This window comes from Phyllostomus hastatus, unplaced genomic scaffold (genome assembly GCF_019186645.2).
Source record: "Phyllostomus hastatus isolate PE091 unplaced genomic scaffold, TTU_PhHast_1.1 phas_contig_147, whole genome shotgun sequence".
NCBI lineage: Eukaryota > Metazoa > Chordata > Mammalia > Chiroptera > Phyllostomidae > Phyllostomus > Phyllostomus hastatus.
The window spans coordinates 10,193,217-10,254,164 of record NW_025333603.1 but is presented as its reverse complement, the minus strand read 5'-3'; the positions used below and the strand labels follow the sequence as shown (position 1 = coordinate 10,254,164).

The following is a 60,948-nucleotide window of genomic DNA, read 5'->3' as shown; positions in this document are numbered from 1 at the left end:
ATGGTTGGCAGAAAGAGATGGACAAGGTACAGGACTGTAAGTACTGACTGTAAGTAAGGACTGACAGTACTCAATGTACTGTGGTCATAGTTCTCCAGGGAGGCACAGAGGGAAAAGTCACTACAAAGTGCTATGGGTAGGTATACCATGAAGTTTTGGACCCAAATTCTTGTGTGGAATCCTTAGTTCTGGTAGACTCTATCATCAGAGCAAGAAAGACTTTATTTATGGCCTTAACTAAAAACATGTGAACAGGGCCTAGGGACTTCATTAAAAGCAAGCTTCCTAGACCCCTTTTCCACAGACCCATACCTTAATATCTTTTAAGTCTAATTGCCAGCAGAACCACAGAAAAGTTGCTTAAAAGAATGTACACAAAGGAAAAGAGAAGGCATATTTGCTTTGCTGTGCCCTTCTATTGTACTCCTAATCCTTTTAGTAAAATGACTGGCTATTCTTGTTTTCAGCTGACCTGTGTCCTAACTTCTCCTCCCCAGAACATGAAGGTTTGGAGGCTTCCTCTGAGCTTGGATCGAACTTCTCACACTAGGCATTTTGCCAGGTCAGGGTTTAGCAAACTATAGCCTGTGAGTGCCTGTTTTGTTATAGCCTGCAAGTTAAAATGATTTTTTGCATTTTTAAATACATAAAAACATAAAAGAAAGTATATTTTGGGACACATGCAAATTATATGAAATTCAAATTTTAGGGTCCATATAAAAAGTTTTATACAACCATACTTATTATTAATTTATGTATTGTTTGGGTCTGGGTCTTTGTACCTACAGTGGCAAAGTTGAGTAGTTGCATCAGAGATGATATGACCCACAAATCCCAAAATATTTATTACCTAGGGCTTTACAAAAAATTTTCAAATCCCTGTGCTAGTTACCAGGGACATGTCCTTAAGAGGATTAGTATGAGCAATTGGATAACTGTCCTTTTTTTCATCAAAGAACATGAACATGGTAGGACCCTACAGATCATCTACATCAAGGCTTTCATTTTACCTTTCCATTTCCTACTTTGAAGATGAAAATCTGAAGTTCAAAGATTCATAGGTGTTTCCTAAGTTTAGTCTGAGTTATTAGTAGCATAGGGACTTTGCCTTACTCTTGGTAGGATAACCCTGTCTATTCATCCTTCCTGAGTCCTAATATCTAAAGTGTGGCAAGATCTTGGACAAGTTACTTACTTTCTCTGTATCCCTGTTTCCATGCTGTAACATGAAGATTCTGAACTTAGTTTAGCTCCTTTCAACCCTGATGTACACTGCTGTTTAACAAGATGATACCTAGTTCTATAACAATAACAACAAAAACATAAGACTTGGATTCAGAAGCCCAGAATTCCAGCTCCTGCTGCTTAATATCCTTGGATAACATATGGCTTCAGCTTTCCTTCACAAAATGAGCATAATAGTAACATCTAGGTCAATAAGATGGGAGTTATGATAGGGCTCAATAAACAACAAAAAAGGAATTCATGAAGGAATATGAATAAATATTAATAATAAGATTTCTTCAGCTGTGATAATCTAAGATATTCTATTCCATCTTCTGTGGTGGGAAGGAAAAGGTATAAATTGGAAAAGAAGGAAGTAGGAGCTGAAAAGGGAAGGGATAAGAGGGGCAAAGAAAAATAAGAGGGTAGACAGAAGGAGAGGAAAAGAGAAGTAGTTGGGGAGGAGAGGAAGTTAGAAATGGGAAAAGATGGGGAGGAAAGATGGAAAATTTTAAAAAAGAGAAAGAAAATGTAGAATGAGATTGGGAGGAAGCTGGAAATAGGGGAGAGACATAGTAGAGGGAAAAGAAGACTGAGGTGTAGCCAGACAGAAGGCTATGTCACCATCCTCCCCTGCTGTTTGCCATCATTTCCCAGCCTTCTGTTCACTCTGCCCTCAACAACTTAGTTCCTCTTTCATAGTCTCTTTCTTCACTCTAATATTCCCTGACTTAAGCTTCTACTCAGATGATAAACTTAGCACCCTGTCTTCTCAGTTCTAACAACAGGGTATTCATTCTGCCTCAACCTTCCACTTCCTATGTCTTACCCAGCATGGGCTCACCTTGGACCTTAGCATTACTAGAAACTCACTATCTCTAAAATCTCAATTCCAAATATCCCATTCAGACCACCAGCATCTGTAATGCCAGCTCACTTGCTTAAGTATGGTACTGTAACCATTCTTTGACAGCAACACTTCTAATTCTTTGACCCCTTTCCAGGCTCATGACACATGCCAAAAATTGCTTTCTGTATGGTTTTGAGCCCACATACATCATCATAAACATTCTGTTGCCAATATCCTCTTGGCTCACTCTCCCTCTGTTGTACTTGTTTGGCAAAACTCCTACCCTGGATAAACTCAACCACCTGTCTTCTCTCTGCCTGCACCTGAACAAACATCTTCAAATACTTTTAAATCCATAATCTTCATAAAATTTATGACAGAGACCTTAACCTGCACAAAATCAATAGGTAGGGCCTCTGGAGGAGGTAGAACCTATGGGAGGAGCCCTAAAGCAGTGCAATCTCTTACCATGGTCAAATGTTAACCTGAAGGTCAGGGAGGAGCTCTTGGGGGATGATGTTGAAGTTGAGTTCTGAACAGGCGTATGGTAGTTCATGTATATTGCTCATGATGTTTGTACATACTGGATTACAATACTTCTCTCTTCCTGAATAAATACTTTTTGGTGACAGAATACCTAGTTGATTTTGTTTTAAGGTTGACAAACTCAAACACCAAATGAGTTCCTAATATTGCTCAGAAGTCCTACAGATTAGTTTTCTTTAGAAAGCCAGTTTTCCACCCTCAAAGATGTCTATACCTTCCCTTTTCTCAAACACCCTAATCCCTTCCTTTTGCCCTCGGCTGAATGCTTCCTTACCTTCAAACTTTCCAGTAATTGTACTCTTCTTGTAACTCCTATTACAAATGAACTTCTTTATCTCTAAAACCTTTTAGTTATCTAAGGCTGCTCTTGTGCTCTTTGGAACCCATCTGATTTTCTTTTCAAGGGGTTGCCCCTCTTCCTTTCTTTCACATCGATCTTAGTAGCTTAAATATAAGTTCTAATACAGCATTTGCCTCATAGAACACTTTGTGATGATGGAAATGTTCTGTATGTGCACTGTCCAGTAAAATTGCTTCTAGACACGTGATTATTGAGCACTTGAAATTTTGTTAGTATGACTGAGGAACTGAATTTTTTATTGTATTTAATGTAATTAATTTAAATAGCCATAAATGGCTGGTGGCTACCATATTAGACATCATTTCTAGTGTCATCCTAAGTAAACTAAGCATTGACCCCTTATTCTCTCAATTGTCTTCAGCTCCTCATCTCCTATCCATTCCTCTTTCAATGTAGCTTCAAATTAAATATAACGTGTGATCTGCTTTGGGCAGAACTGTAGAATTCATAAGTCTAAAGTCTTCCTGTTGCCAAAGTCAATTGATTTATCCTTATCTGCTTTATTTATTTATTTATTTATTTATTTTTAGAGAGGGAAGGCAGGGAGAAAGAGATAGAAATATCAATGTGCGGTTGCTGGGGGTCATGGCCTGCAACCCAGGCATGTGCCCTGACTGGGAATCCAACCTGTGACACTTTGGTTCACAGCCTGAGCTCAGTCCACTGAGCTACCCCAGCCAGGGCCCTTATCTGCTTTTAACACAGTGTTCACTGCTGCATCACCAAAATCCCACTCGAAATACTTTTTGCTGAAACACCACATTCATATGTTTTTTCTCCTACTTTTCTGGCTCTTCCTTTTTAGGCTCCTCCTCCTCCCTCCAATTTTCATTAAAGGTCTGTGATCACCAAGACTCATTCCTTAGACTCCTTTTCTCCTTTAAGATTGTTCTCCTTCATGCAGGGGGCAGAGAAACGGAGTTAGAGTTAAAGAGCTTCCCAGTGCAGTTAGAGTATAAACCCTAATTCCTTTCCTCAACTAAAGCGCCTGAATGACCTGCCACCAGTCTAACTCTCGCACCTTGTTATTCCCGTCATTCATATAGCTCAGGTCTTATCTTCTCTAACACAAGCCGTTTCAGGGTTTTTGCACACGCTTTTCTGTTTTCGTGGGACACTGTATTCTAGTATTTGCTTGGTTTTGCTCTTTCCTATCCTTATGTCTTTGCCTAAATGTCACCTCTTCAGAAGTCTTTTCTGACTGCCTTTCCCAAATTATTCATCCCTGTTATTCTTCCGTTTTTTCCCCTTCAAAGCTCATATTGCTATTTTATTTGTTGTTTGTTGCTATTTGCATTTATTTACTTATGCGTGTGTTGGCTTGTTCAGGTCGGCTGCCTCCCCACTGGAATTTAAACTCCTCGTGAGTGAATAGAGACAATAGGCTCTGCTCTCGCGTGTGTCGAGTCACAGAATCCAGCACAGACCGACCCCAGGACGCCTAGGATAAAGAACCGACTGTTTGAACCAATGAACGAGCGGGCAGAGGCGAAGGGAGGGGAGGGGGCGCGGCCCTGTCTGCCGGGCCCAGGCGCCACCGCCCGGGAGCAGTTGAAGACCCTCCTCTTCCGGCCCCCGCGAGGACGCCCCGGCAGCCCAGGCGGCAGGGCTGCTGCGGGCGCCGGCTCGGCCCGCCCTCTTCCCGCCGCCCCGCCCCGCGCCTCCGCCGGCCGGCTGCTGTCAGCTCCTTCAGCGTCCGGCCGAGACGCTGTGTATGCTGAGCCGCTGCGGCCGCAGGCTACTGCACGTCCTGGGCCTTAGTTTCCCGCTGCTGACCCGCCGGCCGCTTTTCCTTGGCCCTCACCGCCTCATGAAACCGCTGGTTGTGTTCGTCCTCGGCGGTCCCGGCGCCGGCAAAGGAACCCAGTGCACTCGCATCGTCGAGGTGAGGCCAGGGCAGCTGGCGGTCTCCTGGACTTGACGGGACGCTGGGCCGCCTTGTCCCGTCGCGCCCGCCGTCCGCGCCCCCCAGAGTCACGGAGCCGCGGACTACGAGTCCCGGCGACCGTCGCGCCACCCGCGTGGCGGTGGTCGGGGGTCCCCAGGCGCACGGCATGGCGGGACTAGTAGTCCACATCAGTCCGCCTCTGGGGGGGGCCCGGGAGTGGAGGGAGAGTGCTTGGACTCGCTTTGTTCCTGCGCCCTTCTTTCTTTGCATTTTGGGACAAAGTTCGTCTTGAGAGTAGGCACGGAGTGGAACTACGGGAGGTTCAGCATCCGGGGACTCCCCAGCGCGCAGAGTTCATTGTGGCAAAGTTCAACGTGTCGCTGGGTGTGGAATAATCACTGGCAGCAGGAGCGCCGACTTTGGTTTGAGGCAGTGTCGGTTTACAACTGCTTGTCTGAAGGGCACGCCTATTTTTCTTTCTGTTCTTTTTTTAATCCGCTCTCGAGGATGTGTTTATTGCTTTTAGAAAGAGCAGAAGGGGGAGTGAGTGCGGGGGCGAGGGGAAGGAGAGAGAAACTTCTATTGGTTGCCTCCCATACTCGCCCCAACCTGGGGAACGGGCTACCTAGGCAAGTGCCCTGACCTGGAATGGAACCCTCAACCTTTTGATGTAGAGGACCACGCTCCAACCAACTGAGCCACCCGGCCAGGGCGAGACAGATTTTTCAACTCTGTCGTTTCCTGTGGGCTCTCTAAACTACGAACCTTCAACTAACCAGCCTTAACCCTAGAAAAAAGTCCCAGCGGACAAACTGTTACTTTAGGTGTTCTGTGATCTGCCAGTAGCGCCTATGGCCTCTTCAATGGTCAGTGCCAATCCTGACGCAGTTCTTGTGGTTGGAAAAGCACTGGAGCTCAGTGCTGAGATCACGCTCCAACCTCAGGCCCTGCCCAGCCAACTCACGCTTTGTTCGTTTACTTCCTCTCTCTGAGTCTCAGTTGCCACCTCCAGAACATAGCAGGCCGTACACCCAGTTTAGTTTAGAGTCAGTGTAAAATACCTCCCAACTCTGATACTGTGATACTTTTGGTAAGGTTACCACTTTAATTCTGTTAAAAATTCTAGAACAGATACGTGGTTACTTGCAATAACACTGAAGAGAAATGCTTATTGGACAGTCTGGGGAATATTTCGGAGAGAAGGAAAACAAAATGTGTAGAAACAGAAGAGGTGACATGGGTGCTTAAAACACCGGGAGAGTCCCTGTGAAACTCGGTGACCAATGAAAGTTTTGACCCCGAACTTTTAAAATAATTCCCTCTGTTGCATGATATGGCTTATTTTAGCTTTGGGGTTCTACTTTTCTTCTTCTGTGTTCACATGGTTCACTCCTGTCCTACATTTAAGAGCATGCAGAAGAAGTCGGATGGTAACATCTACTTCATTATGTGTTCTACAGCTGTATTTATCTTTATCGACCATTTTTTGGAATAAAAGTGAAACTAATTCAACCAAAAAAATATGTAAATATTTTTCCTCAATTTTATTGGTTCTTTTTTTAGAAGCCAAGTGACAATGGGATGATTTCGAGTTTCTGTTTTATGTGTGAAATGATTCGTGTAAATAGCATGGTAGAGGAAAGAGCAAAGACTTTAGAGTCAAATGAATAGGAAGTCAAACCCTAACTGCCATTTACTTTTTCTTTAGTTCCAGGGAAGTTGTTACTTTTAGCTTGAGTTTCTCTGTAAAAAGGGTAAAATAATACCTATCTTGTATGGTATTTGTGAATATTAAATAAAGTAAAATCTCTGGAACACATATATGCAAATATTTTTCTCAGTTTTAGACATCCTGTTCTTAATTTCTGAGATTGGTTATTTTTACTTTGTAGTAGTGTTACTTTTTAAAAATTAGTTTATGACCGTTATATTTGAATGAACTTAAATATTTTGTTTCTGAATTGTGAAGTGGCTTTTTTTTCTTCATAAAGTGGCTTTAAACGTCCACAACCAAACTAATAATACCTGTGTTACTGCACTGGATTAAAAATAATCTACATATTCTGAAACTAGTATTTATTCTGATCTCGGGTCAGTAAGGGCTGATAATATTTTATACCTGTTAATTATCTATTATAAGATTTCCATAATGAGGTATGTTTTTTAAGTTTTTTCCAAAATTCTATATATACTTTACATTTTTTAATTCATTTTATTGTATTTTTCCATTACTATTTAGTCCCCCATACACCTCTCTTGCCCCACAGTCACCACACTGTTGTCCATGTCCATGAGTCCTTTTTCCTTTTTGCTTGATCCCGCCACCCACTTATAATTTATCATCTTACTCCTTAAGATTTCAGCAGTTATATAAGCTTAAACTGTTTTAAGCTGTCATGTGTCATGAAAATAGTTACTGTTGATTCCAATTGCCTTAAACATTAAGTTGATATTTGCAAATTCCAAATAGTTTATAATTTAGTAATTGCTATCATCCAGTTGACTATTAAACAATGGAATGTCTATGGTCAGTTAAATCAGAGAGTTTGTTTTTCTTTATAAGTCCCTTGTACTTTCAGTATTTTACTATCAGGCAAACATTAATTGAATTCCAAAAGATTGTAATTTTTGGAACTGATTTTTTTCCCTGTAGGGAAAAAGCTATATAAACAAGGCTAAATTTCCAAACTATCATGCCAATGCTAATCTAGCTCACAGGAACCCTGAAATGTGGTTGAAATAGAATTGTTTCTCTGTGGAAAGTACACTGATTTACAGATCAGTCTGCCTGCCTAGGTGCATTTTAGGAACCTGGCTATAGAACCTGCCACTATCTGGCTGTTGGATGTCCTGGGGCATTGCTTTTAGGGATGAGGGTGTAGGTGGAGGGAAGATAGTACTTATTTTTCTTTCTGGAGGGGAAGGCTACCTCTGTTGCTTGCTCTCCCAGATCTTGAGGAAGAAAAGGCAAATCTAAAAGTGTTCTAAACTAAGAAAGAAAGGTTTGAGGGATCTTAGTTTTGACTTTGCCCACTTATTTGTACTGGTCTTTTTCAGTTTTGTTTTATTTTCTAACTAATTGTTTCTATTTTCTGTGTCCTCTCATACCCAATTTGTTTTTGAAAATTAGCCATTTTTAAGATCAGTGCAGTCTTCTTAGAGTTAGTGTTCAGAGTAGAGTTGTTGTGGGAAAACTTGTTACTAAAAAATCATGATGGGAATACTGCCTTGTATATGGATTATTAAAATTAAACTTTATATTGTTTTCACCCAAGAAAAATTGTGCCATATCCCAAACTTGTATCTGAAAATAAAAACTACAATTTTGCATGTGTTAGCTGGAAGGGATGTTTAAATCTTTCTTTTAAAAATGGTGAATATTTTGCTTACATAAACAAATTATGCTAAAGCCATGCCAAATTGGTTTCTGTAGAACCGAAAACGCATTCTTATCTTTTGTGTTATAACTTCCAAGTTTTGTGGGTAACTCATACTTTGGCCATCTTACCTGCTGTCCTTAGAAAGGTTTGGTTGATACTGACTTTAAGCATGTAAAAATCAGAAACTTGATTTTACTTATCGTTGTGTCTTTAGTGTTAAACATTGTGCCTGGCACATAGTAGGTGCTTAATAAGTATTCTTTAAATAGTTTTAGAGGATACTAGTTTGTCCTAAAGACATAAAAATATATTTACCCTGGCTGGTGTGGCTCTGTTGGTTGGAGCTTTGTCCTGTAAACTGAAAGTTCTCAGGCTGCGGGTTCAATCCCCAATAATGACACATACCTAGGTTGCAGATTCCATCCCTGGTCAGGGCATATATGAGAAGCAACCCGTCGATGTTTCTCTCTCACATCAATGTTTCTCTCGCTCTCTCTCCCTCCCCTCCCCTCTCTTGCAAATCAATAAGCTTGTCTTATAGTGAGCATTAAAAAAAATTTTTTAAGATGTAAATAAATTTAAAATTTGATCCCCAGGGGGCGCCCAAGTAGCAGTTAGTTCTCCCAATTTCAAGATAGAGGGATTTGAAGGAGACCTACCTCTGTCTTGCTGAAGTTTCTCATGTAACATTTCTGTTTACTCTCAGTGAATAAATGGTATGGTTGTGAAAATCTGAGCATTCTAAAATTTTCAGTTCCTGATTACAAATCCCTGAAGCAGATTACCATTCATAGATGAAACTAGATAGGAAGATCCACTGGACATTAAACTACTTTAAGAATAGGTTTCTCTCTCCTTTTGGTGGGATAGGGTAGAGTAAGAGATAGGTTGTTGGGTTTTTTAAAAAGACAATTTAAATCATTGTAAAAGAGAGTTCACAGAATTCTTGACTCTTCTGAAGCACTACCATTTCATTAAAAGTGGTTGTAAAATAGGATTTCTTTTGTTAAGAACATGGAGGAAAGACTATATTTTGATATTACTATCGTTTTTAAAACTTTCTTTTATTTTTGGCCTATTTTAGGTTACAAAAGTTACATACTATTTGGGAAAAGTTACGTCCTCTAATCTGAGGTCACTGGTATTAACTTTCTGGTGTTAACTGCTTCCTTGTCTCTTTCTTAATATTCTTATAAATAAAAATGCATATGTTTGTTTTTATGTCCAGTTGGGAATATTCTGTTTTCTATGGAATGTATCGTGGATTTTTTAAGGTCTTTACATGTAGATTTAATTCATTCTTATTAGCAGCTGCAGAATATTCTATAAAATGGATATTACATAGCATGGTTGTTCCATTCCCCTATTGATAAACATTCATGATAGTTTCCAGGAATTATTTTGCTCCTGCAAACAGTGCTTAAGTAAACTTCCTTTTAAAAAAAATTATGTATTTAAGTTTAGAGAGAGGGAAAGGGAGGGAGAAAGAGGGAGAGAAACATCCGAGTGTGGTTGTCTTTCACACACCCCTACTGGGGACCTGGATGGCAACCCAGGCATGCGCCCTGACTGGGAATCAAATGGGCCAGCACTCAATCCACAGAGCCACACTAGCCAGGGCAGTAAACTTCCTTGTAAACATAATACTGCATATTATTTTTGTCAGTAAGGTTCCTAAAAGTAGGTCTTGGTTGCTTTTAACTCAAAATAGACCACATACCACAGAGGTACATCTTGAAGTGATTCATTCTGAATCCCTACATAGGATTGTTGAGTCAGAGGATAGGTGCATTTCAAATTTTAATAGATAATTAATTGTCAGATTACTTTTCTTTTTTTTAAATTTATATTTATTATATTTTTCCCATTACCATTTATCCCCCTTGTACGCTCTTCCACTGTCAGATTACTTTTCAAAAACACTATAATTGTTATATTTATATAAAGTATTGATTCTTTGCCAGCACTGGATGATTATCAATCATTTCATTTTTGCATATTTGTAAATTTTCTTTCTGAAGTTTTTGAGTAAACTTCCTTGTTTTTTTCCAAAAAGCCCATTAAGGTGAAATGGCATAAGTAGTCTTTTTTTTTTTTTTTAATTCTCTGTACTTGTTATTTATTCAGAAAACATTTTTGAGAGCTAGACACCGTGGTAGTTGCTGAGATAAATAGGGCACAGACCCTGCTATCACAAGTTTACAGTGAGTGGGGAGACAATGAATTTAATCAATGACTACTGCAGGATAAAATGGGAAGTCCTGTGATAGAAATATACAATATATACTTTTTAGATAAGGAACATACAGATTTCAGTCTAGTGGGTCAGGGAAGCCTTCCCAGGGCAGTTAATATGCATGGCCTCAATTTTGAAGGTCAGTGGAAAAGCAGCACTTGGGAGATGTGAGGGAGTAGAGAATACTTAAAGCAGGGTTACCCTTGCATAGGGTAATTGGAGCTTTCATTTCTGAGAAAAGCCTAAGGAGAATAAACCTATAAAAGTGCAGTTGACCCAGAAATACTTCCTGAGTGCAAACTGTGCTGTATTTGTGTGCTGGAATATAGGCTTTTAGGGGCTCTCGGTTTAGAGTGGGAATAGACACACACTTAGTAGACTCTTAATAAGAAAAGATATGAAAGATTTTTGCAAGTATTCAAGTTTTAAAACGTTTTATCTTTTATCTTTGCCTCCTTAGCTAAATGTAACACCTTCAAGGATGGGGACCCTGTCTTTACTGTCTTTTGCTCCTGCTACTACATGGTGTTTGAAATGCCTATTCATCCTTCAGATCTTAGCTTAATACAGAGATTCCCAAATACCAGAGATTTCCTTAGCATCTCAGTAATTTTTTTTACAACCACTCTAGTTGAAAAGAAATATCTAATAGTTCTATTAATTAAATAATTAGGTCAAAACAATACTTAATAAGTATTCTCTTACAATTTTTGTAGCTGTTTGAAGAAATAATACCTATAATTTAAAAGAAGTAGCAATTGCCTTTCCACAGTTACTTAACTAATGGGATGTAAATGCCTTTTGGGCACTGTAGTTTCTAATATCTTGGAATCAGATTATACACTTCCATCCTCATTTCCTTTTCCATATTACTTTTCATGTGGTACTTATTATCACAACAAGCACCTACCAAAACATCAGCATCACAAAGATATGTCTTCAAAAAGAAAGTGCCATGATCTAGAGTTGGAACTGAACTACCCTGAGCTGCTAGTTCACATGATATATAACAGACATCAAATATTGCTATTTTCTTTAGAAATTTAAACCCAGGATACTCTGGTGAATTAGCTGCTGTACTCCAGGCACTTTGGCTTATAATTTGGGAACCATGAGCTTAAATGTTTCCTCTGAAACCTGCCCTCCCAGGTTTAGACAAGGTCAGATTTCTGTACTGTATATTCTCAGAGTACCTCATCAGATCTGTTGGCTTGTAATTCTGTTGTCCTTTATAATAGTTACCAGTTTTTAGATTTGTTGTTCTTTATAACACTTATCTGTATGTGCCTTTATTTTTATGATTATTTGATTGTCTTACTGTGATTTATAAGAAAAATACATATTTGGTCATGTAGATGACCAAATATATATTCCTGGTATATACAGTCATATGCCACATAATGATGTTTCTGTCAACAACAGCAGACATACATATATGATGGTGGTCCCCTAATATTACAATGGAGCTGAAAAATTTCTATTGCCTGATGGTGTAGCCGTCATGTTTGTGGTGATGCTGGTCTAAACAAACCTGTGCTGCCAGTTGTATGAAAATACAGCACAGTTACATACAGTACATAATACTTGGCAATGAAAATAAACTACTAGACTTACGTATTCACTATACTTTTTATTGTTACTTTAAAGTATATCCTTTATACTTATGTAAGAAAAAGTTTGCTGTAAAACAGTATGCTGTGGTCCTGGCCGGGTGGCTATGTTGGTTGGAGTGTAATCTCACGCACTAAACCATTGTGGGTTCGATCCTCTGTCAGGGCACATACACAGGCTGTGGTTTTGATCCCTGGTCGAGGTGCGTACAGGAGGTAACCATTCAATGTTTCTCTCTTTCTCCTTCTCTCCCCCTTCCTCTTTCTGTAAAATCAGTAAATATATCCTCTGATGAAGATTAAAAAAAAAAACGAGTAAGTATTCTATGTTATGCCATCAGTGGCCTCCCAACATTTCATGTTCACCTCATCTCTTGATATGTCATTTTCTCTTGTGCTTGATTTAATCTCATGTTTTGCAAATTTAGTGTGGCCTAAATGTACAGTGTTCACACTTACTCACCACTCACTCACTGACTCACCTTGAGCAACTGCCTGTATTTTAATGATTATCCTTCTGAATTGAAATTAAGAGCATTTCAGAGACATTGCTCTAGTAATGGGACCTTTAGATCAGGTTAGAGAGAAAGGGTGGAGATGGTGAGAACTGTTTTATTCTTTGTGTCATGTTGGTGTGATTACCCTGACTCTGTTAACCTTAAAGCTAATATGTTTAGCCCAGTTGCCATATGAAAATGTATTTGCTCTAACAATTCAGTTGCTTTAACCTGACAAATCAGAAACAATGTGATAAGAGCATTTAGGACTTAATAGAGAACTTGTGTAACTTGACATGCTCTCGAATTTATTGTTTGCCAACGGTGTTAGACTGCATGGTGAACAAAGGTCCTCATCTGGAAAGTGAGGAAAAAGCACCATTTGTTACCTATCATTCTCAGAAACTTTCACTTTGAGAGAGTGGCTCCATGAGACAGTATGTTCCATGCCTGGGTTCCATCAGTCTTCTCCAGAAGACCCATAAGTTGGTTCTTTTATAATTTATCATTATCCTGTATTCTATATCAACAAGCCCTAACTTGGGGCACAGAAAAGACTGCTTCCTCAACCACTTTCTGTTTGGAATTTCCATAATGTAGTAGTCATTGATATTTGCAGTTGGGAAGTATTATGTTTAATTTGATCTGTAGGACTTTTATGATTTAGGTTTAGGTAGATAACATGAATTTTTGTTTTCTTGGTGTCTATGGGAGTAGAAAGACAACCCGGATGGTGTTTTGATTATGTAATTGGGAATTGACTTAATGGTTAATTTAGGTTTTTAAAGAATGGAAAATTTTATTTGCTACTTAATTAGTGATTATTGGGTGAGACAAGTGGAAAGTGGAATGGTGTCAGAAGTGGAGAATGGCAAGAATGAAGCAAACGAAGCTAGGATGGTTGGAATCTGGCTGAGTGGTGAGTCAAATATGCCTGCTCTTGTATGTGGATAAAGTTCCTGATCTCATCTCCATTCTAGGATACAATAAAGTCCATCAACTCTGAGTCTCCTTTTTAATTTCTACCAATGGATTCTGTATTCAAAGACCATAGTAGCTTGAAGGCAAAAGAGTCCATCTCCTTATCTGTCACAGAGGAATCACTTCAGGGACCCACTGTGGAGTAATGAGTCACTGAGAGTCAGGAGACCTGGTTTCAAGTGCCAGTTTCCTTTCCACTTACTGGCAAATCAGCTTATCTCAGTTTCCCCTTTTGAAAAATTCAGGGTATGGAAGTCTGGTAGGTGGTCTTGCTAACCCTAAAATAGATCTGTATCCTAGGTGTCAGAATAAGATAGTGTATAATCCAATATAGTCACTCAAGAAGCAAATTTTCCAATCACTATGAATATGTACCTTCTTTGCCATTTTGTGTTGTATGAATGAGAGCGACAAAGTATTGTATTTATAAATTCTTGCTGTATTTCATGTTTACATAGAACTTCAGAATGGTAACAATGTGTAAAGGCAGGAAAGAAACAGCTTTTTGAAATAGAACAATTATGTACATATGTATTTTTTCCATTAAAAAGACTTAAGAAATGGGAGAGTAGAGCCAACTTTTATACAATATAACATAGTATTAGAAATAATGAAGACTTTTGAAGTCAGATGTTTGTTATGTCAGATTTTGTTTATCTGCTCATCTTATTGGACATGAGCTAACCTTTTGGCTTTTGTGCATAATGTTGCAATGAATGTTGACATACAAGCATCTGTTTGAGTCCCTGTTTTCGTTCTTTTGGGTATATAGCTAGAAGTGGAATTGCTGGGTCATATAATAATTCTGTTTAACTTGTTGAGGAGCTAACAAACTTTTCCACAGCAGCTGAACAATTCTGCATTCCTACTAGCAATGTGCAGGGAGGGTTCCAGCTTCTCCACATCCTCACCAACACCATTTCCTTAACACCATTTGCTTAATTTTAACCATCATAGTAGGTGTAAAATGGTATCTTATTGTGGCTTTGACTTGCATTTTCTAATGATGTGAGCATCTTTTATTTATTTTTGGCTTTTTGTATTATTTTCTTCGGAGAAATGTCTGTTCAAGCCCTTGACCCATTTAACAATTTTGTTTGTCTTTTTGTTGTTGAGTTATAGGAGTTCTTTATGTATTTTGAATATTACATAATGTGCAAATATTTTATGTTTAACCTTTCAAGGAACTGCCTGGCTTCCAAAGTGGCCATGCCATCTTACATACATTCCCACCTGCAGGGTATGAGAGTCCCAGTCAACACTTACCTGTTTTCTTTTTTTTAGTCATCCTAGTGGGTGTGAAGTGGAATTTTATTATGGTTTTGATTTGCATTTCCCTGATGACTAGTGATGTTGAGTAACTTTCCTGTATTACTCATAGTTTGTGTGTGTTCTTTGGAGAAATGTCTTTTTGGATCTTTTGTCCTTACCAATGCCCCCCACCCCCATAATACTACATTTTAAAAATTGTCTTTGCCCATTTTCACTTGAGCTATTCCTATTTTTATTGTTGAGTTGTAAAGTTGTTTATATATTTTAGATAGAAGTCTCTTATTCAGATATATGACTGACAAATAATTTCTCCCATTTTGTGGATTGTGTGTTAATTTTCTTGGTAGTATCCTTGGAAGCCCTGAAGTTTTTAATTTTAATGAGATCTTCTATCTCATGCATTAGGACATGGTGTGCTGTTGTCCTGTGCCAATTCAGTGCCAACAGGAGTCCCCAGTTTGGGGTGTGGTGAAGAAAGAAAGTTTATTCAATGCAAACAGCTCAATTATGATACAGCAGGGCTGTGAGAACAGCATGGTTATGGAACAGCTAAATAGTGTTACAGCTTAATTATGCAGCAGCACAGCTGAGGAGCAATACTGTTGTGAAGCCACCATGGGACTGGGCTCCTCTCCAACTAGACAGCTCTGGTCTGCTCTGATGTGCTCTGACAGACATCTTTGCTGGTCCAGCTGGGGAAAACACTGTCCTGAGTCTTCAGTGGAAAGGGAAAGTAGCTTTCCAAGCCACAGGGGACTTGACTTGTATAGACAGAAGTCCCTGCCCCTAGTCCCTGATTGGTCTGTCCTCATGCAAATGAGGACTCCAATCTTTGCATTTTGGTCCAAAAGGCACTCTTCCGATTGGTGAGAATGGGGCTGCTCTGATTGGTTGGTGAGGGTGGTCAGATGGCAGAGACACAGTGCTGGAAGTAGTTCAGTAGGGGAGGCAAGCAGCTTAGTGCAGGGTTCTCCCTGAAGTGAGGTTTGTGTGAGAGCCCCCTGTGTAAAAAATGGCTGCTAGGTTCTGTTTTTTGTTTTTTTTTTTGAGCTCGGCCACTGCGGCCCTTCTTAGTAGTTATCTTGATTCTCAGGGTCCACATTCTGTTGCCTATGGTGTAGAGATTAAAAGGTTGATAAGTGAATAAAAAAACTACAGAAGAGGTGTAACTTTAAGTATCTGTGAGTTGAGAGTAGAAGAGAGAGGGGGTAATGGTGGACTGAAAGGAAGAGTGTGAGTAACATTCTTATTACTTCCTTGACTGATTCTAGAGCATAATCGGTCCAAGTTAAGTTAGATTACTGGGGCAGAAGAAGTTGCCTATTTTGCAGAGTGGTTTCCAGCATTCTTCCTGTTGTGTAGTTATAGCAGGAACATTTTTGCCCCCATAGCATTTTCTTATAAACTTGGGACTTTTCAGGACATTTCCCTTATCTGAAAAATGTGAGGCTCTGATCAAGAACCAAGAGTTTCTTATAGTATTCTGCTCCATATTACATGAATGGGTACAGTTATCTAAGGTCAACATTAAACCCTAGGCTGGGCTAGGACTTGATGGCTATGCCATCAAAAATGTATCTTTTTATAGATTGAAAAAAAATGCATTCATGAATGTAAATTTTATACCACCATTTAAATATGTAGTACCAAATAATGGTCTTGCTCACACTTCCATTAGTACAGATTGATGAACTAAATATGAGGATAATTCTTTGTTGGCCAAGCAAGATTCATTTTCTCTAAAATATCAATTGAGAGAGGTTGCTTAAGCACAAGAAAGTTCTGAAAGTGCTCCAAGGGGTTATTCTGGACATTAGAAGTAGTGTAGAGATATTGTCTTTGCCACAGAGATATCACTTCCAGAATATCTTACTTTTACTTTTTAATTCTAGCGTCTAGAGCAGGGCTTCATTGAAATATGTTTCCTTTTAAACCTTTGCTGTGGTGCCTTTTGGATCCTCCCAACTTAGTGTGTCTCTAAATTCCCATCTGTGTCTAGGCTGTAAAACTGGACTGTTTTTTGTCTGCTATAATTCTTGACTTCATGCCCATGCAGTGTGTTTTTGTGTTGCTGTATTGTACTTTTGTTTCTCCTTTGTTTCAGGAATAGATCACATTCCAGGAAATTTTTATCCAGACATCTGAATTGATATTTTGCTGCTATTCTCTGTATTTAGTTTTAAATAAGTTTTTGATTGTGCAAGTACTGTTTCCCTTTCTTCTTGAAGTTAGATGATGCTTTTTATATAGGGATTTGTATCCTTAATGTTAAGTTACTTTGAATTTCATTTTGCTGTTCTCTTAGGATTTGATATTAATAAAACATTTAAATCATTATTCTTTGTGGTATTTGCCGCTTAGAGATGTGTGGATAATATAAATGCTTTCTGAAAAAAAATTAAAGCTTTAAGAAGTTCATATGTGTGTGATAAAAGATTCAGTTTGAAAGTACATGAGGTCAAAAGTGAAAGTTCTCCATAGTCATAATCACATCAGTTTTTGTGTGTGTGTACATTTCTGATCCATTTTTGATGCATTTATACACAGACATACTACATGTGTGCACACACGTTTCCTATTGTTTTGTGACTTGCTTGTCTTTTGGTTTTTTTTTTTTGCTTGACAGTATATCTTGGATAGCCTTCTATGTCAGAACATATAGATCACTCTACTTCATTCCTGACATATACAGTCATCTATTTAGCCATTCATATATTGGTGGACCGTTTGATATCTTATTTACAAATGATGCTGATGTGAACATTGATGTACATATATCTGTGTACATGTGCAATTATTTCAGTAAATACAACTCTTAGAAATGGAATTACTGAGCCAAAGGGTGTGCAAACTTTAATTTTGATAGACACTGCTAAATGACTCTTTAAAAAGGCTGAACCAAATTACACTCCCTCAAAGTGTGAGAAGGCTGGTTTTCCCCCAACCCTACCCCACCCCAACCCCTATCCTTGCCATAGCTAGATGTAACAGTCTCTTTTATTTTAACCAATCCGATGGGTGGGAAATGGAATCATATTGCTTTAATTTGCATTTTTATTACTACCCAGGTTGAGCATCTGCCTTTTTAAAAAAATTATGTTTTATTGATTATACTATTAAAGTTGTCCTGATTTTTCCCCCTTTGCACTGCTCCACCAGCAACTCCCACTCCCTCAGGCAATCCCCACACCTTTGTTCATGTCCCTGGGTCATGTGTATAAGTTCTTTGGCTATTCCATTTCCTATGCCGTACTTTACATACCCATGGCTTTTGTGTAACTACCTATTTATGCTTAATCCTCTCACTTCACCCATTCCCTCTCACTCTCCTGTCATCTGACAACCATCAAAATGATCTCGGTATCTATGATTCAGTCTGTTACTCTTGTTTGCTTAGTTTCTTTTTTAGATTCAATTTTTGATAGATATGTATGCATTGCCATTTTATTGTTCATAGTATTGACCTTCTTTTTCTTAAATAAGTCCCTTTCACTTTTCATATAATAATGGTCTGGTAATGATGAACTCCTTTAGTTTTTTCTTGTCTGGGAAGCTCTTTATCTGCCCTTCAAGTCTAAATGATATCTTTGCTGGGTAGAGCAGTCTTGGCTGTAGGTCCCTACTTTCCATGACTTTGAATATTTCTTGCCAATCCCTTCGAGCCTGCCAAGTTTCTTTTGTGAAATCAGCTGACAGTCTTATGGGAACTCCCCTGTAGGTAACTAACTGCTTTTCTCTTGCTGCTCTTAAGATTCTCTTTATCTTTAACTTTTGGCATTTTAATAATGACGTTTCTTGGAGTGGGCTTCTTTGCATCCATCTTGTTTGGGACTTGCGTGTTTATTTCCTTCACCAAATTAAGGAAGTTTTCTTTCATTATTTTTTCAAATAGATTTCCAATTTCTTGCTCTTTCTCTTCTCCCTCTGGCATCCCTATGATGTAAATGTTGGGCCTCTTGAAGTTGTCCCAGAGGCTGCTTATACTATCCTTATTTTGGTAGATTCTTTTTTCTTCTTGCTGTTCTGGTTGGTTGTTTTTTTATTTCCTTATGTTCCAAATTATTGATTGATTCTCGGCTTCATCCACTCTACTGTTTTTTTCCCTGTAAATTGTTCTTTATTTCAATTAGCATATCCTTCATTTTGGATCTTTTTTATGCTGTTGAGGTCCTCATGAAGTTCCTTGAACGTCCTTATAACTAGTGTTTTGAACTGCATCTGATAGGTTCCTTATCTCCATTTTGTTCAGTTCTTTTTTCTGGAATTTTGACCTGTTGTTTTGTTTGGGCCATGTTTCCTTGTCTGTTCATTTTGGCAGCCTCTGTGTGTTTGTTTCTATGTATTAGGTAGAGCTGCTTTGACTCCATGTCTTGGTAGTGTGGCCTAATGTAGTAGGTGTCCTGTAGAGTCCAGTGGAAAATTTATCCACAGTTTTGAATCTTTCTCTTCAGAAACATATAATGCTTTTCTTTCTTTCTTTCTTTCTTTCTTTCTTTCTCTCTCTCTCTCTCTCTCTCCCTCTCTCCCTCTCCCTCCCTCCCTCTCCCTCCCTCCCTCTCTCTCTCCCTCTCTCTCCCTCTCTCTTTCTCCCTCCCTCCCTTACCTGAGGACATGTCTATTGATTCTAGAGAGAGGGAAAGTAAGGGAGAGAGAGAGGAGAGAAACATGTATCTATTACCTTGTGTATCTGCCCTGATCAGGGATTGAACCCATGACCTGTGACCCTTTGGTTTACGGGATGACCCTCCAACTAACTGAGCCACACCAGCCTGAGCTTGTTCTTTTTTGATACTGGCTTTTAAGTGTTTCTAGTACTTCATATAGTTCTTATACATTAGTTTTCAGTTTATTCCTAAATTTAAGTTTTTTATTGCTGTGTAGAATAGGATCTTTAAAAAATTTATGTATAATTAACTTGAATAGGATCTTTTAAAATTATATTTTCTAATTAGTCAGTTGGAAGTAACTAGTTTATTCCCAACTAAGTTAGTTTATAAGAAGAGAGTAGGTGAATAGTTATTGGTTCTCATAAACTTTTTAATATACTCAAATACATTTTTTATGCTAATTTTGGGAGTCTTTGTGTTTGAGACTATTCACATAGTGAATTGGATTTTCATATATTATAACTCTACTTGCTCTATGGTTAATTCTTTGACATTGCTTTTTCCTTGTATATATTTCATTTGCTCTTGAGCCAGTAAGGTAGTTCTGTACCTTTATTGGTATGTAATATGTAATTTAGCCACCGATTATTTTGGATTTTGCTTTAGGGCTAGCCTGTATGAGTTTGTCGGACTCCTCCCTGACCTATCTCAGTACTCTGACAGTAGGTCTTGAATCTACTAGCACAGAGCACATTTTTAGGAGTATGTTCTTTGGGAGATGCTTCTAATAGCTAATAATATTAACTGTGTAATGTAGATATTATTTTTGGTTATATAATGTATATTTTTACTTTACAAATAAGAAACTGGGATCTAAGAAAGGTTAAATAAATTTCCCCATGTCACACTAGGTTGTGGCAAAATTTAGTTATTAAAGCTTATCTCTTAGCTTCTTTCAGTGTTATGAGTATTTGACTTTATACAAGGCTGTGTACTTGTGATTCTTGCTGAATACTATGTGTTTCTCTAAATGCACTTCTGTATTTATTTGATAACTTTGCAGATGCGCAAATGTCATGTTTGCATGTATTATTGAATTCAGAGTTTGGTGTCCTTTGTACAGTTTTCTCAAGTGCTGATTCATAAATCCAAATTTTAGTTCTCAAAGAGAACCTGAGCTATTAACATGTGGTATTTTGTGATGAAGCTCTTTACAAATTGCATTCTCAAGTAGTTATTTTTCTTTTTTTTTTTTTTTAAGATTTTATTTATTTATTTTTAGAGAGGGAAGGGAAGAAGAGAGAGAGAGAAACATCAATGTGCGGTTTCTGGGGGCCTTGGCCTGCAACCTAGGCATTTGTCCTGACTGGGAATCGAACCTGTGATGCTTTGGTTCACAGCCTGAGCTCAATCCACTGAGCTATGCCAGCCAGGGCTTCAAGTAGTTATTTTTCTTAGAGTGACTTTCTTTTCATATTCCCAGGGTAAATGATATTCTCATTTTAATGTTAATTACCTTTTTAAAGTGAGAAGAAAAGTACAGTAGGGCCTGCTTACTATTCAAAAAACCCTTTGTCATAAGGTGAAAGTGCAGAGGCTAGGGCTGCAGCTGAGTGGTTGGATGTCTGTCTTTTGAGTGTTCTTACAGTAACTGAATTAACTGATTTCCAGGCTCTTAGGCCACCTGCAACAATATTTGGGTTGTGGTGAAGTGAGTGTGTAGCTTGTGGGCTCTACAGTGACTTCAAGGGTTGATCATTTAGTTAACAAGATCAGATTAGTGTTTCCTAAGAGGAACAAGACCTCAGTGCCTATCCATTAATGTTGAAGTTTCCAAATCATTGCCTCTAAATTCCTGGAATCCCTGGAGGTTCTGGGCCTGGTCTTTATCTTTGGCCATTTTCTATCCCCCTCTGGTATAGGAATGCAGATTGATTCAGAAGGGCTGAGATAAATTAAAAGAAATAAAAATACTGGAAATGACACACTGGGATGAAATTGGAATGTTAACATTCCAGTTCATAGTTGCTGTAGGGGCCATTTGGTATATAAATCAGATACCTGAGTCCTCAATTATCTGAGAAGCTTTCTGCAAAATGTTAGAGATATCCAGGCCTATGCAAATGAGGAAACCACCTGTTTGGTGGCTTCTAACTCATCCTTTCTTTAAGTTTTATTTATTGTTCTATCTTCTTGCCACTGCCTTTGAAGAATCAACTTCTTCCTCAGGCAGACAGGGCTGGTGAAGACTGGATTCCTTGGCAATGTTACACATATATGAAGACTTGCCTTTATTAATTAATAGTAGGACTCAAGTCACTTGTATATGCAAGTCACTATTACATCCTTTTGAATATAACCTTTTTACCTTCTCTGAAAGAGCACGTTGCCTGACACCTTGTAGATTCAATACATATTTATGGATTTAAAATAAGTTCCATATATTGCCTGAATTAAGGTTTTCTTTTATGAAGAGCAAGGCATTGAGGAAAATGAAATAGAGCTGTAATTGTCTGTAGTTGAATTCATTTATATCCCTCCTCTCTTCTGGTTTACAGGATGTAAGCTTTTAAAATATTACTCTTTAGTTAGAGAAAGAAGTATGCTTTGTGTTAATTTGGAGTCTGTCTGCTAAAGCTTTTTGCTTAAGAAAAGATTTAGCTGAGTTTGTAACTTCCATAGTTTATATTAATATGTAGATTTGCAATTAAATACACATGGTCAAATGCAGTGCACACATTTGGAAATCCAATGATGACAGACTAAAAATGAGATTGAAAATATGCCAGCAATTTAAGTTAAATATTACAGTTAAGCTTTTCTCCCACTGGATAGTGTTTTTTTTTATGTTAATCTTTCTTTAATAGTGATTATAGGAAAAACCTTTTTCTAACCCTCTAAACAGTTGACCAGTTCGAAGTGCTATCTGTGCACTGAGTAGCTAGCTGTTCTTGCAGCAGAGAAAAGTAGGTTCCCCAAGACTGGCAGATACTGATCCTGGAAAGTCCTCACCAGACACTTCATTTAGCGTTATTGGAAAAAGTTCTGTTGGGAATGCCTTTGAAATAACGATAGCCTTGCATGAAGTGTTGCTGGGATGCTGTAGGCTCTACAGCCATTGTTTGCAACAAGTACCAGACTGGTGAGTGAGAATGGCTCTGAATAGTACCTGCAGGTGTTCTGCTGATGCTGCATTGTTGATAGTACATAACCAGAATTTAGATTTTAAGGTTTGCCAATCTTCCAGGGAATGCAAACTAAACTTAGTCTTAAATGTTTCATAGATGTGTCAGCTATTTAAAGGACACCTAGTAGTTTTAACTCAGTCTGTTGTGTTATTTATTTATTTTAATTTATTTTTAAATTTTCATTGAATTTGTGTTATATTGGTTAATAAAATTATATAGGTTTCAGGTGTATAATTCTGTAATACATCATCTGTACATTGTATTGTGTGTTTACGACCTTAAGTCAAGTTTCCTTCCACGATTATTTATCCTCCATTCACCCTCTTCTATCGCCCCTCCCCCATTCCCTTTCCCTCTGGTAATCACCATACTGTTGTCTGTGTCTATGAGTTTTTGTTTTTCTTTGTTCAGTCCCTTTATCTTTTTTACCCAGCCCCTCAACCTCCCCTCCCCACCTCCCGGCAGCTCTCAGTCTGTTCTCTATATCTATGAGTCTGTTTCTGTTTTGTTTATTTGTTTATGTTATTCATTAGATTCTACATTTAAGTGAAATCATATGGTACTTGTCTTTCTCTGACTGACTTATTCCACCTAGCATAATACTCTCCAGGTTCATCTATGCTGCCACAAAAGGTAAGATTTCCTTCTTTTATGGCTGCATAGTATTCCATTGTGTAAATGTACCACAGCTTTTTTATCCACTCATCTACTGACAGGCACTTGGGCTATTTACAGATCTTGGCTATTGTAAATAATGCTGCAATGAATATAGTGGTACATATCTTTTTTCAAATTGGTGTTTCAGGTTTTTTCAGGTATATTCCCAGAAGTGGAATTGCTGGGTCAAAAGGCAGTTCCATTTTTAATTTTTTGAGGTAACTCCATACTGCTTTCCGCAGTAGCTGTAACAATCTACATTCCTACCAATAGTGCATGAGGGTTTGGTTTACTCTATATCCTTGTCAACATCTGATATCATAAGTCAACGTTTGTTGACTTATTAATGATAGGCATTTTGACAGGTGTGAGGTGATAGTTTTAATTTGCATTTCCCTGATGATTAGTTGAGCATTAGTTGAAAATGTTGAGCATTTTTTTCAAATGTCTGCTGGTCATCTGTATGTCCTCTTTTGAGAAGTGTCTATTCAGGTCCTCTGCCCATTTTCTAATTGGATTGTTTGGTTTTTGGTGTTGAGTTTTCTAAGTTCTTTATATATTTTGTATTACTGGCAAATATGTTCTCCTCTTCAATGGGTTGTCTTTGTTGATGGTTTTCTTTGCTGTGAAAACACTTTTAGATTGATGTAGTCCCATTTGTTTGTTTTTTCTTTTTGTTTCCCTTGCCTAAGCAGATATATCAGAAAAATACTGCTATGAAAAATGTCTGAGATTTTACTGCCATGTTTTCTTCTCGGATTTTTAGTTTCATGTCTATCATGTAAGTCTTCAATCCGCTTTGACTTAATTCTTGTGTATGATGTAAGAAGGTAGTCTAGTTTTATTTTCTACATGTATCTGTCCAATTTTCTCAGCATCATTTATTGAATAGACTGTCTTTACCCACTTGTATGTTTTTCCTCTTTTGTCAAATATTAATTGACCATAAAGGTGTAGGTTTATTTCTGGGCTCTCTATTCTGTTCCATTATCTATTTATCTGTTTTCATGCCAGTACTATGCTGGTTTGATGACTATGGCCTTGTAGTATAGTTTGTTATCAGGTAGTGTGATTTCTCCAACTTTGTTTTTTCTCAAGATTGCTGTGGCTATTCGAGGTCTTTTGTGGTTCTGTTGCAGAGGGGAGGGACCCCCCCAAGGTGGTATCAGGAAGTGCCAGAGGTAGTGGGACCAAAACTACATGATAGATTTCCATACCCTCAGGTAAGGATAAACAAACCAGCCCCCATGGCAAGTGACACGCCCAGCTGCAATGGGACTAGAAACCCTCTCCTCCCTTTGGATCATGATGGCAGGAGAAGGCCCCTGCAGAGGGCATGTGCCAGGCTAGTGAAATGTTTGGACAGAGAAAAAGACCCTCCTATTTACTTTAGGAGCACATAGGATTTGGGGCCTGGTCTTTTAAATGAAATTGCACATGGAGACTCATTGTTTCTTTTCCTTGCCCTTGCTTGCTGGGTCAGGAATCGACTCATGAAGGCTGTCCCACACTGGCCTGTGTGCCTCGCTAGTGGCAGCCCACGGGACTCTGTGGCTCCATGCTGCACAGCCCAGGTCCTGTACTGAGCCCCTTCTCAGCTCATGGACGCACAGGCCGGAAAGCTTGCTGGCCTCGGGAGTGCGAGTAGCCTCAGGCACTGGGGGGACCCCCTGGGCACAGCCAGTGCACAACCAGCTGTGGTGATGTGGCAGTGGCCCAGGCAAGGGGAAGAAGCTTCGGCAAAGCAATGGCAATGCTGGCCCCATAAGTATGCACCCCAGGGAGAGAGCCTGATGGAGAGCCGTCACCATTCATGTAACAGTCTTGGGCCCCAGGAGGACAAATAAGAATGGAGCGGGGTGTCTGGACACTGACTCTAGTTCTGGGGGTGGCTGGCTTCTTTCTGTGTTTTATGGAAGAACTTGGCCTGGATCCAGGAAGTTCCCAGCTTCCTCCAAAATCAGGCAACATTTTAATAAAGACCTTTTTCCTCCCCCATTAATCTTTGTGTTATGCATGTGTACAGTGGCAGGCAGCCAGATCCCACTTTGTTCAGTAACAGTTCCATATAAATTTTTGTAACATTTGTTCTAGTCTGTGAAATATGTCATTGGTATCTTGCTAGGAATTGGATTCTGTAGATTGCTTTGGGTAATGTGGACATCTTAATGATGTTAATTCTTCCAATCCATGAACATGGTATATGCTTCCCCTTATTTGTATCTTCTTCATTTTCTTTCCTCAATGTCTTATAATTTTCCAAGTATAAGTCTTACATCCTTGGTTAAATTTATTCCTCGGCATTTTTAAAAATATTTTATTTCTTTATTTTTAGAGAGAGGGGAAGGGAAGGAGAAAGAGAGGGAGAGAAACATCAATGTGTGGTTGCCTCTCACATGGCCCCCATTGGGGACCTGGCCCACAACCCAGGCATATGCCCTGGCTGGGAATCGAACCAGTGACCCTTTGGTTCACAGCCCGAGCTCAATCCACTGAACTACACCAGCCAGGGCTATTCCTTGGTATTTTTTGATGTAATTGAAATGGGATTGTTTTCTTAGCTTCCCTTTCTGATAGTTCATTATTGGTGTATAAAAATGCAACTGATTTCTGGATATTTATTTTATATCTGGCTACTTTACTGAATTCATTTATCTGTTCTAGTAGTTTTTTTGGTGGGGGTGGAATCTTTAGGGTTTTCTATATACAATATCTTGTCATATGCAAATATTGACAGTTCCCCTTCCTTTCTGGTTTATTTAAAAAATATATTTGTATCTCATGTCTCTGCTGTATTCCCTCTATGTAATGCAAGACTCAGTAGCAGTACAGTGGCACTTTCTAATTGCCACCCTAGCAGGAGGAGGTGCCTAGCATTTGGATCTCGTCTTGCCTCCCAGGACTTGCCATTTACCTTGAACTCTTTATTTGTTGTTGTTTTTGTTTGATTGTTTTTCTTTATACATGACCACATCTACCTAAATTTAGAAAGAAGGAAAGACAAATTGCTAGGAGGTGAGAGAAATTGATCAAGGTGATTTGAGATTTGATATCATAATATTGTCAACATTTGCCTGGTAGTAGTAATGTAGAATGCCATTTTGTACTTGTTGAGAACATTGTGCTTTTTTCCTCCCTCCAAATCTTTGTGAGGGAAAAAGTTAGAGTTGTTTTTTAACTTAAGAAAGAAAATGAAAATAAAACATTAGGACAGCTACTGTAAATGGACTGTTTATACATTTGTCACTAGAAAACTATTTTTCGTTGAATAGTAGCTTGAAATTATAATTATTATAGTTTATGGTATTTATAACCTACTGTGGTTTTGAATATTGCTCTTAACACTGTAGTTAGTGACCCACTAGATTTTAATTGTTAGGACATTTCAGAGAATGTGAAAGTTTTGATTAAGCCTAGGACATATCCATTCTTGCTTTCCTCAAAATTGCAATCAGTGACTACTTAATGACAGCGAAATGCTTGAAAACAAGCTTTTAAAGCGTAGCTGTTACTAAAATACCATAATAACTACTATGTAAGTGATGGTTGCTTTTTTGCTGTAGAAACTTTGTGGTAAGAAGCTTCCACAAAATCCTTAAGAAAAATATAGTATAAAGTAATTGATAAATGGAAGATATATTTTAAAGTGGAATGTGGATGAGAAGTAGACACATGTAAAGGTTTGATGTGGTTATATTTATTTAAATTTCTTGGGTTGTTTTTGGGCTTTGCAGATCAGGTGGTTTTCTTTCTTGACGAATTATTTTTTAAAATATCATTTGTATACCTCTACAGTTTGCAAAGTAGTTTCTCTTTAAAAAAGTGGTATACCAAAACCCATTTTACTGCAAAATAAAGTTTGCACATTTGAGATCTGCAGTGTCAGGAAACAAACTGTGTATTCTAATTTCTAAATTACTAAGATGTGCTTCCAGCTGTCTCTGTTCACGTACAGCAGAGGCAGTCCCTGCAGAGCATTTGCCATTGTTTAGTACCGTTTGTCTCTGCATTTATTCAGTATTACCATCTTCTGTGATTTCTAGACCAGTGAGAGCATCCAGCAAGCTTAGACTTCCAAGCAGGAGCCCAAGTAAGCAGTGGGAAATGAAGCTGCTATAAAATTTTGTGGACAGTATATATGCAACATGCTTTTTAAAAATTATACATAATAAATGGGAAAGCAGGTCACACCTTATTTTTTATAAAGTCTTTTCTACATCCATCTTTCAAAAGTGTGCTTATAACTTGGTGATCAAAGTAGGCATTTAAAAATTGTGTGGTGTGGAAATAATTTTAACATAACAGTTTAAATAATTAAACACTCATATTTATTTCCATTTTCTATAAATGATAGGGATTTTTTAAAGGCCTATTAACAACTAAATATACTTTTGGTGATTACTCCTAATGGAAGGAACTATATGATTGAGAGACATATATGATACTATAGTTTTTGTTTATTCTCACCAAACTTTATGCCCAATTTTAGTTAGCAGATAAACTGTTTAGAGTTTGTTTTCCTTTGCCGACTACCTTACTGGTAAGTTACTTTAGGGAGCTGGAACACGTTTAGTTAACAATTTTTGGAAATAGAAAAAGGGGTAGAGAACATATGGCTTCTGCAATCTAAAAGAGAGAGAAATTCACTGTAGCTTAGGTAATTGAAAGAGTTTTTGTAAAATGTGTAATTGAAATGCTACCTTAAAAGGGGGCATGTGTATGGGCTGCCTCAAAACTTAACATTGAAATTAAAGATAAGATTTAAGTTATCAAATATTTATTATACACTTACTATAGATAAGAAAAAAACCCACTTAGGGAGCCTTAAGAATTTGGAATGAGATGATTGTTGTAACTGAACATTGGATATGGTTCTGAGAGTGTCCTCATGTTTGATAGTAAAAACATTTAAAAAATAGATTTTATGATTCTTTTTATTCAAACAAAGAGAATGTATAAGTTCGTGTAGAGGAAGCTTTTCAATATTCAGAATTATTTCTTAGATCTATATTGTATTCTCATTCTGACCTTGGGGAAATGGCAGAACAATACCATAGCATCTTACATGACTTAGCTCAACTACCCTATACTGTGACCTATGACCTAAAACATTATATGTAAATCCTTAATGATTAGCACAGTCATAATATACTTATTGATTTTTCATAGGATATTCATATCTATTATCTCACTTAAGCCCCTTCATTAGTCTTTCTATCATAAATCATTAAAGTGAATATATACATATACATATTAAAATATAAAAATGGTATATATAGCCATTTTTATATTTTATTTGGATTATTTAAGATAAATATTTTCATGATGGCAAAGAGGTAATTGATGGCTTTTATCCCCTACTATGTGTCAGGCTCTCTGGTATGCAGTTGTCATGTATTACCTCATTTAATCATTCCACTAACTTATAAAATAGGTAACTGTATTCCCATTCTAATGTGAGACCTCACTAGAGAAGTATGAAATGGACTTTGGAGAGTAGGAAGGAAGATGCTCGTTTATTAGGTGGAGAGACAGTAGTACTTGGTAAGATACTTTTTGATTGCGTGCTGTTTACTGAGAAAGGTAACAGAACAGAAGAATGAGGGTTATGTAAATGCTGGTGAGTTCAGTTTAGACATGTTGAATTTAAGGAAGGGAAACAGACTTTAAAGAAGGTGGGTACAGCCAGCAGTGGTGAATTTTGTGTTTTGTGTGTTTTTTGCCTTGAATTTCTTTTCAAGATTTTATTTATTTATTTTTAGATGAAGGTGTAGGGAGAGAGAAAGAGAGGGAGAGAAACATTGTGTGGTTGCCTTTCATGCGCCCCACCCCCAGTAGGTCCCCGCCCCTACTGGGGACCTGGCCTGCAACCCAGACATGTGCCCTGACCAGGAATTGAACCAGAGACCCTTTGGTTCACAGGCAGGCACTCAGTCCACTGAGCTTCACTGGCTAGGACTGCCTTGAATCTTACAGATATTTGTTAGGCACTTCTTTAAATGTTAATAACATTTAAATGTTGATTGTGTTTGTGACAGAATATAAAGAGATGTTGATGCTTTCAATAATTAGATAAATTTTGGGAGAATTTCACAGTTTGTGAACGTTACAGTTACCATGCTCTATGTAGGTAAAAGATGTGTTTTAAGCAAACTGAGAGATTGCATGAAACCTCTCTTACATTTTTATTATTTTTTGAAGATTATATTTATTTATTTTTAGAGAGAGGGGAAAGAAGGGAGAAAGAAGGAGATAAACATCAGTGTATGGTTGCCTTTTGTGCACCCCCAACTGGGGACCTGGCCCACAACCCAGGCATGTGTCCCAACTGGGAATTGAATCAGTAACCCTCTGATTTGCAGGCTGGCACTCAATCTACTGAGCCACACCAGCCAGTGCTAAATTTTTAAATTATTTATTAGATAAGCAAAGCTTTTTATTGTAAGAAAAAATAGAGTATAAAAATTAAAATGAAGAGATAAAACCAATAGTCCTACTGGGTTAACCATATTCTAATTTTTTTCCCTATTTGTTGTTTCTTTCAGAAATATGGCTACACACACCTTTCTGCAGGAGAACTTCTTCGTGATGAAAGGAAAAACCCAGATTCACAGTATGGTGAACTCATTGAAAAATACATTAAAGATGGAAAGATTGTGCCAGTTGAGATAACCATCAGTTTGTTAAAGAGGGTAAGGACTGTGACTGCCAACCAGTTTAAACCAGCAAGGAAATGAGAATTTAAATCTACCTTTAGAGTAATGAAAAAAATCAGAGTATTGAATTTTTCTATAGAAGATGATCATGGTGTTTAAGAGTGGGAACTCCACTTCCACATGGGAAGAAATTGGACAGTAACAAGCATTCTTTGCTTTGGTCTAGGATCAACTCAACATTCATATGTGTGCACTTGATCTCTTTTCCATTTTTTTCTTCTTTTTCTTCTTCTCCTCTTTTTCCTCCCCCTCCTCCTTTCCCTTTTCTGTTCTTTTGTAAACTTCCTTCCTTCCTTCCACTTCCTTCCCTCCCTTTATCCCTGTCTTCCATGACCTTCCTACTGTTGCCATTCTCTTAGTCTTGGGAATCTCCTTTTTTGGTGTTTGCATCACCATCTTCAAAATGAAATGCAAAGATTAACAGCTATCAAAGTGAAATATTTCCCATCTAAAAAAAAGATGCATTTTCATAACTTTCCACTTCTAGTCATTAATGAGTATTTGCACATGTAAGAAAAAGTTAAGGAGAAATGCAAGAATGGGCATAGCAAGGAATAGTTTAAACTCGATGGGAAAGAGATATATGAGCATCTGGATGGAATCAGAGAAACTTGAGGATGAAGAGTAGCTTATTCACACATACTCTTACCTCTTGTCTCAGAGACTGGAGTAATCTGCTTCTATTCCAGAGTAATAAATCTCCTTATTCTCTGGATGTAATGCCCTTTCTCCACTTTATAGCTAAGCATCATGAAAGACCAGTCTACACTTTTTACTTTTTCACTTTCTACTTGTAACCCTTTGTAGTCATGTTCTATGTCCATCTTCATTGAAACTATTCTTGCTGTTGTTACCAATAATTTATATCAAACACAGGGGATATTTTTGTCATTTTTCTTGTAGCATTTAACTCTGCTCACTGTCTTTTTGAAACTCGTTCCTTGTTTGTTCTCTGTGACACCATTTTTCTTGATTCTCTTCTGTTTCAATAACTACTATTTCTCAAGTCTCCTTTGATAAATCTTCTTCTGCAAGTTTCCTAAACCATATATTTCTCAGGGTTTTATCCTGGGTTCTCCTATTATTTTATATATTTCTTGCTGGATGGATTTAGTCATGCCTAAGGCTTTCCATGTGCTAATGGTGCCAAAATCTGTAGCTATAGTATGCTTTTGTTTTCTGAACTGCAGACCTACATTTCTAACCAACTACTAGGCATCCATCGGTATGTCTTACAAGTGTCCCAGAATCACCATGTCAGAGACTGAATGTATCATCTAAAGTGTGATCACCGTTATTTTCTGTCCTGCTTAATGGGTCTACCATCTCATCTACCCAGCTGCCCGGGCCAGAAATCTGGGTTTTATGCTGTATTTTTCAAGTCTGCCTCACTTTCCCACATTCATTCAGTGAGCAGATCCTTCCATTTATCTTTCTCTTAATCCTCTTCTATTTCATCTCTTTTCTTTATTACAACTGTCACCTTAGTTTAGACCCTCTTTTCTTCTTGACTATCACTAGAACCTCCTCCTAGTCTTTTTGCCTAAATCATTCTTGTCCCTTTCGAATACATCCTTCATGGTGCAGTCAGGATGACTTTTTTTTCCCTGAAAGGTGACATGAGCATATTCTTCTTTGCTTAAAGTTCCTTAGTGATCCTGTATAGCTTCCAGAATAAAAACTAGATCCTCCGTGTGGCATGATAAGTTCTTCATTATCTTGCCCCTCATACTTTCTGGTCACATCTCCCACCATTTTATATACATATCCTAAGATTCAGCTGTACCAGCTTACTTCAGATTCATCAGAGCTGTACACTTTCTCATTTCCGAGCCTTTATACATATGCAGTTTACACTGTCCGAAGTACTTGGACCCCTGCCTGCCCACCACTTCACTATTCAGGATTCAGTTCTGCCACCTCTTAGATAAAGCATCCAAATTTCCCAGGTAGTTTGTGCTTGCTTCTTTGTTTTATCATAGCAACCTTTTATGCCTCATCATAGAATTTAGCACATTTAATTACATATTTGTTATCCACTGGACTGTGAGCTCCCCAGGGGCCAGGTCCTTGCTCTTCATGTCCCCTGTGAGTTAGCCTTGAATAAATGTATGTTGAGTGAGTAGAATATTGACGAATCTCTTCGTATATCTTCCACTATCATAATTGGTATAGAAATGTTATAGCAGGGGCACAAGAGCATGCTGTGGAACTTTTGTGACTGTTGGAGAAGCTATATGCTGGAATAAAGCCAGCCCTCAGATAAAGGAATCAGGAGTCCTGATGGCCGTTGTTCTTGAGAAACTAGAAAACAGTTTGAGCATTTACGGGACCAGATATTGATTTGCGACGGAATAGAGGCTCCTCTGGACTTTCTCAAAGTCGCACATCTGTGCTTATCCCATGGTGACTGGTGTGGTAAGAATTTGGAGATTAGACATCTGCATCTCCCATTCACATATTCCCATGTTCTACTTAAATTCAGACTTGAGAAGAGGATAGTGAAATGTGCTCTTCTTGCTGTCTCTCTGAAGGTAGTGTTTTCTATGCTCCCTGTGTTTGGGGGTAGCCAGTGAGTGGCATTTAGGTTTAATTAGCTTCAATTAAAAGAAAAAAAAGAATATTGACTCCTTCACTTACAATTAATGCTAGCAATTGTTATAATTTTCCAGAGCTTTTTGCAATTGGCCTTGAATTATTGCAGAGAATCTTAGTGCCTTTAGATGCAGCATACATACTTCCCACCACAGCAGAATGCCTTGGGAAGAGGAGAGGGAAGTCAGGATAGGGTCTCTAGTGGCTGAAGCAAAGATATTGGTTAATACTTATTTTTCTCTTTTGCTGTTTAAAACTTTGTGGATGTATATGTTAAAGCAATATGTGCTTACTATAGAAAATGTAGAAACTACAAAAAATGTCTATGCCCATAAAGTGGGGGAAGGGTACACATCCATAATTCAACCAGCAACCATGTTAATACATTGGATCATTTTCTTTTAAGTCTTTTTTTCCTATTCATCCTTCACACTCTACTTAGGATTTAAAGAATAGCAATAAAACAAGCACCAGCTTGTTTATCCACTAACCTGCTTAAGAAATTGAATTTTGTTAATGTAGTATTGACCCTAAATCTTCCTTTTCCTCTAGGAAATGGATCAGATGATGGCTGCCAATGCTCAGAAGAATAAATTCTTGATTGATGGGTTTCCAAGAAATCAAGAGAACCTTCAAGGTTGGAACAAGACCATGGATGGGAAGGCAGATGTAGCTTTCGTTCTGTTTTTTGATTGTAATAATGAGGTAATACATATGGTCATCTGTCCACATGAGTTTTAAGCAACTTAATTGTCAGCTATACAGAAATACAAAGTGGCTTTTTGAAAATACATAGTTTATTGATTTTGGAGAGAGAGGAGAGAGAGAGAGAAACATTAATGTGAGAGAGAAACATCAGTTGGTTGCCTCCCATTTGTGCCCCAACCTTTTGGAATACAGGACGATGCTCCAACCAGCCTAACCTCACCAGCCAGGGCCAAAGTGACTCTTTGCTGATACTCACATTCTCTGTTGGCAGCAGTGTCTTTTTGAATTGGAACATGGGATGGACGGAACAGCACTGTCTTGCCGTTGGAGTGCTACACACTTAATGGCATCAGCAACGTGGACCTAAAATTTGCTTTTTTTTTTTTTTTTTTCCCCAGAAGAACAATTTGTCTTGTATTGTTTTTAAGTAGGAATTGACTTGTACAATAATGTTAGCTGATAAAGCTGCCCCCCATTACTTCTTAGGTATGAGCTGTTATCTTGCCTTAGGACGGTTGTTTACTGGAAAAGAATCACACATTTCTGGGAAGTTGAGAAAACTTCCTGTTTTACAGAAACATTTAAGTTGGCGATTTGTCTTCTCAGAGTAAAATGATCTTGGGGAAAAAAAGCAGGAAAGCATTCTTTTTCTTGATGGCACTTTTAATAACATACTTAGACATACCTTTGAATAATTAAATTAATTTCATGGAATCATTTAATTAAAAGGTCTGTTTCACACCTGTAAACTTCATTAAATTAATGCCAGCAGCCTGAAGGAGTAAGCATCTGAAGTGCTGGGCGTCACCTGCAAGGTGAAGGGTCACCGCTGATTGATTCCAGCCAGGGCACCTGCCCAGGTTGCTGGTGGTTGGGCGTGTAAGAGAGGCAGCCCTTCAGTCTCTTTCTCTCACATCAATGTTCTCTCCTTTTTCTCCCTCCTTTCCCCTCTCTCTCTTAAAAAAAAAAAATCTGAAGTACTGCCTTGAAGGAAATTGGCTGGTTGAATTGCAAATGTCCTCTGGTGGAAGGACTTGCTGAAGCCTTTGAGTTGTTTTAAAATGTAACTGTCTTCTTCCAGCCCCCAAAAATATGTTTTCACTTATTCTTCAAAGTTAACTTTAGAATGTTACCATAGCTTTATAACCAAGGAATGTTTATTCACAATTAAAAAGGGGTACTTTATTACAATGCAAATATGTTGATTTTTAAATATTTGGATATTTATGGAATTATTGAAAAGTAAGCAGAAATAGAACAAAGTTTGAGGCCTGTAATTCATACCTAATAAGTTAATAATAATATATCCTAGCTGGAACCGTACACATAGAGATCTTTTTATTGCGGTTTGAAAACTAATGCACAGGAAAAACTGAGTCATGAATGAATTCTTATTATGCTCTCTACTTACTTAACCTAGTTTATATAAATTGAACCACATGTTTAAATTTAAAAGGACTTTATATGTTGATTAATGAATTAGACACATTTGGTTTAATGCAGGTTTTTTCTTTAACTCTTAAAACTTTATTCTCTTTTCAGGTTAAAAGAATGGCAGATTCATATCTCTCCTTTTTATTTTGTCCTTTTCAAAAGAACTTTTAATTTATTGATCTTTTCAGATCTGTATTGAACGGTGTCTTGAGAGGGGAAAGAGCAGTGGGAGGAGTGATGACAACAGAGAGAGCCTGGAAAAGAGGTACTTTGCAGTTTTTGTACAATAGCCACCTTAGCCTCAGTTTGCAACTTGAGTAGCAGGCTAAACACTTGCCTCGTTTGGTCCAGAGAAAGAGAAAACGCCATGCTTAAATATGTGAAATGGCTTTACCTAAGATGATGGTGAGGGAATTGGTTGAGTCAGATCCAGTGTTTTCCTCTAAGCTTTCCTATAACATGTGGGAGGATGGCGAGATACGTAGAATCTTGCAATATTTCCTTTTTTTTTTTTTTTTTTTGCAGAATTCAAACCTACCTTCAGTCAACAAAGCCAATTATTGACTTATATGAAGAAATGGGGAAAGTCAAGAAAATAGATGCTTCTAAATCTATTGATGAAGTGAGTATCGCTAGCCTGCCTTAAAAAAAAAGTCAAGTAAAAATGTGATGGAGGGGTTAGGCAGGAGAAAAAAAAAATACTATGACAGAATAGTGTGCTTTTCAAGACACTGGAGACTAAATGAAAAATTAGGCTTTTTCCCCTTTTTGAGTAGTCTAAAATGGATTTTAAAACTTCAGATTTGTTCTTCCTAAGAAGTGAATGATTTATTAATTCCAAAACTCATTTCTTAAACACTGGAAAATGGGCACTTTGAGGCTGTGATTTGGACCATGATCATTTTTTAAAAGTCTATAATGTGAGTGGCAGGCCTTGTAGGTCAGGAGCCCCAGGCTGTCTTCATCTCTTCTATCGCAGAGCGCACGGCTCCAGAGGTACAGAGTTTCTGTGACTCAGCACTGCTGTCTCCCTCATGAGTCAACTGTGGTTTGCAGGCCCCCAGTGCCCAGAAACTATTTCTAGTGCCTTTTAATTCACCCAGTCTTTTCCTGATTCCTGAATCTTCTTCCTCTGGACCTTTCTTTTTTATTACGTAGTTGTTTCTGGTTTTTTATCCATTGCCACTTTCTATAGTGATGAGGTAATACATCAGAAAACTTACTGTTTCGGAATCAGAACTAGGAAGATAAGCCACTTATATCAGTTTTTGGTAGCTGATCAAGAAGTTTTGTCCTAAGAACACTAATAAAATTGAATGCATCATTTTCATAATTTTATATGTATTATTTATGGTGTTATGTTACTGTCTAAAGTAAAATAGATGAAACTAAGAAATACTAATATGTTTTTTAATGATCTATTTTGGAAATTAATGTAAAATTGATACATTTTAAGGCTATATGGTATTTTAACAATAACTGCTTTTTAAATTGTTACTCTCTTTTTCCTTTACAGGTTTTTGATGAAGTTGTGAAGATTTTTGACAAAGAAGGCTAACTCTAGACCTGAAAGCATCCTTGAAATCATGCTTGAAATATTGCTTGGATAGCTGCTATCACAATCCCTTTTTAAGTCAATTTTAATGTTTCATAATTACATCACAATTACTGGCCACAAAGTATATAAGACAAATTAAATTTTTTTATCTTCTTCTCTTTTTTTTGTCACAGGAATAGAGAGTGAATTTGGATCTAATTTCATCTTAGCTATGGTGCTCACAAAACAAAGAAGGGCATTAACTAGTTCTTTGTTTTTATTCAATAAGAAAATCCCTTTTATAGTTTGTGCCTTCTGTGAGCCAAACTTTTTGGTATGTGTATATCCCTTTAGTAATTACAATGTGTCAGGACTAGGGATTCCTCATTTCCTCTTTTTCTTGCAGGTTTTAAATTTCTAACCTGTTAAGGAAATTTGTGGACCAAATTCCAAAGGAACTCTTTGTGTAGTCAGTTCTTGCATAATGTGTTTGGTAAACATTCATAAAATGAATTGCTAGGAGTGTTTTAGTATTTGTCAAATAACTGGCCATATCCTATAGAAAGGTAAGGAAACTTAGGCTACATTTCCCTACAGCTTGTACAGAGTTGTGTGACAGGGCGTAGTTTCTGCTTCCAGGGATTGGGGTGGGGGCACCGGGGGTTCAGAGCCTGACAGAATCGTCAGCTTTATTCTGACATAAATCTGAGGATAAGAGGCAAGGATCACTTCTAATGACGTGTGTTCCTTATGCTCTATTATATAGTGTTATTAGTGATTAAGTTGATCTCAACAAAATTTCTAGCAGTGGAATCTTGAAATGCATGTACTAGATTTATGGTAAAATGAGTTTTTTTGGTTTGCTTTCTAGACTAAATATAACATTAGAATAAAGTAGAAGAAATATAAAGGTTCTATTTCCCATTTGTATTTTATTTTTTTGATTTTTTTCATAGTTATTGTTTAAGAAGATTTAAAAAATCACTGCACTTTGGTCAGAAGAATAATAAATATATCTTATAAATGTTTGATTCCCTTCCTGGCTACTTTTATTCAGTAAATTCTTTTTTCTGGCATCATGTTGAAGCGTGGAAAGGCGTAGAATAAAAAGGGCTATAGAGTCCAAAGAAATTTCTTCTTAAATCTGTTCTTCCTTTAAAAATTTTTGAGAAATGTATTTTCTCCATTTTTTTCTGCCATCACCAATGCAAAGTGGTATTTAAGTTTCTTATTATGAGACTTTTTAAAATGCTTCTCATCTTCAGCACATACACTGTTTGCTATACAGGGTTAAATTAGGCAAAATGTTTGACTTTATATAATTATTAATATAATTAATTTTTATATTTAAAGCCATTGGGAATAATAAGGACAATTTATAGATATTCTTATACAGCGGTGGGGCTAAAGTGGGTTTACACTTGTTTGTATGGAAAAAGACATGCAAATCACGATTCTTACAGTAGCTTTATTAGCTCACAACTATAAACCCACTTTTGCCCACCCCTGTGTTATAACAGATTTATTTATTTGTATGTTATGGAATTCACTTATTAATGATGAATTTTCAAACATACTTGCTGTTATAAAAACAAAGTGTTCATAAGTGCTATAACACATTAGCCACCAAAATTTGTATTGACATTATCTTGGTTTCTTGGAAGAGATTGTAATGAATTCTTATCTAGTGTTTCGGTCCAGCCAATACAGCCTTCTGCACTGGGTAATTTAATTAAGCAGCTGTAGTGTGGAGCAAGAGTAAAGACTTAAGGTTTTGAGTGCATTCCTACTCACATAAGTGAAGAAATGCATCAGATGGGGATCTAAATATTTATGTTGGTATTGTGAAAGCAGCCTTAATTTAAGGATTTTAAGAAGACTGTTGAGACTAGGTGCTTTGCTTACTTCCATCAAATATCTTTCTGTAGCATAATTACTAAATTATGAAGCTCTGCTTTTTGTTTGCTTTTTAAGTAGAAAAACATGTTAGCAATATTGAGTTTAGGAGCTGATTTGATTGAGACACATCTAACTTTACTAGTTAGGTCATTCCATTTGTTAAAGATACAGTCACCAAGAAGTTTTTGACTTTCTTGAAGACCCCAGTGGAAGCTTTGCCATTTAAAAAATTTACATTATTTCCATTCAGTGATGCTGGATATATATGAATATTTAGTAAATAATCCCAATAAATTTTGTGCTATGGCCTTTGCTGTTTGCTGGTTCAGATTTCTGTCCTCTCAAGTATATTGAACATTTAGCATGTGGGTCCTCACATAGCAAAAGCAGAATTCATGATCCAGGAGGATTTTCTGCTCTGTGTGTTATGTTTGGGTGTCTTGAATTAAGCAGAAAGCATGACTTGATCCCAGTCCTCCAAGAGTAATCTGGAGTGAGGTACAAGTAGCCCGTTCCATTACCAGCCTGCAGCATCAATTCCTTGTCTCTCTGAGGGGAAATTGGCAGCAGGCAAGCAGTGTGTCTGTCTCAGGATGCGGTGGTGTCTTTTGTGGCTTTGTGGCTTTGCCCATGTAATTTAAGTGGTTGTCTGACATTTCAGTGGTCCCTGTAGATAATAGTGGCTGAAAGTATTGGCCAGACGAGGTCAGCATCTTTTCCCTGGAGGTTTGGTCTTTCATCTTCAAACATATTAACTGCACCAGCCGCAGAGCTGCAAACACATTCTCTGCCTTTCAGGAAATTTCTGTCAGAATCTAACACTCTGATGCAGACAGACCTTCAGATGTCTTATGTTGGCTAATCTCAGTCATTCTTATGTAGTCTCCTTCACTTCTCCCTAGCCTACATGCATACTTAAGCTAAAGTAAGTAATCCTTCAGTCTCAGTATTTTTTTTTAATGAAAGAAAGAAATGAAGCTCATTTATTGTGTAACAAAGGAAAAAGCTAAAAATGGTTCTAATCTCCTATCCCTTCTTTCCCTCATCACAGACTCCAGTGTAAGAACTCTCTTGGATCCAGGCCTGCTTTCCTTTGAGTGGGTGTGGTGGTTGTGGTTGTGACGGTAGTCTGCACCTCGGTCAGGCTCTGCAGGTCACCATCTTTCCCGTTGAGAGCCGAAGGACAAAGCTGAATTTTTGGCTACCACTCTATACCTAGTGTCAGCCATACTGACTGCAGGCTGTTCTGCTCAAACCTGATGGGATCCCTGCTGTCCCCATTCATTAGAGCAGAGCCTGCTTCTCTTGGGTCCCTTTTTTCCAAAGAGGCTTTTCTTCCATGACTGCGTCCTCATAAGGCCCTGGTGTAGAAGAGGGCTTAATTACTTTCTCCTATTTAGGGAGATAAGGTTATAGATCAACCCTTCTCCAGGTGTGGTTCTTTCTGTCACAGAAAATTGTTTGCTACTTATGATACACTTTCAGGTAACTATGCAACTTCCTAACACTGGCCTTTGATCCCTTAACCAACCAGAGGAAAAGCATCTGCAGGGGTACCACTAACATTCCACCCTACAGGTAGACCATGGAAGCAAACTTTAAGAGCTGTCTTCTGCATGGCAGAATCAAGCAGCTAAGCAGCATACCATATAAATAGCATATGTATGCCCATTTGGTTGAGTAGCCACATTTAAAAACAAAGTAAAATTCAAATAAAGCCATGTATATGAGCTTTAAGGAATGCTCATATATCAATATTATGTGTTAGGAGGTTTCCTGGGAGAAATGTACTTTCAGTAGCTGCTTCTAAGAAATTAAGGGAGTCCTGGTTAGTGTGGCTCAGTGGATTTGAGCACTGGACTGCAAACCAAAGGGTCACTGGTTCAATTCCCCATGGGGGCACGTGCCTAGGTTGCAGTTACTAGGTTTCAGGTTGAGAGTGCCTGGAGTGACTCATGCAGACCCCCGCCATTGGGGGCGCATGAGAGTCAACCGATGCATCTCTCACACATTGATGTTTCCCTCTCTCCCTCCTTTCCCGTCTCTCTAGAAATAATTAAGGGGGGAAATTGATACAGTGGACTAAAGATGGACTTTTAAGAAAAGCCCTCAATTGAATAAGTTTCCTTGCTAGTTTGTAGACACTTGTAGTCCTTTGAGGACGCCAGGTGGAACTGGGCCTCTCATAGCCACCTGGCTCCAAGGGCTTCCAGAGCCAGAGGTGAAAGGCATTGAGTGAGTGCAGCAGTTCATCCTTAGAAGCACAGGGAAGCACAGGGCTGTTGCACATGGCTCGCCCTAGGTTTTTCATTAGTTCTAAACAGTAAGTCCTCACGTAACTTTAAGTGAAATAATATATAATGAAATCAATTTTAATATAGGCTAAGTGATAAAAACAAGAGTCAAGTTCCAGCATTATAAATAGATGATACTGAATGAAACGTTTTTCAAGGACCAGAGTATCTATGGTGATGAGGCTGCATCACAATGCACTTGTCAAAATGGAAACCTTTTTGCTTTTTAATGATCAGGTAACGTGCACAGTAGGCAATACCGCTATCCTGTCCTCTACTGTGACAGTGGTCAAGGTGGACACATTATTTGGAGGGAAAATGCTCAAGTTCAATGGCTTTCAGATTGGGTCAAAATGTTTCCACATCAAAACAACCAAGTTAAAATAGCTGCATTGAAATACCACAGGTGTCAAATGTGTCAGAAAGCAGAGACTGTATTTCTTCCTCTGTTGAGGGTCTTCACTTTGGTCTGGATCAGTGCTGGCAGCTGCTGCTACTGTGTGCCCATGGAAGCTTCAGAAGTTTAGGGGATGGAATGGGACAGGATGAGGGTAGGGAAAGTAAAAGCATTTGAATGAAAAAGCAAGAGTTGGTTCAGTCCAGTTCTACTTCATACATATGGCTTTTGGAAGAGCTTACTTTAATTCTACCCATAATCACTCCCACCAAACACATTTCTTAACCTGCCCAAAAGTCTTCATGATCATAGACCACATTCCCATTTCTCCCCATAAGTATTTAGTTGGTGAAAATAGATTTCAGGAATGTGACTCCTTAACACCATCTACTTTCATTGATCCTTATGGTTTGAGTTATTCAATAGCTATTTCTGAGTTTAGGATAGTGTATTTGACTTAAGGAAGTAGCTGTTTAATTTACAATCATCGACTAAATCATTGTTTTATATGACAATACACAGATTTTGGCCAATTGCTGAAATAATAGCTAGATGCATGATAGGTAGAGGAGGCATTATTACAGTCTGTGATTACATTCATGCAAGATCTGCATCTTAATTTAGCTGACTGGTCACCCTAGCAAGCGAATTTCAGAGGTGCTAACCCTGTGACTGAGACCAGAGAGTTTGTTACAAGAAATCTGTGTATTCCTTAGGCAGTATGTCTGTCACCAGATCGGGAGATGGCACTAGCACTGAAATAATGCAGTCACACAAAAAAATTCGCTGGCCTTTCATTCAAAGTGTGTTTGAGTGGTTTATTAGGGATTCAACAATCAGTCATGCACAACCCTTGCCTTCAACGTGCTTACCAGCTCAAATCTAGTGGTTTCTTAACTGTATTGTGTTTCTATATAGTACTTGTAATGCTTTCATGCAAACTCTTTTACCTCTGTGATCTCAGTTAGTTTCCCCAACAAGGTGGGTTAATATGGCAATTCTCCTGTTTCGTGGATGATTAAACCTCAGTTTCAAGTCAGTTGGCCTATCTGCATACTTCAGCCAAATGAAGTATGCCTTGATTCTAAGCATTCTGTGTTTAAATTAAAGGCCTTTACTGCTAATTAGTTGCAAATCTAGAACTGGAACCCAGGTCTGTCTCTTGGCTTTTCTAACAGCCCTTGCTGACTGCCTGTAATAAAGGCCAATTTTAGGTGACTTCTAATGCCCCATCATGCTGGCCTATTAACTCTCACTTATTTTCTATTCCACATGTGTGCAATTTGTGAAGTTACTTTGCTTGCTTATTGTTGCTTTCCCTGCTAGATTATAAGTGCCAGGGCAGCAAAAACGTCTTTCTTTTTCCCAGTGCCTGCATGTAGTAGGCAATCAGTACATATTTGTTGAAAAAGTAAAAGAAAAACTATTTTTTGGCTGTCACTGCATTAGCTATAATTTGTGTCACTGAACTTTGGGCCCCAGTTGGGTCCATATGCAGTCCCCTTAGGATTCTGTTTCCATTCACCCTGAAGATTGGAAGCTGATAATCATAAAGTACTGGGGTTGGGAGGAGAGATGAGTTTTTGACCCTGTCAGCCTCCTTCTTCCTTTTTTTTTTTTTTGTCCTCAACCAAGGACATTTTTTTTTCATTGCTTTTTAGAGAGAGAGGTGTGTGAGAGGGAAGCATGGACTGGTTGCCTCCCGTACGTGCCCAGACCAATCAGGATCAAACTGGCTATCTAGGCACATGCCCTGACCGGAAATTAAACCCACAACCTTTCAGTTACAGGCCGATGCTCCAACCAGCTGAGCCACATCAGCCAGGGCTCTCCCTCTACTTTAGCACACAAGTCGTAGAAAGTTGAAGTGTGAGTATCTTGGAAGCAAGGGAAGACGGACCAGAAAATAATGTTTTGGTGAAAATCTTGTCCAGCCATCCATAGTTCAATCTAGTTGATAGATTTTTGACTTATTGTGCCCCCTCTATTTTAATGTTACTGTGTTATGACATGGAAAATCTCTTCTTTGTGCAGGCAGTTTCTGGTCCATGTTACAGATCTGAAACCTCTTAGTGTACATTTCTACTGGAAGCCTTCTAAGACCACAGTGCATGCTCAGCACTTTCACTGACTGTATTTATTGAATTGGGGAAGAATAAAGTGAGAAGCCTCCTCTGTGGTTAGCATTGCGGTTCTTGATCAATAAGAGTCTTTGGGAGAAAGGTTTTAGAGATCTTCGTTGCAGATCTGTATTCTGTTAATGACCTGGCACAGAATAGACTATTAATACATTTTATAGCTAATACATTGTCTATACATTTTATTGGATCTTAAAAGAAGGAACGTGTCCTCAAAGCCCTCCAGGTAGTTAGCAAGAGAACAAGGCTTAGCATCAGCGCTCCTGTCTCCCAGCTCCATTCCCCACACCGGCATGCTTCCACCTCCACCATTCCTAACAAGGACTTGGAAAGCAAAGGGAGATCTTGTGAGGCTCCAGGGACAGTGCATTCAGTATGGCGAGCATGTATTTTAAACCATATTAAGAAAAAAATAGACCAATGCCCCACCCCCAGAAATTCTAACTTAAAAGTTCCCCAGGTGAATCTAAAACAGCGATTCCCAAGCTTTCCAGTATATACAAGTCATTTGAAGGGCTTGTTAAACCCAGATTGCTGCACTCAACCCCAGAGTTTCTGGCTCTGTAGATTCTGGGTGTGGCCCAAGAATTTACATCTTAGAAAGTTTCAGGTGATGCTGATATTGATACTTTGAGGACCACTGTACTAAACAAAGTAATCAGAGCAGGTATTTGGAAACTTGTAGCCTCACATCTTTGTGGGCAAAGGACCGAGTCTTCTTGCCTAGAGTTAATAGATCCTTAGTGTTCGATGACTTGGTAACAACACACAGGAAAGCTCACTAACCAGACTTATTGCCTAGTCTGCCATCCTGGAAGCTCATGGGTTGAGCAGGGAGAACTACTGCAAGGAGATCACAAATGTTCTCGCACTCAAGAAGTTGTCAGTGAGTACCCACTTGACATAGTAGGGCTGACTTCATCTAACTTAGCAGTTGCCATGGCCTTAAAAGAGGAGGAGAGCCCACCACTGGTCTCCAGACCTCTGATGGGAGATGGAGTAGATGTGGTCCGTGTTGGCTGGGGGGCAGAGCCAGGGCAGGGGAAACAATGCAAGGAAGACCTTTTAAAGTTAGAGCTGCCCAGCAGCCACCTGGGTTGCCTGAGGACATGATGAGCTCCCTGTCACGAGGTGTGCCAGCAGAGCCTGGGTGCCTACTTGGCAGAGTGTTTTGGAGTCTTCGAGCCCCGAGATTCCGTGGCTTGGGACGATCCTGTTCAAGTTGTTGCTCTCCAAGTCTGAAGTCCACCTGGATCCCTAGCCACATTCTCGGGGTGTCCAACCTTTTGTATCTCTGGGCCACACTGAAAGAAGAATTGTCTTGAGCCACACATTAAATACACAAACACTGATGAGAACTGATGAACAAAAAAAAGGTTTTAAGTAAATTTAAGTGATTTTGTGTTGGGCCACATTCATAGCCATCCTGGGCTATGGGTTGGGCACCCCTGCTGGGTCTAGGCCCTTTTATAAGTCAGGACGCAGAACAGTGGGAGGAAAGGCTAAGGAACATTATGAGAGTCTGTGCCTTCCCATAAGGACCCAAACACTGAGAACTTTCCTTAAGCTTCTGTTTTTGCTTCCCGGGTGCCCTCCCCAGTGCCTGGGACAGGTACTCTGAACAAAGTTTGCCGGTGGTCAGGGGGTGCCTGGTTTGTACTGGCTGAGAGGAGCAGTGTATTCTGGGAGAGGAAAATAGCACTGGCAAAAGGAGGGCAGTGAGGATGAGTGAGGGACAAGGAGACCCAGGTACGTGGAGGGGATCCATGTTCAGTACTGTCCATGTACTGAACAGTGGGAGTAGGAGCATGCAAAGACAAGGTAGGAACATAGATTTAATAACAGGTAAAGGACTGGGGGGTTATCGTGTCTGTTTAGCTAGGTCCAGACTAGAATGCTGGGTAACTGCAAGGCTGGATGAGTCAGTTGGACAAAGGCGTCTCAGATTTTGGAGGCTGCTCTGCCTCCCCCTCTTTATTCTCTGTCTCTTCTTCTTTGTAAGCTGTCCCTTGAGTTCTATTCTGAACCCTTAATGTTTTTTCCATCCCACTGAGGACAGTTTGCAAACCATCCCTGGCTTGGCCTGGGTGGGATTGGGCCCAGGGCCGGCTCAGGCAAGCTGGGGAAAGGAGGTGGCTCCCAGCAATAAGCAACCCACAGAATTGTGTCTGTTATTTAAGAAAAGTTTTGGGGTTTTCGGCTAATTGCAAAAATACATAATGGATGCTTTTCGCATCTGCTAGTTATTCTGGAACAGGCCTGCATCCAAGAGCAAACTTTAAACAAACAATAAGATTATGATGCTTAACTATTTCAATGTGTAACAGAAAAGAAAGCCAAGGCCCCAAAAGTTACATGAGCACACATGCACTCAGACACAAGCAATCACACCAGTAGATACATAACACATGTAAACATACAGATGCACATTTTGGCACTAGTGCTCACAATCGCATCCTTGCATACTAACACCTAGTACACGCATGCACGTGTGCATACTAACACCTCATACATGTGTGCCCAATCACTGGCAACAACATACATACTCTCACATACACACCCAAATTCACATTCATACACTCGCATACATGTGTACTTACACAGTTGGGTAACACACCCCACAGCCACAGGCACATGCATTCTCAAAAATCATTTTTACTGCAACAAGTGGGTCTCCTGGGTGGGAGAGTGGATCCTCCGGCCCTGAGGTAAGTGAAGCATTCAAGTCAGCTGGGCGCTGTTTGTGTTTGTGTGGTTCAGGTGTAGTTACTCATTGTGGCCACCAAGGGGCGCCAAGGATCCATCCTGCATCCACCTTTCGCTGCCTCTGCAGGCGGTGGATTGTTTTCACACGCAAAAGTGCACTTTCCTGTCCTAGATCCCTGCACAGAACTGGAAGGCTCTTTTCTCCCAGCCCCAGCCTTCTAGCACCCACTGTACTTATTCTCACCTCTTCTCTCTCCCAAACCACTGAAACAACAACTCCCCATCCCTCCTCCCTCCTAGCTGAATGCATAATTCAAAGCCCCTGCTCAGTCTTGAGACAGCCCCTTATAAAACTGGATCTGTCAGGTCTTGATCCTAACGTGGCTCCTGCACGAAGCTTTTCTTCCAGGAGCAGCTGTCAAAATCCCACATATTTTTCAATTCTCTTTCAGCACCTGCCAGTGATGGACTGCAAACGTTAACAACTTTAAAATTACTGAGTGAACAAATCAGTGCCCAGCTGAGTACTGGACTCTGCCTTCCCCACTAACCCCAGCTGGACAGACCTCTCGCCTTCAGCCCCTGCCTCCCAGCTTTATTCTGTGTGGTCCTGTGAAGCGAATTCTGGCTTCAGAACACAAGCTTGGGGCTAGAAAGACCCCACAAAGTCACAAAGTCGATCCCTTTCAGCATCCTTGACAGGTAGCTACCCTAGGAACAGAGAAGTCACCCTCCCTGAGCAGTCCTCACTGGGTGGCTCAGACTTCTAGAAGGTTCCTCTGTGCTCCTTCCTCATAAACATTCTCTGAGCTTCTTCATGACAGGGGCCATGGCAGGCTCTGAACAGACAAGGCTTCTGCCCTTCAACAAGCTAGCAGTCTGGTGAGGGCATTTAACCAGGACAGCATGCACTAGCACAGCAAGCACAAAGTACAGGGGAGGGCGTGATGAAATTTCCGGAGTGGGGAGGCAGGGAGGCGGGGAAGCATGTACTGAGGGAATGAGTGCAGAACAGAGACTCAAGGAATGAATAAGAGCAATAATTACAGTTCTGTTTGTTGGATGTTTGCTGTGTTCGTGACTGCTAATCCTCACAGGAAAAATTCTGAGCCAGGTCTGCCTGTCTGCAGTCTGAGAGATTAACCACTAGGCCAGAACACTTCTTGTGACCTAAACAAAATAAGAGTTTGGGGGCAGACTGGGAGGGGAAAGACATACCAGGTGTATTAGTTTTCTGTTGTATAACAAGTCATCGCAAACTTTGCGACTTTAAACAACATCCACATGTTAGTTAACCTCACAGTTGTGTAGGTCAGAAGTCTGGGTTCTCTGCTCCCAGCATCACCAAGCTGAAATGCAGATATCAGCTGGGCCTGGCTCTCATCTGGAGGCTTAGGAAAGAATCTACTTCCAGCCTCATCCACACTGTGGGCTTCCTTGGGATTGCAGGGCTGATGATCCCGCTGCTGGTGGTGTCTGTTCATACTGAAAGAGGGGAGCCATGTGTCCCAGGCCACTGAAGTGACTGGGGCACTCTTGGCAGTAGAGGTGGGGCTCAGGTCCTTTCTGCGTGACCCCTCCATTTTCCAGATAACAAAGGCAGATAGAATTTTCCTCCTGCTTGGAATGTCTGACTTCCTTTTTGTCACCAGCTGGACAATCAAGTCATCTGTGCTTTGTTTGTAGATGGACCCAAAAAGTTAGAAACTAATAAATCGTGTTTTTTGTGTAATTGTGTTAGTATCACCCACTATAGAGATGATAGATAGTAGATTGCATTTCCTTTCTTACACCATTTTTTCTTTCCTTCAGTTCCTAAGTGCCTTTATCTTTCCCCCGTGTTTATTCAGTTTTTCCTTAATGCTGTCCCCTTTCTCTCCAGAGACCTCCTTCCTGGCCCACTGACCCAGTGCAGTCTGGCCTGCTGCTGTCCAAGCCTGCCGGACCCCTGTCATCCTGACTTCCTTTCACAGGTTTCTGCATGAGGTTCTCTCTTTTCTTAGCTCAGGTTTTTTGCTCTTTCATGCTTTGTTTCCACATCTGTCCAGAGCATCCCCTCCACATAACCACCTAAAGAAGGGTGCGTGGGCTGTGAATCTTCTGAGCTTGTACATCTCCCACATCTTTATTATATCCTTGTAATGGATGGCTCAGCCTACGTGGAAGTCTGGGTTGAAAGCCATGTGCCCTCAGCGCCTTGAAGCGTTTCTCCAGTGACTTCTAGCATCCAGCGTCACTGCTGAGAATTCTGAAGACATTCCACTCCCCTCTGAAAGATTTTAGATCTTTACCCCCGAGTTCAAAAATCTCAGGATATTGTGCTTGAGTGAGGGTCATATTTTCATTCATTTTGAGGGCACATATTGAACTCTTTTAATATGGAGACTTTATAAATTTTGTTCACAGGGAATTTCTTATGTAACATTTAAATAATTCTCCCTGTTAATCTGTTTTTGCTGGAATTACTATCTGTTGGATTTTTAGCTTCCTTTATGTCTTTTACATTTTCTCTTACATTTTCTACCTCACCATCATTTTTTCACTCTCCAAGAAATTTTCTAAACTTGAAAACATTCTATTATTTTTTAAAGTAATTATTTTTATGTTTTAAACCTCTATTATTTTTAAAGCGTAAGCGCGCACGTGCGCGCGCACACACACACACACACACACGAGGTCTGTCTGGAAAAAGTCCAGCCATCGTTAACATAACTAAGAAGAGTTTGCACGGCATCGATGTAACCTGGTAGCCCAGGAGAGTGGCCTGGAATGCACATGTGTGAACAATGACGACTTCATTGTCCTAGTCAGTGGGGGCAGTAGATGCCGATGAGTGAGCATGTGTACTGTGTGGCCACCGCATTCAAAATGACTGCGTGAGTAAAGCAACAAATCTGTGTCAGATTTTGCATTAAAATCACTCAGCCTCCCTACAGCCCAGATTTGGTGCCCTGAGACTTCTGGCTTTTCCCAAAATGAAAATCACCTTTGAAAGGGAAGAGATTTAAGACTATTGAAAAGATTCAGGAAAATATGACAGGGTAGCTGGTGGCAATTGGGAGAACTGTGAGGTCCCAAGGTGCCTACTTTTAAGGGCACTGAGGCATCATTGTCCTATGTACAATGTTTCTTGTATCTTGTATCTTCTTCAATAAATGTCTCTCTTTTTCATAATACATGACTGAATACCTTCTGGACAGACCACACACACACACACACACACACACACACACGTGTGTGTGTGTAAACATTTTCAAGAGCTCTTTCTTGTTTTGTGGTTGTTTCTTTTTTTCTTCATACCATCCAGTTTTTATTGATACAATACCTCCTCAAATCTCTGTGAGGATACTATTTGAATATAAAAAAATTTTTTTTAGTTCTTTTTTGGGTTGGGGTGTTTGTTTGTTTGTTTGTTTTGCACTTTTTCCATTTCTTCTGAGGTCATTTTATTTGTTTGTCTTTCTTTCAGTTGGAGGCTTTCCTCAAGTGTTTGGTAATCTTTGTCCATTCATACCTAAGAATGGAGAACTCTAAAGCTTGTTAATTAGCTAGTATGCCTCAGGTTGACAAGGCTTCACTCTAGCACGGAACTTCCTTCCCCCTCCCACCCCAATGAAGGTCTTCCTTCTGAGGACATTCGATTTCTCCAGAAAACCCTTGATCTCTCACTTGGACAGTAGACCCTGGGCTCTTGGTGCTCTGTGGCCAGGGGAGCGACTGTCCAACAGACAGATTTTCAGTTATCCCTGTGTTTAAGCTCTGTGTATGGCTGGTTCTCCCCAGCTTCCTCTCTTGGCTCTGCCTTCCTCCCTGTGCACACTACGTGGGGCTTTCTCTGCCCACTGCATCTGTCACCACAGCCCCATCTGCTTTCAATTGTCCTGAAATTTGTTGTAACATCTTGCCTACTGAGGTTATTTCACCCATTATCTTTATTGTTGTGAGTTTATTATCCCTTTAATTTCTCAACAGTCATTTTGGAAGGCTCCCAATTTATCATCTCCTGTGACATGTCAGCCTAAGCTCCTTCCTCTGTCCCTCTCATTACCACAGTGGCCTGGTTGTGACATACTCAAAGTGTGTCTCAGGACTGTTGTGCTTGCTCCCTCCTCCCCTAGCCCCAGGCCCCTCTTCTTCACCTGTCACAGCTCTCTTCTCCTCCAGAAAGGACTGGAGACTCCTTTACTCTGGGGCTGCATGTCATATGAGGACTTCTGTGAACCTAGTCCCTGTTGGTTAAAAACTGAGAAGTGAAGAATAAATAGTGAAATTTCAGTTATAGGACTTGGTTTGGGAGAGCTATATCTCAGGAATAAGCATGGTCCTTACATGTTTTAAGCTCTTAGAATGGTCCCTTGTTATTCATTGGTGGTAGTCACACAAGAGCAGCTCTCCTGGCTGAGACAGGCCAGCCAAAGCTGGAGAGAGGCTGCTGCTACCCCATACTATACCCTCTGTCCCCAGGCCTGGACACGAAGCCTTTGATCGCTGGAGGGGTGTGGTTGCCCCTGGCCTATACTGTAAGCACTGTTTACCCTGGATGTGGCTCTGCATCCCAGGCCTCTATGGGACGGACCTACTGAACTTGGGTGATAGTTCTGAGATGGGCTCACCTGGTGTCCCAGAGTCCTGAAGGGCTCCACTGAGAAGATCACCAGTCAATAGGATGTGACCAACCATCCTGGTGTGCGCACTACTGAGGGTCTTCCCAGAATGTGAGATTTTTTTCAGTGCCAACACTGGAAAGTCCTGGGGGAAATGGTAAGAATCAATCACTCTCCCTGCAGAGGACTGTTCCCCTGTCCCCACCCACCCCGCCCCACCCCCTCCCAACCTCGGTCAGGTTTCCATAGGAGAAGGTTTGGAGCCTCACTGACTGCTCTAAGCTGATTGCCCCAAGTCCCAACTAGGCTCCTCTCATCAGCTCTCAAATTCCAGGCTCACTTTTCTCCCATTGCTGAGCTGTAAAGAACAGTCCAGCTCCTCCCAGGGCCAAAGCTCCTCTGTAGCCTCTCTCATGGGGCCCCTTAGGTCTGCTTGTGACCCCAGAAATGAATGTGGGCCCAACCAGAGGCAGCTGTGTCCCTCTCAAAATGCCCTCCTGACACTTCTCCTCAATGGTTCCAGCCATGACCTTGGGAATCAGACAGATCAAGGTGGGTTCCTCTTCCTTATCTCAATAATGTGATAAAACAATGGTGATAAATAAGATTACAGACCACTTATATGTTTTAGGTCTCATGCTAAGCTCATCTCATTTAATCCTCAGAACAACCTTAGAGGCAGGTATTATTATTCCTATTTTGTAAATGAGGAAAGTGAAGCTCAGAGAGGCCAGCTTGTTCAGAGTCACACAGTTAGCAGTAACTGCTGAGCCAGAATTCAAACCTAGGTGCAGCTGATGCCACAGTCTAGGAATTTTAAGTGGTCTTGAAATGTTCAGTTTAAGTCCTATCTCCTCTAGAAAGTCTTTGACAGAAAGTCCAACTCATAATTGTTTAACCCTTTAGAACATCATATATTTACTTAAGAAGTCCAGATGGAGCAGTCCTAGAACTGCACAGTGGCCCATAGATAACAAGGTCCATGTCACCTCATCATCACCCTCAGGGTGTGGGTATGGAGGAGTACATTTTCCAGAGATGGATGGAACAGTGTTTCCCTTGCTACTTGCTCTTTTGCAATGTGACCTTCCCGTTGAGTCATCAAGAGGCAGAGTTTGATTCCCTTTCCCTTGAATCTGGGCTGGCCTTAGTGACTTGTGTAACCAATAAAATGTGATGGAAATGACATTTTGAACTTTCAAGGTTAAGCCATAAGCCTGGTAGCATTTGTCTGGACATTTTCAAATGCTCAGTGCCTAAGAGTGTGCTCTGTAAACCTACTACCATGCTGTAGGACACCCAGGCCAGAGGGAGAGGCCACGTGAGGTATCCTGATCAGGAGCCCTAGCTGAGCTCCGCTGGCCATCCAACACCCACTGCCAGCTCTGTGAGTGAGCCACCCAGAACACCCAGCCCAGTCAAGCCTTTAGATGACTTCTGTCCCAGCCTCTATCACACTACAACCATATAAGAGACCTTAAGAAAGAATCATCAAGTTGAGACCAGTCAACCTACAGAATGGTGACAGATAGTAACAAGTTGTTGTTTTATGATACTGAATTTTGGGGGTAATTTGTTACATTGCAATAGATAATTGGAACAGGTGGCTTTCTTCCTCTGGTATGTTGCTTCAAGTTACAAAATGACTGCCTCAGCACCAAGCATCATTGTAAATGACCACATCTAAAAGCAGAAGTGAGATGCCCTGATTGATGTGGCTCAGTGGGTTGGGTGTTGTCCTGCAGACCAAAAGGTCACCAGTTCAATTCCCAGTCAGGGCACATGCTTGGGTTGCAGGCTAGCTCCCTGGTTAGGGATCTGCAAGAGGCAACCTATTGATTGATATTTTTCTCAATGTTTCTCTCCCTCTTTTTCTCTCTCCCATTTCCTCTCTCTAAAAATAAATAAATACAGCCTTCTAAAAAGCGTTTAAAAGCATTAGTGAGGGAGTGGGTTTGAAGCAAAGGCTTTCCCCTTGAGTAACTTGAAAGGGGAGGAAAATCTTACCCAGAGGTCTTTCAGCAGAATCCCCCATGTATTTCATTGGCCAGACTGGGGTCAGGCAGCCTCTCCTGGGTACAGTCTCTTTAGAGAGAGGGAGGCCAAAGGAAAGGAGGCTGGGAATGACTGTTGGGTGGACAACAAACAATGTCTGCTATACATTGCACTTGTTGCTATGATGGCTGTCCTAAGAGAAAGAAGAATCAGGTGAAAAATAACTCTGTGCTAAAGAAGGAGTCTTCACTGCTCCTTCCAGAAGCCAAGGGGCCTCAGTGGGAATAAGTTTATTGGAAGCTCCCTCTTTCCATAGGAAGCATAGTGTAATGGCTGGTGTCTTGCTCTGGGAGGCAGAACCTGGTGCTACTGCTTGCTAGTGATGCAGTATTGGCAGCCATTTCCCCATTGTGTACTTCAGTTTCATCACCTATACAATGAAAGGATTCCTCCCAATTCCTTCAGGCTAGGAGAAGGCAGGGAAGAAGGGGAGTGCTGGATGCTTAATGTGCATAGAGGCTATGCATTGCCCAAGTCAAGCTCAGCAGAGCTCGCCTCCAGCCACAGATGTTGGGATTTGCCAAACAAACCCTAATCACTTAATGAGAAATGAAAATGGTGTCTGGTTTCTCCACTTAATTGCCCCTTTGAAAACAACATATAGTAATCACCATAATCGCCTCATAAAAACCCGAGAATGTGATGACTGACACGCCTCATTTCTGGGAGGAATTAGAGGCAAAATTAAAGTGAGGAATTCCTGGCCTTCCTTGGCCCTGGCTCCCTGGAATCCAGGACTTTGCCCACAGAGAGTCTGCCACTCTGGACAGCCTCCTGGCCCCTGCCAAACAATGCTCCAAATGCTCTACTGCCAGTGTTTCCTAGCAGGCCTGCTCCCTGGGCCTCTTCTGTCATTGGTGCTGCCTAAGGAGGTAGACCAGATATATCAGGAAGGCCTGCCATCTCTGAGGGTAGGATGGAGGACCTACAGGAGGACACAGGAATGCAATGTCTGAGCTAAAGTCCAGGAGGAGAGGTAAGGGGACACCGGCTTTCCCTGGCCTATGGAAAGCCACAGCTCATAGGTTCTCCTGAAGCCATCCAGTGTTGGCCTACAAGAGGTGTTCTGACCTCTGGAACATTTACTGAGACAGCCAAAGGGTTCACACTCATCTCATCAGACATCTGTTACCTTTCACTTCCTTATAACTGGACTTAGAATCACTGAGTGTCAAGTTTAGAAGTGTCCTCTGGGTTTGCCTCTCCCGCTTCTCCCCTCGATAGTGACTCCTTTCTCTCTTCCCCCTCACTCTTGCTCTACTAATTTATTAAAAAATACCTCTTAATTCCCTAATGTGTGTCAGAAACATCAATTCTTACCACAGTAGCCAGAGTGGTCCTTTTCAAACCTAAATCAGATCAAGTTCCTGCCCCATCCCTCTCCAGTGGCCTCCCAAATCAAAGGGAAGGCCAAGCCTCTCCAGTATCCTGTGTGACTCTGTGCTGCCCCTTCCTCACTCCGCCCCAGCACACTGGCCTCCTTGCTGTTCCTGAAAAATGCCAGGGACCCCCCTGCCTCTGCACTTCATATTTACTGTTCCCTCTGCCTGGTATGCACTTCCCACATGTACCTAAATTGTCCCCTCCCATTCTTTCAGGCCCCTTCCTGACCTCTCTATATAAAATTGTACCCCAACCCCCTCTATTATCCTCCCCTACTTGTTTCCATTCATCATACTTATTACCTTCAAAGACTATAATATTTGCTTATTGCCTGTCTTTCCATGCTAGGAGGTAAGCTCAAAGAAAGGGCATGAATTTTTGCCATTTGTATACTCTTTGTATCCCTAACACCTACTAGTGGCTGTCATGTAGTGGGCACTCAATAAATATTTGTTGAGTGAATGAGCAAGTGGGGATAGAGCAGTGAAAAAGATAAAACCCCTACCCTCAGGGAACTTAGGGTAGAGGCAGACCTTAGGTAGATAGTACCCCCCAGAACTGAGAACCACACTGTGATAAAGGCTGGAAAGAAAGTGCAGGTGTGATGAGGGCGATCTGACTGAGGAGCCTTGGAGAGCTCTTTGAGAGGATGGAACATGTAAGGTGATGAGGGTTTGGGGCCATGAAGCTTGGGGAGGAAAAGGTACCCAAAATCTTCTAAAGGTAATGGGACTCCATGATGAGAGGACAGACATCTGCACATTGGGTTCAAGCCACTTCCCAGCCGTGCACCCTGGGGCAAGCCACCTCAGTGCTAGAGTACCTGTTTCCTTATCTATGAGATAGAGAAGGGATGAGGAGCTCTTCAGCTATTGAGAGAAACTCCAAAGTTGCCTCTTCCATATCTACAATGTCCTGTGGCTAAATGCTCTTGAATTCCAGTTCCAGACTATTGTACTGACCTTCTATGACCTCAGGCAAGTCCATACCCTCTTGGGGATGCAGTTTCTTCATTTGTACAGAGATGAGGGTGGGACTAAGTAGTATATTGGGCTCCCTAACTCTGGGACTTTGGGGCTATTACTTACCCTTTTTGAAGCTCAGTTTATTCATCTGTACAATGGGAGTAATGAGATCCATTTCATTGAGTTATTCTAGGACTGTGGGCATGAAAATATCTAACATGGGTTGGGTACGGAGATGCTCCGGAAATGCTAGTGACTTTAGTAGATGTAAATTAGGGTGGGTTCCCAGCTCACAGTGCTTTCTCCCAAGAGTCATGGCTGTGATACCCTCATGTATTGGGAAGAGTTGTTTCCCCTCTAATTGGGAGCTGCCATCTCCCAACAGCAGTTTGTCAAGGGGTGAGCATGGGTTCAAACGGGATCACTCAGAGTGCTTCTCTAAAGCTTTTTTCTTTTTTTTAAAAGAAGATTTTATTTATTTATTTTTAGAGAGGGAAGGGAGGGAGAGAGAGAGAGAGACAGAAACTTCAATGTGCGGTTGCTGGGGGTTATGGCCTGCAACCCAGGCATGTACCCTGGCTGGGAATCGAACCTGGGACACTTTGGTTCCCAGCCCGAGCTCAATCCACTGAGCTACGCCAGCCAGGGCTAGAGCTTTTTTTCTAACTGCAGCTCTTTTGTCTTCCATTTGCAGAACTGTAAGGATAGGAACATGAAGCTGCCAACAGCCAGGTCCCCAACCTCGTGGAGAATGTGATCTGTGGAAGTGAATCTGACATGAAGAGGATGTATGAGTGCTATGTTTTTTTAAATTATATTTTATTGATTACGCTGTTACAGTTGTCCCAATTTCTCCTCCTTTGTCCCCATCTACCCAGCACCCCCCACTCCCTCAGGCAGTCCCCCTACCATTGTTCATGTCCATGGGTCATGCATATAAGTTCTTTGGCCACTCCATTTCCTATACTGTACATCCCCATGGTTATTCCATAACTACCTATTTGTACTTCTTAATCCTCTCACCTCTACACATATTCCCCAAATCCTCCTCCCACCTGGCAACCATAAAAACACTCTTCAGATCCATGATTTTGTCTCTGTTCTTGTTTGCTTAGTTTATTTTTTAAATTCAATTGTTGATAGATATGTATTTATTGCCACTTTATTGTTCATAGTTTTGATCTTTTTCTTTTCTTAAATAAACCCCTTTAACATTTCAGATAATAATGGTTTGGTGACGGTGAACTCTTTTAGTTTATTTTTGTATGGGAAGCTCTTTATCTGCCCTTCAATTCTAAATGATAGCTTTACTGGGTAGAGCAATCTTGGCTGTAGGTCCCTGCTTTTCACAACTTTGAATATTTCTTGCCAATCCCTTCTAGCCTGCAAAGTTTCTTTTGTGAAATCAGCTGACAGTCTTATGGGAACTTCCCTGTAGGTAACTAACTGCTTTTCTCTTGCTGCTTTTAAGATTCTCTCTTTATCTTGAAACTTTGGCATTTTAATTATGATGTGTCTTAGGGTGGGCCTCTTTGCATCCATCTTGTTTGGGACTCTCTGTGCTTCCTGGACTTGTATGTCTATTCACTTCACCAAATTAGGGAAGTTTTTTCCATTATTTTTTCAAACAGATTTCCAATTTCTTGCTCTTTCTCTTCTTGTGGCACCCCTAAGATATGAATTTTGGAACACACACTTGAAGTTCTCCCAGAGACTCCTTACACAATCCTCATTTTTAAAATTCCTTTTTCTTCTCATTATTCTGATTATTTATTTTTTGCTTCCTTTATGTTCCAAATCATTGATTTGATTTTCTGCTTCATCCACTCTACTGTTGTTTCTTTGTAAATTGTTCTTTACTTAAATTAGTGAATTCTTTATGTCTGACTGGACCTTTTTTATGCTGTTGAGGTCCTCAGTAAGTTCCCTGAGCATCCTAATAACCAGTATTTTGAACTGCATCTGATAGACTGCTTATTTCCATTTTGTTTAGTTCTTTTTCTGGAGTTTTGATCTGTTCTTTCACTTGGGCTGTATTTCTTTGTCTGCTCATTTTGGCAGCCTCCCTGTGTTTGTTCCTATGTATTAGAGCTGTTATGACTGCATGTCTTGGTAGTGTGGCCTAATGCAGTAGGTGTTCTGTAGGGTCCAGTGGCATAGCCTTCCCTATTACCCAAGCTCGAGGTGCATCCTTCATGTGGGCAGAGTACACCCTCTTCATGTAGTTGAAACTTGATTGCTGTTGGCAGGGGAATAGGAGGGATTTACCCAGGCCAGTCAGCTGCAAAGACTGGCTGTGACTACTGGCCACCAAACTCCACCCTCTGTGGAAGATCAGCTGTGCAGGAGCTGGGTGATGGTGCTCTGATATGATCTGTAGCTATCTATTGTGTGCACAGGCTCTGGGGTTTCCCAGGTGGTGCAGGCCTAGGTCAGCCCCCACCTGTGTTGTATCCAGGGCCACTATGCCTGAGCTATAAATCAATCTGAGATGGTTGCTACTTGTGCTGGGCTTGGAGATTCCCAGGTGAAGCTAAGTTGTGACTCTAGGCTGGATGCTGCTAGTGCCGGGCCTGGGACCATTTAGCAAGAGGAATGGGGGCTGGGGGCTCACTGAGGGAGGCTGTTGCTTGTTTGAGAGGATTTAGGAAGTTGTAAAGCATGAGCCAAGACCAGCCATTCATGTGGAAAAGTCACTGTTAACAGTTTGGATGGGCCTGTAAGTTGAGTGGCACAGAGTCTCAGGGTATCTCCAAGGTGGGGCAAACAGTGTTAGCCAGGTTGATGGCGTCTCAGATATGGCATCTGCCTTCTGGCTCTGTGGCTCTGTGCAGAAAAGGGACAATGCCTTCTGCCTGTCTTTCTGTCTGGGAAAAAACTGTCCCCTAGCTCTTGCCTTGATGCCAGACAGTTCAGTTCCTCACTGATGCCTTTCAAGATGCTACACAGTGCTGGAGCTCAGAGGGAGTAAGTCTGGGCAAGCCTATGTGTAGCTTCTTTAAGAGAAACTGCTTGAGACTCCAGAAATTTCTCCACCAATCCCATTCTCATTGGTGTTTGCCACCAGAAGTTCTGGGGACATATATTCCTGGCATTGGAACCCTCAGCTCAGGGGACTGGTATGGAACTGGGACTCCTTACTCCTGAGATAGCCCCTGAATTTTTATCCACCACACATGTTTATGGGACCAGCCCATTCTGTGTCTCCACTCCTCCTACCTTTAGATGTATGTGGTTTCTTTAATTCCATAGTTGTCATACTTCTATTCAACTCTGAGTGATGGTTGTCCAATAGTTGAGTTGTAATTCTGATGTGCTTGTGTGAGGAGGCGAGCCATGTTTACCAACGCTGCCATCTTGACCAAAAGTTGGTTCCAGATATTTCTAAACCCAGTTTCATTCTTGCTATGATTTATGAGCCAACATCCTCTCCCATTTTTCTTAAGTTAGTTTGAGTTGGCATTCTGTCATTTGCAGGCAAATATTCCTGATAATACCTTCTCCTTTCCCTCACTAAACCTCTGCAACCTGCTCACTTCATCTCTGATGATTTATTACTATTGTCACCAATTAATTCATTCAATCAATCAGTTAGTCAGTAATGACTGGGTATCTATTGCATTCCTGGCCCTAGGTTGGACACTGGGACTTCTGCTAAAGAAATAATTCACATTCCCATGTCTCAAGACTCACAGAGTTAGGTAGGGTTGGGAACTAAGTAAGCATTCAGTACTGAGTGTGGTAAATAGGTGTGAATGAGGGAAGCACAGGAGCTGTGGGGAAGTCAGAGATGTATCCCTGTTTGGAGGGCTTCCTGGAGGAGGTCACCCAAGCCGAGTTTTTCAGATGGAAGTGGGTGTGCAGAGTGGAGGAACAGCATTTCAGGCAGAAGGATTTACCTTAGTAAGGGCCCAAAGGAGAATGAGAGAAAGAGGCAGCCTGGAACCAGAGGAGAGGGGACACCAGAGATGAACTTACTTTTATTTTCCACCCATGTAACTTCTGGAAAAACAAACACACAAAAAACAAAGCACTCCATTTTTTAAGCTTGGAAAGTCCCCAGGGTGGAGTCTTTGAACAGGGATGAAAAGAAGTGACTCTTGACCACAGTAAAGCACTGGCACGACTGATTCTCTTCCCTCAGTAGGCTGCCCCACTGGTCCCGGTGAGCCATGCTCACAGTCGCATCCAGCTGCTGCTCCTAAGTCTGTGGGACCCATCTAAAAATAGGAAGGCAGGGAGTCTAACACCAAGCAGACGGCAGAAAAGAAGCCCAGGCAGGCCTGGGATGAGCATAAATATCCCCCCCTCACAGAAAACATACTCATTACATTCTGAGCAAAGGCAGTTCACAATGCACCCTGGAGAAAATATGCAGTTATTGCCCCCAAACACGCCAAAGCCCTAGTAATGACTGCACGCCTGCACTGAAGGCTAAACTGTTCCAGATGCTGCTTCCTGCCGCTGGGAGAGCTCTTCCCTTTTCCCTCCTGAAGAGTTCTGGACTCTTCCTTGGGTCCTAGTCCCTCGGGAGACCTGTGGTCAGCTTGGGGTCTTGGGGTAAGTGATTGCTCTCTCTGGGCCCTCTAGGGATCTTTGCCTCAACTGACTGTTGGGAGAAGGGTGGCAGGCAGGAAGCCGTGATTTAGGCAACTTGATGGTGAGGGAGGTGGGCTCTAAACTTGAGTGTTTTCCATTTCTGTATCTATCAAGTGATAAGGAGTCTGTAGGGAAGCAGTAATCTGCAAACTCAAACAAAGCCCCAAACACACTCAGGGATTGGACAAGTGCCAGAGCTTGGAATGGCCTTCTGGCTGGGTGACTCTGGGCAGCTCCCTCCACCTCTGGGAAGCTCCATTCTCTCATCCGCAAATTTGGGATAGTTTCTGAAGTTAGCATTTCCCTCCTCTGATTAAAGAACTATGTATTCTTATTGTCTATTTTTTACAGTTTAATCAACCCATCTTTGAATAGGTGACACACTCACATGATTCCAAGTTCGAAAGATGCAAATGGCACAAAGTTCAAGTCTCCCTCTCACTCTTATGCCATAACCACATCGTTTTCTTCCATCAAGGCAACCATTGTTATTGGTTTACAGTGTATTAAATATGTATAAAACTTTAAAACTTTTTATTGAGCCCTGGCTGGTGTAGCTCAGTGGATTGAGTGCGGGCTGGGAACCGAAGTGTCCCAGGTTCGATTCCCAGCCAGGGTACATTCCTGGGTTGCAGGCCATAACCCCTAGCAACCACACATTGATGTTTCTCTCTCTTTCTCTTTCTATCTCCCTCCCTTCCCTCTCTAAAAATAAATAAATAAAATATAAAAAAAACCTTTTTATTGAAGTGTTAACACAGATGTATACAGCAAAGTGCATGTGTCTCAAAAACACATCTTGGTGAATAATGTTCATAGTTTCAATTCCTAAAAAAATAAGAAAAAGCTCTGACTGGTGTGGCTCAGTCGGTTGAGTGTCGTCCTGCAGGGTGGAAGGTCACTAGTTCAATTCCTGGTTGGGGTGTGTGCCTGGGTTTCAGGTTCAGTCCCCGATCAGGGAGTGTGTGGGAGGCAGTCCATCCATGTTTCTCTCACACATCAATGTTTCTCTACCTCTCTTTCTCCACCTCTCTTTCTCCCTCCCTTCCTCTCTCTCTAGAGATAAAGAAATAAAATCTTTTAATAAGTTATAAAATAAATAAGAAAAAAGAAAAATCACCCCAAATCCTTGCCCAGCGGATAAAAGCTATTGCTGTTTTGGTGATTTTCTTCCCATTTTATATATGTATAATCTATAAAAATATGTAATATATACATCATCTGTATAATATTGTACTCTGTTTTTATATTTAACATTTTAACATGAATATTTTCTTCTCTCATTAAAAATTCCAAAAAAAAGAAAAAAATTCCTCAAAAAATTTCTTTCAGTGTTTGCCTATTGTTTCAAAGGAATGGACTCAACCTCACTATGGGACCTTCAGTTCTGCATTTCCCCTCTTGTAAACAGCACAGTGGTGTCCATCCTTGAACATGCATCACTGAGCCTCACAAGAGGAATCCCTCACATGGGGATTACTGAATCAAATAGTGAGGACCATAGCCACATACTACATAACAACGTTTCAGTCAATGACAGACTGCATATACGACAGTGACCCATAACATTATAACAAAGCTGAATTTCCTGTAAGAAATGGAAGGATATGTGGTTCAGGAG

The 60,948-nt window shown here is 40.3% G+C and overlaps 1 protein-coding gene across 1 annotated transcript; it reads left to right on the top strand.

Moving 5' to 3' along the window:
* The first annotated feature begins 4,564 nt into the window (after window positions 1-4,564).
* Window positions 4,565-37,197, top strand: CMPK1 (cytidine/uridine monophosphate kinase 1). Its single transcript, XM_045858280.1, has 6 exons — window positions 4,565-4,866; window positions 29,843-29,989; window positions 33,161-33,313; window positions 34,939-35,015; window positions 35,276-35,372; window positions 36,267-37,197. Exons 1-6 carry the CDS (start codon window positions 4,696-4,698, stop codon window positions 36,306-36,308), a joined length of 687 nt encoding a protein of 228 aa, XP_045714236.1. The 5' UTR covers window positions 4,565-4,695; the 3' UTR covers window positions 36,309-37,197.
* Window positions 37,198-60,948: the final 23,751 nt, after the last annotated feature.

Excerpts from the sequence above, each read along its gene's own strand:
- CMPK1 (XM_045858280.1), top strand. The coding sequence starts at position 4,696 with ATGCTGAGCCGCTGCGGCCGCAGGCTACTGCACGTCCTGGGCCTTAGT. Across the intron at positions 33,314-34,938 it reads TTTTTGATTGTAATAATGAG|ATCTGTATTGAACGGTGTCT; the intron begins GTAATACATATG and ends TGATCTTTTCAG. Across the intron at positions 35,373-36,266 it reads CTTCTAAATCTATTGATGAA|GTTTTTGATGAAGTTGTGAA; the intron begins GTGAGTATCGCT and ends TTTCCTTTACAG.